The 53,014-nt window shown below is 39.3% G+C and overlaps 3 protein-coding genes across 4 annotated transcripts; 1 reads left to right on the forward strand and 2 right to left on the reverse strand.

Moving 5' to 3' along the window:
* Positions 1 to 1,895: 1,895 nt before the first annotated feature.
* Positions 1,896 to 17,315, reverse strand: LOC146471793 (RNA-binding protein 26-like). Its single transcript, XM_085120323.1, has 18 exons — positions 16,964 to 17,315; positions 16,185 to 16,303; positions 14,209 to 14,423; positions 12,765 to 13,260; positions 11,893 to 12,342; positions 11,076 to 11,249; positions 10,299 to 10,606; positions 9,416 to 9,565; positions 8,567 to 8,656; positions 7,782 to 7,919; positions 6,772 to 6,846; positions 6,339 to 6,401; positions 6,082 to 6,186; positions 5,146 to 5,250; positions 4,811 to 5,026; positions 4,468 to 4,554; positions 3,589 to 3,750; positions 1,896 to 2,597 (listed from the first exon to the last, which is right to left on the reverse strand). The coding sequence occupies exons 1-18, from the start codon at positions 17,020 to 17,022 to the stop codon at positions 2,496 to 2,498; spliced, it is 3,114 nt and encodes a 1,037-aa protein (XP_084976449.1). The 5' UTR covers positions 17,023 to 17,315; the 3' UTR covers positions 1,896 to 2,495.
* Positions 17,316 to 17,428: 113 nt separating this feature from the next.
* On the forward strand, positions 17,429 to 32,732 carry LOC146471794 (SWI/SNF-related matrix-associated actin-dependent regulator of chromatin subfamily A member 5-like). The gene is made up of 23 exons (XM_085120324.1): positions 17,429 to 17,562; positions 18,705 to 18,800; positions 19,402 to 19,562; positions 19,673 to 19,773; positions 20,593 to 20,693; positions 20,813 to 20,992; positions 21,790 to 21,945; positions 22,210 to 22,341; positions 22,541 to 22,609; positions 23,103 to 23,212; positions 23,653 to 23,789; positions 24,435 to 24,799; positions 25,727 to 25,859; positions 27,422 to 27,567; positions 27,854 to 27,976; positions 28,082 to 28,195; positions 28,611 to 28,724; positions 28,974 to 29,096; positions 29,640 to 29,891; positions 30,060 to 30,152; positions 30,769 to 30,888; positions 31,306 to 31,425; positions 32,351 to 32,732. Exons 1-23 carry the CDS (start codon positions 17,506 to 17,508, stop codon positions 32,432 to 32,434), a joined length of 3,087 nt encoding a protein of 1,028 aa, XP_084976450.1. The 5' UTR covers positions 17,429 to 17,505; the 3' UTR covers positions 32,435 to 32,732.
* An 835-nt stretch (positions 32,733 to 33,567) lies between these two features.
* Positions 33,568 to 43,851, reverse strand: LOC146471795 (DCN1-like protein 5). 2 transcript variants are annotated; one of them, XM_085120335.1, is made up of 9 exons: positions 43,586 to 43,851; positions 40,793 to 40,910; positions 40,186 to 40,268; positions 39,406 to 39,482; positions 38,851 to 38,942; positions 38,238 to 38,346; positions 36,593 to 36,697; positions 35,867 to 35,969; positions 33,568 to 34,462 (listed from the first exon to the last, which is right to left on the reverse strand). In XM_085120335.1, exons 1-9 carry the CDS (start codon positions 43,773 to 43,775, stop codon positions 34,392 to 34,394), a joined length of 948 nt encoding a protein of 315 aa, XP_084976461.1. In that variant the 5' UTR covers positions 43,776 to 43,851; the 3' UTR covers positions 33,568 to 34,391. The 2 variants fall into 2 exon arrangements, with proteins under 2 accessions (XP_084976461.1, XP_084976462.1); XM_085120336.1 differs by lacking the exon at positions 43,586 to 43,851 and adding an exon at positions 42,653 to 42,809.
* Positions 43,852 to 53,014: the final 9,163 nt, after the last annotated feature.

Genomic DNA, 53,014 nt, shown 5'->3' on the forward strand with positions numbered 1-53,014 from the left:
TATAATGCTCTTACTAGCCTATGCTATGTTCGTAATGCTCTTACTAGTCTATGCTATGTTCATAATGCTCTTACTAGTCTATGCTATCTTCATAATGCTCTTACTAGTCTATGCTATGTTCATAATGCTCTTACTAGCCTATGCTATGTTCGTAACGCTCTAACTAGCCTATGCTATGTTTATAATGCTCTTACTAGCCTATGCTATCTTCATAATGCTCTTACTAGTCTATGCTATCTTCATAATGCTCTTACTAGTCTATGCTATGTTCGTAACGCTCTAACTAGCCTATGCTATGTTCATAATGCTCTTACTAGTCTATGCTACTTTCGTAATGCTCTAACTAGCCTATGCTATTTTCGTAATGCTCTTACTAGCCTATGCTATGTTCGTAATGCTCTTACTAGCCTATGCTATATTTGTATTGCTCTAACTAGTCTATGCTATGTTCGTATTTCTCTAATTAACCTATGCCATGTTTGTATTGCTCTAACTAGCCTATGCTATGTTCTTATTGCTCTAACTAGCCTATGCTATGTTCATAACGCTCTTACTAGTCTATGCTATGTTCTTAATGCTCTAATTAGCCTATGCTATGCTCGTAATGCTCTTACTGGCCTATGCTATGTTCATAACGCTCTTACTAGTCTATGCTATGTTCGTAACGCTCTAACTAGCCTATGCTATGTTTATAATGCTCTTACTAGCCTATGCTATGTTCGTAATGCTCTTACTAGTCTATGCTATGTTCATAATGCTCTTACTAGTCTATGCTATCTTCATAATGCTCTTACTAGTCTATGCTATGTTCATAATGCTCTTACTAGCCTATGCTATGTTCGTAACGCTCTAACTAGCCTATGCTATGTTTATAATGCTCTTACTAGCCTATGCTATCTTCATAATGCTCTTACTAGTCTATGCTATGTTCATAATGCTCTTACTAGTCTATGCTATGTTCGTAACGCTCTAACTAGCCTATGCTATGTTCATAATGCTCTTACTAGTCTATGCTATTTTCGTAATGCTCTAACTAGCCTATGCTATTTTCGTAATGCTCTTACTAGCCTATGCTATGTTCGTAATGCTCTTACTAGCCTATGCTATGTTCGTAATGCTCTAACTAGCCTATGCTATTTTCGTAATGCTCTTACTAGTCTATGCTCTGTTCATAATGCTCTTACTAGCCTATGCTATGTTCGTAATGCTCTACCTAGGGCCTATGCTATGTTCATAATGCTCTTACTAGTCTATGCTATGTTCGTAACGCTCTAACTAGCCTATGCTATGTTCATAATGCTCTTACAAGTCTATGCTATGTTCGTATTGCTCTAACTAACCCATACTATGTTCGTAATCCTCTAGCTAGCCTATGCTATTTAGTTATACTCTAACCAGCCTATGTTATGTTTGTAATTCTCTAACTAGCCTATGTTAGTAATATTCTAACTCCCTGTTATGTTTGTGATGTTCTATCTAGGCTATGCTATGTTCCTGATCCTCAAACTAGCCTATGCTAACTATATTACTCTGTATAAATATAGTTAAGTTAACAAATCAATAAGGAGTATACCTCCATCCTCCAATGAAGGAAGGAAGCAGAAAAGTCACATCTGTACTCAAGCTACACCTTCATTGAAGCCAAGAGTTGCTTTGTGTGTTCGCAGATGGCATTCATTTGATGCTGGCGGATTCTTTCCCTTTCTCTTCAATATCCAATTTCACAACTGAGCCACATCCAGCTGGTGTGATGACTGGGCTATCTGTCAAGCTGCACTGGAAGCTGATGCCAACAGCCTGCCTTCTTCTTCAACTGGGTTAGACACAGCACTTCAACAAGCACTGTTAACCAGTGGTCACAATATGTAACCACTTATAACTGTTGGCCATTGACTTTTGCATCACGTTTTTTTTGTTTTGTTTTTTTACTCTTTTCAAATGTGAAACATTTTTTCTTGTGAATCTAAAGTCATATTTTATTTTCATTTTTTTTCTTTTCTTGCCTTCTTTTGACTGTTTTTTTTCACTGGTCAACAATATCTTTTTTCATGTATGGTATCTCACTTTAACTTTTTTTTGTTCATCCACAAGTCTTCACATTAGTACTTATTACAACTTATAGTTTGAATATTATAAAATTAAAACAATAATTACAGTATCAATACAGAGAGTAGTAAAAATCTAAATTAGGTCAAAGGTGAAAAATACAGCAACGTTTTTTTTGTGATGTTCCAAATACCAGAGTAGAGCTATGGATGAAATCCAATTTAGCGTGGCCATTTTCAATTTTTTTAACTGTTTTTTTTTTAGACTTAAGCGGCCATTCATAACAATGTCCTTTGCTACTCTTATGCCTATAATTATTGACATCACAAACAATGCACCAGGAAGCTTAGCTCACATAAATACATTATTCTGCAAAACGGCAGATGTACACAGTTGTTTACAATGCTACAACATAGAGAAATAGTGTTGGCTTAGTGTGGTAGCTGTGACTATCTTTTCCATGATCGTTCATCTTCCTCTTCCTCTTCTTCATCAAAATCTTCACCAAGAAGCAATGCCTCATCAGCCTCTGCATCAAACTCATGCTTTCCCTGAGAGAAAAATATGATAAACTAAATAAGCCAAAGTTCTTTGTTTAAAAAGGAAAACAACAACAAAAACCTTACAAAGGGAACAAAACAAATGCGAAGACAAAATCAGAAGCAGGTTGAGTTAACTGTTGAAAGTGTACTTCTCCATCACAAACTAAAGATAAAGACTAGCAAAGGTGTACTCTGGTCACAGGTAGTCCACATGGCCAGGGATACTGCAACACCCACACTGGACTTCAGAACTTTGCTGTTATGTTGGGGGAGCAGGAATGGCACGGTGGTGTGAGCAATCGCCTCCCACCAATGTGGCCTGGGTTTGATTCCCAGACTCGGCGTCATATCTGGGTTGAGTTTGTTGTTGGTTCTCGTCCTTGCTCCAAGAGGGTTTTCTCCGGGTACTCCAGTTTTCCCCTCTCCCCAAAAACCAACATTTCTAAATTCCAATTCAATCTGGAATCTGAGGGCCACAGGTTTGTCAGTCGTAACAGACTGTTAAGTGTCACCCTCATTAAACAAAGTTGATTTATTGATTGATTGATTGATTGATTGATTGATTTATGTTGTTTCCTTAGCCAAGAAAATTTTAATACCCCATGTTTTCTCTCTCTACTCAGATGTGTACATGTCAATTCATTGGTAATGGCAACATGCTTCTGGGGGTAACTCTGTGATCGGGTAGAATCCCATCTGGAGGAGGAGGAGGAGGTCACGTTAAGCTCTGGCCACTTATGACTCCTTTGCTACTTTACCCCTCCCCCCACCAACTCCCCTCCAGCTACTAAACCCCCTCCTCCAATATAAGCCCATTAATTTCTATGGTTAGCTGCATCAAGATGTCTGTCAGCTTAGTGTTTCAACCTTTTATTATTGTCAAAAGCAACCAATTTTGAAAGACAAATTCCCTCCAATACACCAGCACTTCCTACCATCAATAAGCCCCCTACAGTCCTTTGAACGAATTTCAGCCCAGATTTTATAATATACTACTTACCAATTCAGCATCAATATCCAACCCAAACTCTTCCTCCACTTTCTTGAGTACAGTAGGGGTTGTAGGTTTTGTCACTGCTGCAGGGGATACAGGGGGAGCAGGAGCACGGTACCAGGAAATCTTGAGAGCTCTGCCCTTAAATGTCTTGCCCTTGTTGTATGCCTGAAATAACAATGACAAAATAAATGGACTAACATATGAACAAATGAAGGAATGAATGAAAAAGCGAATGAGAAAAAGACTAAATGAATGTAAATATATGAAACATATATTTTAAACTGTGGATGAAAGATCAAATACGAAGAAATATCCTTGCAGTTAGTACCCAACTTAAGCAGTTGCGAAAAGAAAGCCTGAAAAAGGCTTGAACAGGATTCGAACCAATGACCCAGTGCAGTGTTCTACCAACTGAGCTATCAAGCCAACTGGGAGCTGGTCATATTGCGAGTTCGTAATATACCCATGAAGGATGAATAAATGAATGTAAATAATGAAACATATATTTTGAACTGTGGATGAAAGATGAAATAGAAGAAAGATCCTTGCAGTTAGTACACAACTTAAGCAGTTGCAAAAAGGGAAAAGACTAGGGTCAGAAAAAGAATAGAGTCACTGAGTAAATGGAAAAAATAGAAAACAAAAATAACTAACAGAAGAAAAATAAATAGAAGAAAAAATAACAGTGAATAAAAAGACAAACAAACCCACTAGTAAACAGACAAAAATAAAAATGAACCGATGAACGAATTAATAAACAAATTAAATGAACAAACAAAAAGATAAACAGACAGGCAGACTGACGTCCATAAGGAAGATCAGACAAACCAATAAAAAATGAAGGAATGAATGAATGATGAAATCAATGAACATTATTCTTACAATTTCTGCTTCTTTTCGTGTCCTAAAGGTCAAGTTAAGGATTTTCTTGTCCTCGATATATTCCTCACTGTCAACAATACCAAATTCCTATGATAAAACAAAAAGATGAGAGTTACAAACTGTGATGTACAAAACAACACTAACAGCTTCATGTTAATATTTTGGGGACTGTTTTCACTCATGATGGAATCTGATTTGGAGACAGAAGCAAAAGAATGCATTGAAAGGTTCACTGCAATAATTACAGTGTATTATCCTAATTTGTTATTGTAAGCATACCCATCAGAATGGTTGGACAGTTATACTCACATAACCGGACCTCTTCAGGTATCTCGATACTTACTCTAAAATGCTCTGAGACATCCTCCTTCTGTTCTTGTGTTATTTCTCCGACAGTGATCTGTTTTGGCCGGTGGTCCAGGGATGCACTGTCCCGTGTCCACACCCTTGTAGTCCTTGGAAGAGGTCTGCTTCTCACTGGTGTCCCGCGGCCCCTCCCTCTCACAATCCCTCTTCCTCGTCCTTTTGTTGGTGGATCCAACAACCCAAGAGATTTTGCCTAAGAGAAAAAAGTCCACAATGGATTATTTTCCTTGTGAAAAGACAAATGCATTGGAGGGCAAAATACCATAACACAAAAACATCCTTTAAGCCACAAATATGATTACATGTAGGTACCTCTTGCTTCAGTTCTTCCACCTTTTTCTTCAGTTCTGTTGTATCCTCTCCAGTGTTTTGCTGTGTAATCAAATCAAGTTCTTGATCAAGGATTGCCTTCTGGGCCTGCAAAAATGTGTAATTACAGCAGAAAAATTACAACTTAATCACATAATCAATCCATCATCTTTGTCTCTCAGTGCATTCTTGTTCCACATTGACTGTTTAAGATAATAGGCAGTGGGCTGGTCAGTAAAAAGTTACAAATAAAACAATACCGTAACCCCAGAGGAAAGGCTACTAGTCTGGGGAAATAGCGACCAGTGCCCCCAACACACACACAACACTTCATAACATCAAGCACTGGTTCATTCTTTTATTCCACATGTCTGCAGCCTATCTTTTAACTGTTACTCAAACATCCTTTCCTTACTCCAGACGTTCACTGTCTGTCTCTTCACATGTGCCTAGATCTGTCTGTCAGTCAGCTCATTCTTTACCTGGATCTCTGGACCATCTGTCCATCATTTAGTGTCTGTCCCATACATCCTTCCCTTACTCCAGCTTTTCATTCATAATTCTCTGTCTCTTCACATGTGCCTAGATCTGTCTGTCAGTCACCTCATTCTTTACCTGGATCTCTGGACCATCTGTCCATCATTTAGTGTCTGTCCCAACACCCATCCCCACACCCATCTACCCATTCCTTCACCCCCTCCTTCTGTCCCTCTCTCTGTCTTTATGTGTATGTCTATCCACCAATCGCTCTGTCTATCTGTCACTTTATACATCTGTCTATCCATCTTTTCACCCATTCCTTTGCCCCTCCTTCTGTCTCTATCTCTTGTGTATGTCCATCGGACAATCTCTCCATAAAACCATCCAACTACTCCTCCACCAATGCCATCAATACAAGAAGTACGCTATAGTCAAATGAGCTGGCGAGTTTGCACTTACAATCTGCCTGGCTTGAGAGGGACTTTCCTTGGACTTTGCTGCCATGGCCGCTAACTCAACTTCTTTCTTCAATGCTTCAATATTTGAACTTAAGGATTTTATAGTCTGTAATTTGAAAATAAAAATTTGTAGTGATTAATCAAGTGACACATGAAACGTACCACACAAACAGAGAGCAGCTTCCATTTTTATTGAGGTTACACTGACTTGTACTATCATCCTTGTGTTGACAAAATATCAAACAAAATAAATCTTGCCTTCATTATCAAGTCTTTTTCTGCAGCACCCAGATTCTTCTTTTCAAGTTTTGAAATTAAAAGCTGGTGAAGAGAATCAGAGAAACACAGTGTTAAACAATATCAAACAGCCCTTACCATTAATAATGGTTATACATTGGTTGACTGGAAAATCGGTCACAATAATGTTTCTGCACCCTCCCTTAGAGGCCAGTGGTTCAGCCAGCCATACATTTGTGATTGTGGTTCAACTTTCAGGTGTGTGGATAAAAATTCTCAATTATACAATTATTCTGTTTCAAGCTACTGAGTGGCACAAAACCTTTCCATTATTTTTAGCATTTTCACAAGGAAAAAACAGCCTTCTAAACACAAAATAGTTTGTACTGGGAAAAAACTAATTGAGGCAACCCACAAGTAAATGTTGTTAATGATCCTGTGTTTTGATATTTACCTTTTGTTCTTTGATTTGCTTGTTAAGCAGTTCTTGCTTTTGCTTTTGAATCTCAAGCTTCTTTTTCATTGCTTCCTGTAATCCACAAACAGACATAATTGTAGATAAACGACTGGCAAGGCTGGGCTTTCTACTGATTAGCCAGCCAATTTTTTTGCACTATTGTTTTAGGTACAATAAACAAACACTGTAACTGGTTTGAACACACAAGTCACATCATAAGTGGCTAAATCATGATCATCTATGTGAGTGCAGTCATGAGAAGGATGGTTTGTGGTGACAAGACAGCAACAACAGTCACAAACAGCAGTCCTTCTCTGAGCTATACTCACATGGGTGACCATAATTTAGCAACCTATGGTGTACAAACAGCGGGGCATTAAATCACTTTGGTGTTAAAATTAGATAGACAACAGATGGTTCAACAAATGTACTCAGTTGCATGGAAATTTATAAAATATTAGCCTGGCATTGGAGCGTTGTTTCCTTAGTGAAGACACAACTCCACATTAGTAATCTCTGCATTGTCTCTCCCCATTCATATTTACAAACAAACTGACTGTATCTTGGTTAACAAATTTCTGGGAGAAGCCTTGAGAGGTACTGAAATCTCATCTGGAACAGCACCAAGTCTTCTGGTTGCTTCATAGTTGGGGAAGTTGAGAGTTCCAGTTTTATTAGCTACAGTACTGCTCAAATGTAAGTTGACAGTCTCAACTCAATGCGCATGCTAGCAAGAATTGAGTATCGAGGATCGAGTCAAGCATTGAGACTCGATTTACTCAAAAGTTGACTCGATCCTTGATACTGGCGAGAATTGCTGAATCAAAACATTTATGATTATTCATAGTTACGAGAAAATGTTTTATTTCTTGAGGAGTGAACAATTGTATACTTAACTAAAGACACATGAAATTAAAGTGAGTATGATAAGCAAGACTACTTCAGTCAACTGACAACAAGATGGCTCCTCATGAGTGAATATACAACAGTTATACAATAATTATTACCTGCTTGTGAAGCTCTTGTTGTCTTTTAGTCATTGAAGGGCCTGTTGGTGTATGAACAGGGACAGCTTTTGGAGTCTTTGAGAATGTTGTCTTTCCACTTTGAAACATGGTTGGTTTGGCTTTGGGTTCAGGAGTGGGCTAAATTAATCAAAATAGAATGTCATGTTATTAAACAAAACATTGATCACAGCATTTTTTTGCAGCCGTAGCTCCTTGACATTCCCTAGAGAACACCATTTCATTTATTTTAAAATTTCTATGCATGAAGCTGTTTCAAATGCTTTTGAGCGATCTTCTGGCATTTAATCTATTTTAAGAAGCGGATTAAATTTGTAATCTCTTTGACAAAAAAGGCAAAGGCAGCTTTCTTTGAGACAATTAATTATTTTTTTTATTGGTAGTATAAGTAATTTAGTCGTTTTAAACAACATTGCAAATAAGTACAATTTCCTCAAGGTTTTATTAGTATTTTATTAGTATTAGATACAGTATTATGTATTTTAGTATTTTAGATGAGGTGTCTCCAATTCGCATACTCCTATGAGTATGCTACATGTATATGACACATTAATAAAGTTATTAATATTATATTATGATATACGTCGAAGATAGTGGTTCAATATTTAACATGAATGTTAATTTAGTATTTAACAGTGGTTCAATGTTAAGTATGTTGCACATATGTTGCTTCAGTGTTCAACAACAATGATAAAATGTTGGAAAACGTTTCTTGGTAATGAAACCACATTGGTCCAATGTTGAAAACCTTGTTTCAATGTTGTTACCTTGTTAGATTCCTCTTTTGCTGTTGACTCAGCTGGAGTTGTTCCTGAATTACTGCTTCCTGATGTTATTCCTTGATTTGAATTTCCATCCTATGACCAAGCAACATAAAATAAATAATGATTCATTACAGTGATGCAAAGCAATGCTTTAATAGATTTATTAAGTCTGCAATTAAAGGATTTTGTAGAAAAGTGTTAGTGGTACATGTATTTTGAAATCTGAAACACTCCAAACTGGTTTTAAAGTTACACTCTGAGATTTTGCATACATTAAATATATTTTCATCTTGTTTCTTAATTATTTGACAATTACACTGAAGTTTCTACCACAAATTGAATTCAAAGTTTATCACTGCAATGCTGGATTACAATGGAAGAAATAGTGCTTTGCAGAACTTGGGATAAAATTATTTACTCTCAGATACAAGAAACAAATTGCAACAAAGTGATGGCATGGATGAACAATCAACTTACAAAACCTTGTCAACATGCCGAAACTCCTGAAGTCATTACATAACATTTTCCCGTGGACATACAAGCTAGCCAAGGATTGGAACCATAGCTTGAACAAAAACGTTCATTGCTACATTATGAAACTCGTCCTTGGGATATCACTTCTCCAATCAGTAATGATATAAACAGAATGCACAACTACTTGAAGATGCTCATTTTCAACTAGATTTTCTATATGCCTTATCACACCTTTTAGTCTTGTATATAGTTTTAATTTGAGAGTTTTCTGCCCAAATCCTTCCTTAATTTCTTCAATTTAAATTCAGTAGAGCTATTCATTAATAAATGGTATTTATTGCAAATGAGTGTTTTTTAGGCTCAGAAGCTTCAACATACTTTGTTGTTTTGATGTCTGTCAGGATTGTGCCAAAACACCCTGATAAATCGGTTACCAAGGACTGCATCAGGGCATGAATATGCTGATTTAGCCTCACTGTGATGTGAGAACTGAACCAGAGCTGCTTCAGGATCTCCAAAGGCACAAACCTAAAGAAAAATGATTCAGAAATATTTTTTAGACAATTGTGTGTTGAACAAAATTAATGTGCAGTTCCAGAAAAAAATCCATACCAACCCCATGGAGGGTCATCCGAAATTCCTAGGGGGAGTGGGGTCTTAGAGGCTAACATTTTTGAAGCAAAGTATGAAGATATAGTGGAATTTCCTAGGCAGAGGGGGGGGGGGGGGGTACAAAACAAATAAACCTTCCATAGGGGGAGTATGGATACTTTCTGGAACTGCACAATCACAATTTGAGGCAAAACCTCAAAGATCAATGAACAAAAACTACAGTCCTTATATTACCAATTACATGTAACTCAATTCAGAAGGAAAACCTAAAAATAACATCAGATATAATTTTCCTGGTTCACGAAAAAGTTGAATGGCTTTTTCAAGGCTGCCGGAAAACAATCAAACAACAACTGAAAAGCATAACTCTCCCATGGCTTAAGTCTAAATCCAATACAAACAAATATATTTTTGTGGTAAATTATTGGTACTTCAATGTGTATTGCCTGCCGTGGATAGTTGGGGTGGATCCAGGGATAGAAGGAGGTGCTGTGAACCCCACTAAGAGAACCTGAATATACAAGAAATGCCTCAATTCATGATCTAAATGTTCAATTGTTTCCTCATGTAGCAACATTCCAAACACTCACAAAGCTATCATAATTTACGCAGAACTTTAGTGCTAGTATTGATGCTGTCAGACACGTACCTGAATGTTAGTGATAGCACCAAATCTTTGAAAATGTTCATTCAATTTGGCAATGTTGTTCAGGTCCCGAGGGATCTTTTTCAACTCCAGTGTATCACTCAACTTCTTTGGAAAACTCAGCCGAGACTTGACGGGAGTCACATGGTTTTCAGGGGCAGTACTCTGCTGAGGTGGAGCTGCCGGCTGTTTTGGTGGTGGGGGAAGCTTTTCTTGAGGCAGCGCAGCAGTGTTGTTCTTTGGATCTGAGTGTACAACTATTCTGTCAGGCATGCTTGGTACTGTGGGACCAGGGGCTGACATTCCTGGAACTGAGAATAAGAAACAAAGTCTTGAAATGTCGTTAAAACCAACAGATAAGCAGCACTTTCGTTGTTTATATCTTCCTTCAAAATCAGAATCCCTTACTTGTACCAGCCTTCTTGTGGTTTCTGGAGAAGGGAACACTTACAGAGGACGAACAAAATGAAATATCAGAAATGGCTGCAAATTGAAATTCCACTAATGAAGTGCCACTCACATCTGGGTGTCAGATCTGGTTGGCTTTTACCAATTTCAACAGTACTAGGATGCAACCGGGAATAATCACTCACAAGTGCAAGTGCTGGTACAATTCATGTGTCATGAAAAATTATGAACATACTTTAATCTTGGTTTTTCGGAAAACATTAACACAAAACCGATCCAAAAAGTGATTGTCACTTTTCAAGGGTTTTTGAAGGAGGATCAGATAAAAACAGCCTTGTTGAGAATAATATTACTTCCTATTCTGGCCCTTACCTTGCACAGTAAGTTGAGCTGGATTTGGACTGACAGCCAATAGCTCCCTGGATCGCAAACCCATGGCAGGGTGAAAAGGTCCTGGAGGAGGGAGAAGGTGGGGAGGGCGGCCATTGCCAAGTCTCATCCACACAGGAGTCCTTTCAAACTGAGGCTGTTCAGGATTGTAAGAATCTGATGGCAAGGAAAAAAGATTCCGAACTAAACTGCAGAGCTACTGTTCCGTGCTATTAAATACTACAATAGTTGGGCGGCAATGCAGGCAACGTTAAAGAACTTTCTCCAAGCATCCCTATTACTTGATTCCTTAACAATATTATTATGAATAATAATCTGCTTTAATTTTAATGTACTAGCTGTTTTCACCCTGGAAGTCATAGAGTACTAGAGTGATGATGTCGCAAAAACTAAATTTATAAAAAAAATTATGAGATTTGCTGACTTATTCTGAAAGAGCACAATGATAATGCCTACTTGCCAGAAAACAGTATCTAATTGCAATTTGGGGATGAGATATTAGCACTGTTATGCTCTGATGACTCCATACAAATCCTTCTACTTTTGCTTCATTTGGGACTGAAGCAAACTTAGAAGGATTTGCATGGAGTCATTATAGATTATATATAACAAACAATTGCAATGTTGATTTTTGGGAAGTGGGCATTTTCCATTACGCTCTTTCTGAACATCTTAACATAATTTCAAAAATCTAAATACTTGTGACGTCACACTTTAGTATTCTATAGATACAGCAATTAACTCTGTTACCAACAAGAAAGTTTCAGCTTATACAAAGTAATGGAAAATTACAACCCACCTTCAAATGGATTCCCAAAGGGAGGGCGGGGTGGGCGTGGTGCTTGACCCCTGAGCATAGGTTGCTGAATCATATGAACTGCGGGTGGCAGGACTGGTGCTTGGCTGCGCTGAGGCACCATCCCAGGTGGGGCTGGCGGTCGTGGACCAGCTACAGATACAGTCACATCAGCACCTTTCTGATTTGCTTGTGATTTTGGAGCATCATTAGGTAACGTCCCCGAGGTCCCAGGAGGTGGGGGTTGGGAGTTTGGAGGTGGATAACTCCCAGGCATAGGAGCAGCATTTCCTGGTAGTGCTGCCCCAGGGATTGGTTGGCCATCTGGGAGGAAGGAAGGTCCTGTGGATGTGGGAAATCCTAACATCCCGGGGGGAAGCACATCTTGAACTACCACTGGGTCATTTCCATGGTCGAAAGGACAGAGCTCCCCGCGCATGCAAAATCCTTTTTCTGTTGAAGTGACATTAGAACACAAATTAGTTTATCCAGAATGGTATATGCAACTTGCCTGGTTCTAAATATTTATTTATTCCTCTTAAAGGTAAATTTCATTGTGTGATTTTCTGAGGCACAACGATGGGATACCTGATGAACAGACGGTTTGCAATGTTTGTCACATATTTGGTCATGGCATGCTTTACAAGACTAGTGGCTGACATTGCCAGAGCTTATTCCAGTTTCTACAGCATGAAGCAGCTGGTAGTATTACTAGTACCGTTTGATGGAATGAGTCTCTTTGTCCAAGATTTAGAACACAACACAGTGACCCCGGCCAGGACTACAACTTATTACTATTTTGGTTTTCCTACTCTAAATCAAAGGACAAATAAGGATTAATAACAAATTTGAAATAAAAAAATAACAAAACATACCATCATAGTCACGACAGCGCGACTTTCTAGCACCACCCCTGTCTCTCTCGTCCCTTCTTTCATGACGTAGACGGTCATCCCTGTATCTGTCACGGATACGTCCCCGTCCCATTCTTCCTCCTCTGTGATCTCTTGGTGGGCTTCCACGTCTACCCCTGCGATCATCGTGAGGGTGAAAACTGGGGCGCAACAAAACATCCTGACCATCTGGACCATGCTTCACACCCCTGTCTCGATGCAATGCACTTGGAATAGGGTATACAGCATTGTTGTCATTTCTAGGATCCTCTCGAGGTTCAGAATCCTCCCTTCTTATACCTCCATGTTCCTCTTTTGGAACCTTTGAAAAGTCGCCTCTGCTTCCGTCATCATCAGCTCTTCGTTTGCGTGACCTGTCACCACTGTTTGATACCACTGAGGTTATTCCACTAATGTTCCGTTCACTGGAGTCTGTTGTTCTTCTAGTTCTTTTAAAATCTCTGTCGTCATCATCGGGCTGCAATAATGACATAAGAGGAAGAATAAATGGAGAGACTAAAGGATTCTAAAACCAGATTAGTACGACCTACAATGTGAATATGGCTACTTTTCCTCCACCCCCTTTCTTTCTCCCTGTCATCATCTGGGGAAAGTACAAATCCACAGAAGGGAATGGAGGTGGGGTGGAAAGGGGTACAGTACTCTTCTCATCTTTTGTCACCATAATTATTAAATTAAGACAGCACTGTTCAAACACGATGACCACACAATAAACAATCCAATGTAATGATCTAATACACATGAATAGTGTGCAAACTACATCAACGATGATAAACAAGACCAATTGGAAGTGTTAGAAGCATACATGGCAGGCTTTTGCAAGCCAAAATCAGCACATATTGTGCTACTGTCATATGTAACTGGCAAGTGTAACAGAAGTGTCCTTCCTATCCAGTAAATATAAATCAACATACAAAGAAGCCCTTGAACCATTTTTTTTTGTTTGTCTGGGAGAGGGAGGGCGGGGACTGTGATCTGTAACATGGCCAAGAGTCTTGAAATCAAGAAGGGCCTGGGTTCAAGTCCAGTTGACCACCAGCTGAGGAGTCACATACAAACATGACTTACTTACTGCTTAGCTCTCCACAAGTTTCCCTGTAGATCAGAAGTAATTGCATCTGACTAAAGTTTATATAATGGGATAAGGGTTTGGACCCTGTCTGGGTTTTGAATTTTTTTTATTTGTTCCATGCTTGTGATATGTTGAACACTACAGCCTCTTTGGTGAAGTCCTACGTTCAACTCCTTGACCATGCTTCTAAATCCCACGTGGAATCTTTAACCTTTTATGCTTAAAATGGGATACTTGTTTTTGATGTTTGAATGCCTGCTCTACTCATACAGAAAACTGTAATCACTTGCCATGCACAACAAAAGGATCTTTTTGTTTAATATTGTTCCTTACCTCTGCCAGCACTCGCGTAGTTAAAACATCCTCTGATACTGAGGTTTTCCTTGGTTTTTCTTGTGGTTTGACTGAGGTAGGCACCGGTTGTGGTGGAAGTACTAACGGAGGTGCAGGGGTAGGGATGGGTGCAACAGTTGGTTCCACTAATGTCTGAGGTATGTATGAACAGTTCATCAGTGCTTCAAACAGCACATTCACAAAGTTGGCCGTTTCTGGAAATTGAGATTAAACTAATCAGTCCTTGTGAAAAGTCACAGTGAAAAGTCACAGTGAAAAGTCACAGTGCTTTCTGTAGTTGGATTACAGTGGACAGTACAGTATTCTTGTGCGGTTTATGACTGTGAGGGAAAAGCAGATCTTAGGAAGGCCTATTGGAATCCAAAACGAAAAATGGGGGTAGCCACGCACTTTTCAGAGATAATTAAGCAATAACATCTCTAAAAAGCCCCAAAATATGAAGCAATGTATGGGATTTTTTCCTAAATTGAAGCTTAATTATCTGTGAAAAATGCTTGGTTACCCCCAATTTTCTTTTGAGATACCAAAAGCGTTTGCTAAGTTCTGCTTTTTCCAGTGACATAGTTTTAAACCGCGCAAAAATATTCCTGTATTAGCAGGCACCACCCACAGGAAACCCAAGTATCTCGAGATGCGCAGAACGTATGCACAGTAACAATAGTAGGCACCATCCTGAATTAACTCTGTCTAGACCGGGGAGGCAGGGGGGGGGGGGGGAGGGCGGATTTTACCTGCGGCGACTTTGAATCTGAATAACTTTTTTGAATATTTGTGCAAATGCCATGAAAAAAGTTTTGTGTTTTTTGCTCAAATTAGTGTTTCTTTATTGGTTTGGATTACTTTTTCCTTAATTTCAGGGCTTTCCTGAAGTCTTTGGGAAATCCAGAAATCCAAGATGATGGATCCAAGATGGCAGCCATTGGCATTCAAGACATAATTACAGTGGAATCCCGATTTCTCAAACCCTCCGTTTCCCGAACCTCCCGATATCTCGAACCAAACCTTGTTTCCCTTGGATTTGCTTCACTCAAGCTCTATAATTTCAACCCCGATTTCTGGAACCCTCCATTTCTCGAAACTCCCGATAACTCGAACCAATTTTGTCTCCCATGGGACAAATTGACCCTTGATAACTCAAACCTGCGAAAATTTCGAAACCACTTTTAGTGCGGATGTCAATTACATTCAAATTGACACTTCCGGATAAGCTGTTTTCTCGCATCTTTTAAATCACACAACAAGCAACCCACAAATCTGTCATCAGTCTGAAAGGTACAATGACTGCTTCGGATTACAGAACAAAAGTTCCCTTATTTAATTGTTTTTCTGAAGCTGTTGTCGCAATACATCAATAAATTTTGTTGTCCCCTTGAAATGAAGAGTGCATGGTACTTGCATGCCTTTGCCATCCCCAAGGTTAACGGCTTTGCCTTTAAACATAGCACTATTGAGTGAGCACTATATACAGACTCTACACAACATGTGTTCTGTTATATTCCGTTTTTGTTTTTTAAGTATGTTTTGTTTGTAAATAAAGGTCAAGATCTACATTAAAAGGATGTATTTTTGTTAAAATTTGCACACTTACTCATAATCAAACAATACCCGGCCAATTAAGTGTAATTTGATGCCACCTTCGATTTCTCGAACCAATTTGTGTTTCCCCTGGAGGTTCAAGTAATCAGGATTCCACTACACCACGTCAAATGATGTCATAGCCTCCCATTGCGGATCTCAAAGAAAACATCTTTGGAAATAGTTGCGAAGTTATGGAGGGGCAGATTCCCCTTTCCCCCCCCCCCCCAACAGTCAGGTTAGACAAAAACAAATAATCGGTCTGGATAGGGTTAAGGTAACAGTACTAGTATTTCTCTGCACCCAGGGACATGAATGAGCACTGGCCCCATAACCCCTGACCCATTTTCAGACAAAATTCTGAGATGTGTCCATCTTACCATCAGAAAGAAAAACTTCCAACTGATCGATACAAATGTCCTTCAGTTCCTGCACAGGTTTGTCCTTTTTCACCAATGCAACAACATATTTGGCCAGGGCAGCTGGATCAGCATCACAACTAAAAGATTCAAATAGAAACAAAGATTTCACTCAGGTTTTGAAAATCAAAACTGTCATCTCACTCCTTAAGCCATGAATACACATTATCTACAGGAAAAGCTTTATCTTAGGCTTTTTCTGACTTCCACATTCAGTGTCAGTGATCCTGGGCTATGTCACAGTCCAAAAACTTGTGATCTTTTTAAGCTTTTTTGTTTTTTGGATAACACAGAGAAGTAAAACAAAAGGTGCAAGAAGCTGGCTGATTTGCAAGTTATTTGAAATGGCCTCCAGGATCAAGATCAACTGAAGACTGGCTAACATCAAACAAGAACCTGGGCATGGTTCGGTATGACATCCAAGTTAAAGATTGTGCCATACATGCCAGCTCTTTTGGATTACCTGAAAGTCTAAAGTAACTGTGTCAATTTCAAAGGAAAACGGGACAGCAAGTAAACAAAAAAAATGTAACTTGTATATCATAATAATCAATGTGTCTCTCGCTTGTACAAACATTCCTTCTGATAATAATAAAACTAATCATGAAATTTCGAAAAGTTAGGACAAGTTTAAAAAGCATTTGACCCTGAAAGAAAGACTAAAATTAAAAAACTCTTGAAATTAATCGTATCAATGAAATTATGAGCTTAATTAAGAACTTTGCCGGAAATATACTCACACTGATTCCAAACGAGTTGTCAGCCAGGACTTTAAGGCCTCCACGCTTTTGATTTGCATTGTGGTTACGGAAAAGTTGAAGAAAATAGATTGGTCCAAACAGCAAACCTCAGCAAATTGCGTCGAACCTTCTACGCACGCAGCCGGCTAAACTTGCCACGGAACTCAAGAAAATATCGCTAACAGCATGCCACAACTTGAAAGTTTCGTGGAATAGTACATCTCTTTAATCATTGAACCAATCATTCCGGCGATCCCTAAACATCTGCTTTGACAGAGTCTTTCTAAATTTACGACAAGTTTATAAGGCAGAATCAACACTGCTGGTCGCCATTTTGTCTTCCACGAGGATTGGAAGAGGGCAGTGAAGACTGGGAATAGAAGCTATCCCAGAATTCCTTGCCAAAGGGGCGCTCGGACTAAGACTGGGGACTAGTGCTATTATCTTTCACTTTTCCCAGAAATCTTTTCGTAACGTGTGCCGCCAAAAAAATCTTCCTCCCCGGCTTTTATGTGATTGTCGCTTTACCTTTACACAGTAAAATGCCTAATTACGAAGAAGAAGAGTCATCCAGTAGCGAAAGTACAACGCCAGAGGAGGTATTGCTAAAAAAATAAGCCTTTGCAGTTCAAATTTGTATGTAACTGTAGTTTAAATGATCGGAATGCAGCCTTCGTAAGTTTGTGCTTGAGCGCGAAATTCGCATCCTATTGACCATGTGCATTTCATATTGTCGTTCATTCATACTCAAAATGTCAAAAATGTACTTGTTCTACTTGGTCCAAGAAATCTTTGATCACGCTTCATCTCTTGGAATAGAGGTAAAAAAGTTTGGAATGAGTCTTACCATTGAGATTATTTCCTTTGGCAATTCGCCTCGAACAAGCACATCTTTGTGACTTCTTCACCTTGAGAAAGACTAACAATGACAAGTAATGACAAAAACATCGATGATAGCACTCCATGCCAACAATTTTCTATTAATACATGGAGTATGACTTTGCTAATATGATACAATTTTGTCTGACTCCAAATTAAAGGTTAGTAACGTGTTACAATAATCTTTTCATGAGTACCTATTTAAACTTCGTGCTTGTGTATGACGTAACACAAAGATTCCTGAATATTACTTTGAAAAAACCTTAAGTCTAGTTGTCAGATTACATAAAATATAAAAATCATGTGGGACATTTAAACTGAATACATCGTCACTTTATAGTAATTTAGTCGAAGATGTACTGCCTAAAGAGATTTGCTTGACAGTGCTTGTCAATACATTTATCTTATGCACTGATCAGTTTGAAACTTCAACCCCCCCCCCCCCTCACCCCTCTGCTCCAGCGATTGAACTTTTGAAGATTAGGTTGGTGATGTTCTCATCTTGCAGGGTCAAAAAGCCATTCAAAATTCCCTGCCTACGGTTTGGTTTATCAACAGAGTTGATGACTAAAGGTAAATTGGCCACCGTAAAGAGATTTGAGTGCTGACGTTCCGAGCGTTAGCCCTTCGATTTACTCTGACGACAGGCTAATGCTTGAAACCTCGGCACTTGAATCTCTTTACAGTGGCTAATTTACCTTTAGTCCTCAACTCTGTTGATAAACCAAACATTTCTTTCTATAACCCAATGACGCAGAACCACTGTTTCTTTAAAAACTAACCCTCTTATTCAAAACCCCTACCCTTATATCATCACTTGTGTGGAATGGTCTGATAAATGTTTTGTGTGCTTCCTGTTTAGTCCGGTGATGAAGTTGAGGAACAGGCTCCTGCTCCCAAAGGAAAAAAAAGGGCTGTTGCTTATCAGCCAGTGCCGCAAGGATATGAAGAGAGAGTGGTAAGACCTACTGGAAAAAAAGTTGACTCAAAATAATCAGAAAAAGAAATATTACCTCTGCTGGGATTGGTTCTTGTTTTGTAAGCTCTATTCGTGGCTAGTAGTTTGTCACGTTGTGTCTATTTAGTTTATAGTAGCTATTGGTTGAACTTTCAGTCATTGTCATGAAGGACATTACCCTGACAGTATTGCACAAGTGCAAACACATAGTAGAAATTTTTACTCACCCTCTATCCCCTTGGAGGAGGATTGTTTTATATTAAACTTGGGGTCACTGCTCATGGCTCTGTTGAGTCTGCGTTGTGAATTCCCCCAAGCTCTTGGCATTGCTCTTATCTTGTCATCTGACACCAATCCAGCCCGTAAGGTGGTGGGGAGATAACATGCGCTCTGCCAGGTAAGTGAGACTTTAGTTTGTTGTGTGCATACAAGCCTAAAGTCATATTGACCCGCCACAGGGCTGTGTCTCCCTGATTACACCATCTTGTTGTCTGTTTGCTTTGTCTTAAGACTGTTACATGTATCTAGCTACTTGTCATCCCAAACAATATTTACGACATGCAGAATAGTTACGTTAAGGAAGTTTTTGTTTTCTTTGCAGGAAGCTGATAAGGCCACCAGGTTTAACTACCTGCTGAAGCAGACAGAGATCTTTTCTCATTTTATGAACACAACAAGATCAAAGAAACAGCCAACTAGCCCCTTAAAAATGAAGGCACCACAGTTCCCAAGCAGAAATAGAAAATTATCTGATTGTGGAGAGTAAGTAATTCAAGTAATATAATACTTCATTCAAAATCCCCCGGATCAAGGAAGAGAACCATCGCAACTTCTTTAAGTTAGCTAAGGCAGTTATATTTTTTTGTTTGCAGTCATCGACATCGCCGTACGGAACAGGAGGAAGACGAAGAGTTGATCAGTCAAAACAAGCATGCACAGACGTCTGTTATTCATTTTGATCAGAATCCACACTGTAAGTAACTGATGCCAGTACAAACTGTGAGATGCTAGTGCTGTTAAATGGATAACCATCAAATATGTCACAGGGCTCAAAATTAACTTTCATTTAGTTGCCTACAGGTGACTTGTGGAAAACTTTTGGTCCCCAGATCATTAATGTTGGTCACCATTTTTTTGTGGTATATAACGATATTCTGCACGTAAGACTTCAGATGATAGCAAGCAAAAAAGTCAAAGGAAAGGCATGCAAAATATATCACCTAATGTTTTGGTTAATGTAGCAATGCAACATTAAATGTATGCCAGCAAACAAGATTCCTCGTTAATAGTTGGTCTAAGACATGAATTTTTATTCAGCTCAAGCTCTAAATGTACATTGTGCAGTTCCAGAAAAAATCGATACCCACCCCATGGAAGGTCACCGGAAATTCCTAGGGGAAGGGGGTCTTAAAAGTCAAAATTTTAGAAGCAAAGTATGAAGCAATACTGCAAGTTCCTGGGGTGGATGGGGGATGTAAAACAAAATACCTTCTGTGGCAGGAGTATGGATATTTTCTAGAACTACACATTCATGACTTCATCATATAACACACCTCATTGACTGAATTTTTGGAATGTTGAATACTCAACTGGGTTGTGAAGAGTATTTGAGCTCTTATCTGCTTGTAACACTAAAACAACAATCAACCAGGGTGGAGAGAGAGGCCTTGACCTATGGATTACACAGTGCTTCTTCTGATCACTGTGTCACTTCTCTCACTGCATCAAAGCATGTTTTACTGACATAGCCTTGTGGTATACTAACAAACTCTGATTTTTTTCTACTTTGCAGTCATAAAGAATGGTGAGATGAGGGATTATCAGATTAGAGGTCTTAACTGGCTGATTTCATTGTTTGAGAATGGCATCAATGGAATTTTGGCTGATGAAATGGTACGTACTGAAGTTTAATAGTTTTAAACATGAGAATAACTTTGTTGCAGTGTTCAGGTGTAAGTGAGGTTGACATTTGTAAACAACTGTTAATAACCGCTGTCGTTTTCTTCCAACAGGGTCTAGGCAAGACTTTGCAGACCATTTCTCTGTTGGGTTACATGAAACACTTTAGAGAAATTCCTGGGCCGCACCTTGTCATTGTACCGAAATCCACATTAGCCAATTGGATGGCAGAGTTTGAGAGGTGGTGTCCGACCATCAGGGCTGTCTGTCTCATTGGGACTCAAGAGCAAAGAGTAAGCCAAGGCTTTTTTGTCCAGTAGTTGGGTACAAGTCGAATGTGGCGTAAGAGGGGCACAAAGGACAGTGCTCATTCAGGGGTTTCATTAAGATTTTGAACAGTTGGGCAAGAAGTTATTGCACCTGGGCAGGATAGTTAACTTGGATATACTTATATACTTGGTCTTTTATTGAAAAAGTTGTTGAGATGTTAAAAGCAACTGGGGGAAGTCATGTTCACAGATGGTCAATTTGCCTGGTGGCTGGCCCTTAATGAAACCTCTGCCTAATGTAGACATCTAGTGTCTGACTCAGAATAATATTAATATGCAAAATCTTGTTACAGTGCAACTTATAAAACCGTGAACACTAAGGGTCAGTTATTAAAAGATAGTTTAGACAGTGTTTAACAAAACCACGCTCTAAAGCCGGGGCCTAAGTTACACTCTTTTTAAATAACTGGCCCTAAGATTTATTTTTTTGAAATGTTTATTGTTCTTTGAAAAACCAGTTGCTAGATCAAATTGCCAGAAGAAACCACAACCAATCAGTGATTCATTTAGTAGTAACCTTTCACGATTTCCTCAGCAACAAGTGTGGAGTCAGTCAATCAATCAATTTACCAGGTAGTGAATCAATAATTCCATCAATCCAGCAAACATTTGATCGATCAGCTAGCCATCAAGTCAGTTTGTCAGTGACTCATTCAGCCAAACAGCTGTTCAGATATTCAAACATCCCAATATTTTATTTTGCAAAAAAATATATAATTTATAACAAGGTAGTACTTAAACATTCTTTCTTGTACACATAGGCAGCATTTATTCGTGACACCATGCTTCCAGGAGAGTGGGATACTTGTATTACATCTTACGAGATGGTGATCAGGGAAAAGGCTGTGTTCAAGAAGTTTGCTTGGAGATATGTCATTATTGACGAGGCCCACAGGATCAAAAATGAGAAATCAAAGGTAAAACAAAATCACTGTTACTTCAACTTTACACCTAAAAAAAGATATGAACATATTTTCTCCCACACATTTAAAAGACATGAACACATAATTATTATTTTCTTAAGAAGTCAGGAGAATTTGTTGTTTCATGAAATCTGGTGGCTACATACATCCATCACTTTCTGTCTTGACTCTCCCCTTTTACTGTATCAGATAATGTAGCTGTTCAATCAGTATGTCCTCTTTTGGAAAAGTCAATGTATTTTTTCTTTCCTGTTTTAGCTGTCAGAAATTGTGCGAGAACTCAGATCAACCAATCGTTTGCTGCTGACAGGAACTCCTTTACAGAATAATCTTCACGAGCTCTGGTCACTGCTGAACTTCTTGCTTCCTGATGTCTTTAGCTCAGCTGATGTAAGTGTTTTTTAAATGAACTGCGAGGATGAATATGAGTTACCTGCCCTAATGAGGTTTCAGTACTTACCTTGAACAAACCATTGTAGAGTGCAGCTCAACTTACATTTTAGATAGAGTTTAACGGGCATGCCTTAGTCTGTTATCACAACTGATAATGACTTGATCACATCACAATATGACGATCATAACCTTTCAGGATTTTGATGCATGGTTCAACACCAACTCCCTGGTTGAGGAAAAGCAGCTAGTGGAACGTCTTCACTCAGTAAGTTATAAAGTGGCTGTATATCTTATAAAGTAAGCATCTAAACAATAGAGATATGTGCATCCCTCTATCTATTTATGGTCCTTTCGGTTGTCATATGAACTCAGATTCAGACCAATTTAATTAGGAGAGGAAAGATGGATTAAATAAATTATTTTTTTACTATAGGTCGTCGGACATTGCCTGAACATATTTCTAAAATTTTTAACCAATTCATAACCTCTCTGGCCCCCCAGTCTGTCAACCATTGTTCCAGAAGATTCTAATCATTTCAAATACTACCTACATTCCATTTGGCAGGAGGCAACTGCTTCCACCTATTATTTACACTTCATCTCTGACTTATTAACCCTGCTACAGCTGAGTATATGGTTTTACACTTCCTTTGATTGGTAACTAAACAACATTATTTTTCTCTGCCAATGCATCTGTCATAACAATAATTTAACAGTTTAAAATTTTTTGATTATGTTACATTTTAATCAAACTTTAGGTTCTAAGGCCATTCCTACTGCGTCGGCTTAAGTCTGATGTTGAAAGAAGACTTCTACCAAAGAAGGAGACGAAGATCTATGTTGGGCTTACAAAGATGCAAAGACAGTGGTGGGTTTTTCTTTCGTGATTTTTTTATTTCTTGTCATGAATAACCAAGAGAATACAGAATGGTTTAAGTGTTCTGTTCAAAATGGGTTTATGTGATGATTAGTGATAAAATCCAAATTTCTCTGTTAATAATGCAGACTGGTTATCTTGTAAGAATAGTAGCTTCCTGTTTGTGTTTTTGAGCTAAAGACTTTTTAGCATTTTAATATAATTGAAAATTTTGAGGAATTTGCTGATTATTTTCCCATAATCTCAAGCAATTCAAGCAAATGATAAATATTACTCTTTTGCCCGTTTTTGAGCTAAGATGAAGTTATTCAACCAAGCAACATCTCTCTACATGATAGTGCTTGCAAGAAAAAAATACTGTCCGAAATCTTTAGGATTGCTCAGATGTAAGATCTGAAGGCATGTGTTTCTTGTTATTGTTGATTTTTTAGGTACACAAAAATCCTGATGAAGGATATTGATGTAGTGAATGGAGCAGGCAAATCAGACAAAATGAGACTTCTGAATATTCTGATGCAGCTGCGCAAATGCACAAATCACCCGTACTTGTTTGATGGAGCAGAACCTGGTATGTATGGGCGACTGTCTGTCAAATGCACAAAACAGGTTGTGGCTTTATAGGATGTTTAAGTGAAGGAGAGGAGGGTCATCAGGATTCTTAGCACAAAATAAGCTCTTAGTGGACAGTTGTGAAGTGTGTCTTGTGATTCTGTCAGCTGTTGTGTAAATTTGTCCAAAATAATAATTTAAGGCTGTGTTCGATTGACCCTATTCCGGAATAGGAATAGATACAACAATGACGAGAAATCCCTCTGGATCGGAGAAAGAAACGGCTCTTAAATTATCATGTCCCAGCGATAGTTTGCAGAATTGGCCTCCCAAATCTCTTAAAAAGAGAAAATTAACAGCTATTCTGCTTATTCTTATTCCGGAATAAGGTCAATCAAATGCAACCTGAATTAATAGACAGTCAACTATTTGGTCAATAAAGTCATATTTTTTTGCGGTGAGGGAGTTCTGGTCAAACAAATGAAATGCAGGAACGAAGATTCAGTATTTTCCTCAACTAGTTATTCTGTTATTTATCCAAATTCACTGTAGTAAACTATCTTCGTGGTTGGAAAATTTATTGAAATTTACTGTAATTTGTTATAGTTCATTTGTATAATTTTAATTTAATGTAGTTAACAGACACCTTATTTTGTTATTTAAGGTCCTCCTTACACCACTGATCAACATCTAGTAGACAACAGTGGCAAATTACGTGTGCTAGACAAGTTGCTGATCCGACTCCAACAGGAGGGATCCCGAGTGCTGATCTTCTCACAGATGACAAGAATGTTAGATATCCTTGAAGATTACTGTCTCTGGAAGGGGTTTGAGTACTGCCGTTTGGATGGACAGACACCTCATGAAGAGAGGCAGTCGCAGATCAATGCTTTCAACATGCCAGACAGCTCCAAGTTTGTCTTCATGTTGAGTACCAGAGCAGGGGGTCTGGGAATCAATCTTGCAACAGCAGACATTGTTATCCTTTATGACAGTGACTGGAACCCACAAGTTGATCTCCAAGCTATGGTAAAAAGCCACTGCAAATACTCAGTGGGAACCTGTTAGCATGACCACCTTCAGGCCTTTAAAATGTGGCCGTAATAATGGGGTGGTCGGATTAACGAGGTTGTAAAACTAAGGAAATGACTGGAATTTCAATTTGTGGTTGTAATAATGAGGTGGTTGTAAGGCTGGGTTCCACTATATGAGAAACGTTTCGCCATTATCATCATGACAGTGTTGCTTTTCGTGAAAGATGGCAACTGTCTGGGAGAAGGCTCTGCTGGGTGCCAGGTCATGCCATAACAAAATGTCTTCAAAAATCGTGGAAATTTCCATAATGTGACCTTGCCAGGAAAATGATAAGTATTAATGCCATGAAAACGTTGAGATGAGGTTGCAAAATTTGTGCCAACGTTTAGTTTCCATTTTGGACAATAATGAAAATCTTCAAGTTTTTTTGACCTGGCCCTTGGCAGGGCCATCTGTTGATCTACACTGATTTGGCCTTGGGGATGAAGCTGGACTATGGAAGTGTTATGGATCAAACTGATTTCAAAGCTTGCCCTGTGGTAAAAGAGCCCAGATCTTTTAGCCAATGTTTTAACTTGCAGAACTAGGTAGTGATTCTTTTCAGGGCTAAGGCTGAATGAAAGATATTAATGAAGGCGAGATATCAAGAAAATAAAAAATAAAAAATAAAGGAACCGTAACTTACCTTCATACTGCTCTAGCTGTGAAGAAAACAAGTTCTGTCTCATTTCATTGAAATATTTGCTGATAAATTTGCCCTTTTGCTGTCAGTAGTACCATGGCCTGCAATCAGTTTGTGTTATTATTTGATGTAGTTGGGTTGCAAATGTGGAAGAGCCGTCCTTCCTGAAGTAAACCCCTTGCTTCATCCCAACCCATATAATCTGATGACTTCAAGCATGACCCTCTGTTACTATTTAGGACCGCGCCCATCGTATTGGACAAAAGAAGCAGGTCCATGTGTTCAGATACATCACAGAAAGCACTGTAGAGGAAAGGATTGTAGAAAGAGCAGAAATGAAGCTCAGACTTGATGCTATTGTCATTCAACAAGGTAAGGACATTTTTATACTTCCTTAAAAGCAGTTGTTTGCACCATTAGACCATGTTTCACCCAGCAGTACTGAGTTAATGCTGTGTAATTGGCAAGGCCGTTCTAGGTATCCTTGCTCAATGTCTTTCTAGTGATTTTGTGTTAACTGAACGCAATATTGGCTTCCTTTTCAACTCTCAGTTCTTTTTCCCAGTTCTCCAGTACATTGGTGATTGTTGACTGGCTTTTTTCAGCCCTTTTAACCCATTAACGGCCAAGGCGCCCAAAACCGGCCGATATTTTCCGCACGCCCGCGGTAGGTTCCTGCCACCCCTAGAAGGGATAATTTTGTCCTCTATTGTTCTAATTGTCTTTAGAAAAGACTGACCAATCAGAATCTATCGTCTGCGCATATATTTTTAGGTCGTAGGGGGGTCTAGACACAAAAAGGTTTTTGTCTTCCGAAAATATCAGATTTCATTGATAATGGCGGGCCACGCGCTTTACGCTTAAATATTCAAGACGCCAATTTCGCATTTTCCGAAGGAAAACACACCTTTTCGAAACGGTAAATCAAAAGAGGAACTTCTAAGGAATACTCGACAGTTTCAACAGCGGAAATCCAAGCATTAACAGCGAAGAAATTATGCTTCGAGGAAAATTTGTAGTTTTACCGAGGCGACGAGCTGGCGGACATCTCAAATCATTATTTTCGCCATTGACTTTCTTGGTGATGTTAGAGTGTTTCTCGCAATACAACTCACAAAGAATTACAGGTTTGATAGTGGATTTGTACTGAAATACTATTCTAATTGATCGATTCTTCGTATTCCGAACAGTTTTAGCAAAAGTTTTGAAAAACATGCTCCGCACGGGTCGATAAATTCGCTTCAAAATTGACTCGCAATTGCTTCAAATGGCTTGCGAGTCGGTCGCCTCGCGGCAAAAATTATACGTGTTTTCTTCTAAGACCTATACAAAGACTTATTTGAATAAATGTTTTAATTAGGAAAGCTTTATTGCCTGTTTTTCTTTCTATTTTCATTGATGAAACGTCATAACTGCCTAATCTTGCGTAAACAAACACGTCTTCTCGAGAGCGGATCAAATTACTGCCATGTGACGCGAGGATCAAATTTCATCAAATTTTCGAAATTTTTACCTTCAGCTTTGTTTTTTGGGTAATCTTTAATTTGCAGGTGGGTATTTTATTAGACAATTAGAAATTCTAGCTAGTCTAGACCAAAGGAGTGTTGTTTCTTTGACCCAGTAAGTTGTCAATTTTTACTGCATATTGGGTTAATTATTAACAATATGCTAATTTGTGAAAATGTCGAAAACACGTGGGCTGCAATGGGTTGATGGTACAAGTTAAAAATTTGAAAAGAAATCTGAAACTCATTACAATCAGTATCGTGAGGTTTAACAAAGAGTTTTGACAATTGAATAGCTTTTGCAAACATCATAATATTTGAAATCCTTCTACACTGCACAGCTGAAAATGCCATATTACAAATTTAATTATCTGCTATCAAACGGACTTACAAACAGTTCCATGTCTCAGAATGTTCCATTTCCTTCAGGCCGCCTCGTTGATCCTAACCTCAAAGTCAGCAAAGATGAAATGCTGAGCATGATCAGACATGGCGCCGATGAAGTATTTGCTTCAAAAGATGAAGAAATCACAGACGAGGACATAGATGCCATCTTGAAGAAAGGAGAAAAGAAGGTACCTTGCGAAAACGTTTGTAGTGCAGTACTGATTCAACGATGCACTTGTTCCAAGAAATATGCTAAAAATTTAAATTTGATTCAACACACTTTCAACAAACTTTCAACAATGTTGAACGACCTGTTCAAATGCCCCCAACATTAATTTTGGTTCAACAAAGTGTTGAACGCACGTTGAAGCAAATGTTGAAACTGTTTAAACGGGCTTTACCATTTTGTGGTCAGCCCTTTCTAGAATTTTTTTGCTTGTTATGGCTCAGTTTTACTGTCATTTCCTTATCTAGACTGCAGAGTTAGAGGAGAAGATGAAGCAGTTTGGAGAGGGCTCGCTAAGAAAGCTTGCCATGGATGCCCCAACAGAAAGCATCTTTCATTTTGAGGGGGAAGACTACAAGGAGAAGCGTAAGGTGAGAACACTGTTTACCCCGCCACCCCTCCCTCTCAGCTTTTTTGCTTTTGTGTGATTTGCTGATTTGCTTGAATGTTAATGTTGTGTTGTTGATGTCATTCAGACTGGTGGTATGCCTCATTGGATCGAGCCTCCTAAAAGAGAGCGTAAAGCCAACTATGCTGTGGATGCCTACTTTAGGGAAATGCTGAGAGTTAGTGAACCTAAAGCACCAAAGGTAAGGCACAATAATTGTAGCCTGTTCAAACATTCAAAGGGTTGGGAGTGGCACAAAGATTTACTCTATTGGCTGAGAGAAGAAGAGACCAGTTTGTCTTCAAGCCATCGTGCATGAATCTGATTGCGTTTAAACTGAAGCCTGGCTTGTTGAGCTTGTATGGCTATACGATCGTTGTGTGATATTCAATTAGACTCCCTCGCAGGCACTCTTTTGGCTCGTCATGCAATCTTTCCTCCCCGACGAAGGAAAGATTGTGTGACAAGCCAAAAGAGCATCTGTGTGGGATGGTAACATTCAATCAGTCTGTTCATCAGTTTTTACTTCTGAACTCTTACTAGATATGCAAATAAAAGATGTGTACACAATGATACCTGAGAGGGTAAACTGCTATTTTGTCATTGATCTTTTTCAGGCACCACGACCCCCAAAGCAGCCGAACGTACAGGATTACCAATTCTTCCCACCAAGGTTATTTGAACTTCTGGACAAAGAAATCTATGCCTACAGGAAGAGCATTGGATACAAGGTAAAGGAGGCATTTTTGACCCGCTTACAAACCCTTGTTTACTGTGTCCAGCTTCTAATATATGTTGAATTTTATATCTTTTTGAACTATTGAGAAGTTCTCCCCTTAGTTGGTACTATCATCATCATCATCATCATCATCATCATCATCATCATCATCATCATCATCATCATCATCATCTATTTGTTTATTTTTTGCTGGTGGAATTCAGTACATTTATCAAACTTGTGTTCTTTGGTGTTGTTTTAGGTTCCTAGGGACCCTGACGACCCTCAAGGAGGCGAGAGGCAAAAGGAAGCACAGCGATTAATAGACGAGTCTGAACCGCTTAACGAGGAGGAGGTGGCCGAGAAAGAACAACTGCTTCAAGAGGTAGCTTGGGTGTAACTTCTTTGTTTAGAAAATAATGTGACTGTGTGGGCATTGAGAGCCTTATGAATGTTTGGTTTATCAACAGAGTTGTTAACTAAAGGTAAATTGGCCACCGTAAAGAGATTCGAGGGCTGACCTTTCAAGTGTTAACCCTTAGCCATTCACTCTGACTTAGGGCTAACGCTTGAAACGTCAGCACTCGAATCTATTGACGGTAACCAAATTACCTTTCATAATAAACCAAACATTCGTTTCTACCGACGCAGCACCGCAGTTTCTCTTATCGATCGCCTTCAGCTCGTCTTAGACTTGCTGCCCTGGGCGCATTAAGCGCTGTTGACTGTTTCACCCAAGCAGTACTTCACTACCATGATTAGAAGTTACAAAAACAAAACAAAAAAAGAAAAAAAAAAGAAACTTGTTTAACCCTATTCCTATTTTACGTAAGGCTTTACAAACTGGTCCAAAAGAGACCAGTTTGTAAATTTGGTGACCGAAATCCAGTCACTAAAAATTTCTTAACTGTACTGGTGTTTTACGTAGGGCTTTACAAACTGGTCCAAGCGAGAATTCAACCAGTTCATCAAGGCATGTGAGAAGTACGGCCGCGACGACTTAGACAACATCTGTCAGGAAGTGGAAGGAAAAACGCCTGACGAAGTGCGAGCCTATGCTGCTGTGTTCTGGGAACGAAAGGACGAGATGACGGATATCGAGAAAATCATGGCGCAAATTGAACGAGGAGAAGGCAAGATTCAACGCAGAATCAGCATAAAGAAAGCACTGGAGGCCAAGGTATGGTCCTTGTATTCCTACAAGAACACCTTGAGGCAAAAATATTGATAGGAGTATAGTAAATGTAGACCGAAATACAATGCTTTTCTACTTGATTTTTTATAATTTGATTGTTTATGGTGTATTGTGCCCCCTCTTACTCAGTTAAATGTATTTTTTGCTTTGCAGATGGCCCGCTATCGCTCACCGTTCCATCAGATGAGGATCGCGTATGGAACAAATAAAGGGAAGAACTACACTGAAGAAGAGGATCGCTTCTTGGTAAGTCCATTTGCTTTAAGAAGAAGTTTCACGGAGATTTTGAACTTTTGGGGTGAAAATGGCGCTTCAATACCATCACACGGATACAAAATAGGTCTATAACACCGAGAGAAAGAATTGAACGTTTGGAAGAAGACCAAATGACGATCTGTTCTAGCGCATTTTGGAAGCGAAAATGCAGGAACTTGCAAAAAGCTAGCGTAACATTTTTCAAGTTACATTCCATTCCAACTCAGTATTTCCATGACCAAGACATCAATTGACACGTTTAGTACACTGGGGTGGTAATTTATAACAATACCGGACCATTAGTTTTAATTTCCTGTTAACAGAAAGACGTTTTCGGTTTTTTCAAATTACAACAAATCCAAATGAATCCCCCCCCCACCCCCTGCGCCCTCCCTCTTTTAATCAGCGCGTTCTACGTATGATGGCCAGATCCTTTGATGGTAAGTATAGAGGATGTGGGTTATTCTATAGCCGGTTGATTCCTTTAGAGCAGCGACCTGAATCTGTGGGCGTAAAAAAAGTGCGTCATTATGGTGGGCCCTATACCTTTGTTTCGTGGGGTTTTTAAAACATTTTAATAATGATTTCCTTTGTATTTATCCCTCAGATTTGCATGCTGCACAAACTTGGATTCGACAAGGAGAACGTGTATGATGAGCTAAGGATGGCATGCAGAAGTGCACCGCAATTCCGGTTTGACTGGTTTCTTAAATCCAGGACAGCCCAGGTAAAGATCATTCCATTGAGTATCGTGCGGCTAGATAGTAGCAGTCCCTTTCTAAAAAAAAAAACACCGGGCGAGGGAAAGAACCAACAAAGAACCGAATTGGAGCGAACAAGCCGAGGGAGAGATGGGACCCTCTATCCTTCTACCTTTTCGTCTTTTGGTTGCTCCAATCTCGTCAATTTCGCGTAGCTCATTTCGCTCCTCCTTTCGGCTACCCACAATGGGAGTGTTGGCACTGTATTAGTCAAGATGGAGGCTAGACAGTCGCTGCACTTCGGGTTGTATCCGATGTGTTATACGTGGTAATAAGGTTCAAAGTAATCCCTTTTCAGGGTTATGTTAAATACTATACTTAGCTCCAAATATTAAAACAACCGACGACCGAATTTGTTTGACGTCCTCTGTTGTTGGTTGTAGGAACTTCAGCGACGATGCAACACACTGATCACATTGATTGAACGAGAAATGATGGAGCTAGAGGAGAAAGAGAAAGCAGAGAGAAAGAAGCGAGGCAAGGCCGCAGGGGGGACACCTAAGGTACGTCCAAATCATTTATCTCCCCCCCTCACCCCTTCCCTCCGCTGGATCCCACACCGCTTCAATAGAGCGACACGACTGCGCGGTCATCTGGTCTATTGCACAGGCGCAAACGCTGTCAGAAAGTTACATCATAGCCAAGGTTACACTACACTCTCGACTGCTTTCTTTTCGCAGCTGCTCAAGTTGTGTTCATAACTGCAATGTTCTTAGACTGTCTTTGCTTGTACTGTTTGGCGTAACATGGCTTTGTTTATTTGGTTAAGCCGCCACTTAATTTCTTTCGCTAAGAGCTCCTAAAACTACGTACACAAACACTTACATACGCACTTACACGCATACGTAAATACGTACATTTCTACCTGGCACAGTTTTTTTTCCTCATCCCACGTCAAATGACCTTATTTTGCATGCACGTCGTGAATAACATGAATCAGGAGTCGAAACGTTCTTCCCTCCTTTCTTTCTTCAGTCATGAAAAAGGAAATATTTCATGTGTTTCCGCGGATAACACGAGTAAAAGTTTGGAGAAGGAAAAGCCGTTGATACTATCGCGTAAATTAAGCAATTGACCGTAAGAGATCAAAAGGTGATTTCCTTGGCGTTTGATGGTATCGGTAATGGTTTCTTTACCCTGCGAGCTGAAAAAAATCCCCTCGATCTCCATAGAAAAAATCGAGTAGAGGAATAGCCTCCCATGCGGTCGTTTTTAGGGGACTCGTATTACCTGGGGAGGAGAGAATACAAGTCCCCTAAAACAACTGCGTGGGAGGCTATTAGAGGAAGGGATTTCCCTTTTTTTTTTTTTGTAGGTAATCGAAGGGGTATGGTTTATTAAAATCTCGATACAATGTGTGGTGCGCCTCTCTCGGTTGCCCTTGGTGTCGAATGCTTCGAATTGATATGGGTCTCTTTTCTTTAACAGGCTCAAACACCGAACAAAGACGAAAAGAAGAGAAAAGCCGATGGAACACCCGATGGCAGGGGACGCAAAAAGAAGAAGCAGTAGACGGCAAATAATCGAAGAAGCTTCTAATATAAATGAACTCGTAATCACCGCTCTCTTCTCAGATTTTGAAATTGCCAGGCATTCCCGCATCCTCTTTGTATCATAAAAATCGTATTTATCTTTAAGCCGTTTGTAGTCAATTTATCGGTCGCTAGCATTTTTTATTTTACATCACAAATGTATCTGAAATATGAACCGTCGTTTTGCATGAAAAGTGTCTAAAACCTGAATGATAACTTTGAATAGAAAATCCTGTAGATCTCAAATTTTACGCGATTAAAGTTTTTATGTGAATGAAGTTGTTTTCTGTGTTGAGCTGTTTCGTGTTCTATTCCATCTTTTTCAACGAAAGCTAAATACCACTTGTGGTTTGTTTTAGACTTCCTCGCCACTTTCCTTTTTGCGTGCATGCAGCTGTTTTTCCTGGTTGATTGAAGGACAGAAATTCTGTCACGTCCTAACTTTATCTCACCAGAGGCAGCCCAATCTCGCGTCACAAGAGAGCATGTAATAATTTTAATTATTAAAATAGGCCATTTCCGAGTTGGTTTGAACCTCATTGTAAAAGCGAGGATAAGTGCAAAGTTTTTGGTATGAAAATAAGTTTTCAATCATATGCAACCGAAATTAATTTTCATATGAAAAGTTTTGCACTTAGCCTCGCTTTCATAATGAGGTTCAGAGCAACTCGCAAATAGTCTATTTCTTGGGATGCCTTTGATTTCACTCAGCGGATTACCTACACACTAGCACGCTGGAAAATTGCCTCAGCCACAGGAGTAGCCTGCGAACGCACACGTATTTCTGGGGGAGAGAAGCGACAGCCAGAAATACGTCTGCGTTCGCAGGTTACCACAGGAGGCATCCTGTGGAAAAATTCAATAGCAACAAGGATACAATAAGTATCCTGTGGACAGGCTCCCAAGTGGGGTATAGGGCGAAAAGAAATATCAAGCTCGGCTCACTCTGCGCTGTTCTCCATTCTCTTTACCCTATGCCCCACGTTGGGAGCTTGATCACAGGCTAACAATAAGGGACAGATCCTTCCCTTGCCAATGAGATGCTAATGCATTGTTGGGTAGCCTGTGTCCCTGCCTTGTTGCGCACACGCACTTATACACTGTCACACACCATTATTGACACTGGTTTTAATATAAACAATTCTTTTATATCTTGCTTCAGGCACTAGCCAACTCCACTGAACAGTTTGAGTATTTTCTTGTCATCCTCATTGGTTGGATTTTCCATTTGAAAGTCCAAACACCAAAAACATGGGAAGTGTCGCCTGAACATGTATCAATTGATCTGACTTTCGAAGGCCTTAAGGAACTTAACAGAAACCAAGCCTTGCCTTCTTTACGGTCCCCGTTTAGGTTTGCTGTTCAAATGCTTAGCAGTGACAATCGTTTTTTAGTTAACTGGAACAGTATACCCTTCACAAAGAATAACATGATTAATCCTTTTGACATCAAAGGAAAATTGGAAAAGTGTGGATATTTTCTTGTTAAACAAACAATTCCCCAAACTGGTTTTCAAGGATGTTTGGCAAAGGCCAAACTGGAGTTTAAAGGTGTTCGCGGCAGTTAAAAAGTTTCTCAGCCATATCTTCAAATCAGCTTTCTTTGGCGTTAGTAGCTTCAGCAATGCTGCAGCCGCTGGTCATTAGCTTCCTTTGCAATGCAAATAAATTGAATCAATTTCATGGACATTGTCAAAAAATTTCAATCCACAGACTTGGACCGAATTTTGTCTTGCCACTGTAGAAAAAAAAATTTGATGCTATACATCAAAAAAAGTTTGTTGCAGCATTTTCCTCAACAACTGGTAATTGCACCATGTTGACATCCCCACAGCAACCAATCTCAGGGATGCTGGTCTGTACACGTGCATCCCTTCATTTATTGACAGCTTTCAAAACTGACTGTATGAGTCCATTGATGTTAGAGCAATTCATTGTTCAAGCTGAGGAACACTGTGGAGGGTGCTTCATGCGATACCACTCCACAAATTCATCCATAAGCACTGGCCCTGGAAATACAACAAAATGAGTATTGTTGTTATATACCTAGACAACAAAACGAGCACTGTGATTGGTTGATTCTTGGTCACGTGCCCCTGATCAAATACGAATGTATCCTGACTGGGATACAGTTCCGCAGTTGTTGCCCTGTCAGTTGTTTGTTTGTTTGTTTTGCTGTGATTGTTGAAGGGAAAGTCTAAATATATAACAAAGCACTTGAGTATGGTCCCTCAGGAAACTAGTTAGTCTTGTTTTCCCTCAAGTCCTGATGTTTCCCTTGACTTCGTCTCAGGAAACATCAGGACTCTGGGGAAAACAAAACTAACTGTTTCTCTCCGGACCATGAATTAAGTGTATAATATTCCAGGGAGTGACACTTCCACAAGAAAGTGACAGCGGTGGTATGCTAAAAGTCTCTCTGCTAAGCAAGCAAACGATCTAGACAAGCTTAAGAGAGAGAAGCTGCAAAGAAAATGATGAGAGATGGGAGCGCAGTTCTTTGTTCATCCATCTCTAGCTTGCTCAGCTTCTTTGCTTGGCTGAAAGATTAATGAATTTGCAACTTGACTACCAGTTGCGTACCAAGGAAAGGATTGATGGTAGTTTATGCCAGGGGAAAAGACTACTAAAGAAATGCAAAACTGACAAGGTGCTCAGTATCATGGAACTGCCATGAACCTGCGAAATGACTGCTACAAGTAAGATGTTGTGGAATTGTTTGGGTAGATGGATGGACATCACACCAACAAAGAAGTGCATTTTTCACATTTTTTCGGGGTAGCATAGCTCTTGTTAAACAGTTTTCACCTAAAAGAGTATTTCCTATGCAACAAACTGCAGAGAAATACAAACCTTAGTAGAATCTTTGTGTACTTAAAGTGCACCTAACCCCCAAATTTTTTTTTCGCTTAAATAAATTTTTGCACCTGTTCCAAACACATTGAGCCTTTTTGCACCTTTTTTCAACCAAATCTTGACTTTTTATAGGCTGTAAAAGTTACGAAATCTAGCCATCATCTGTCCCATGACCAAGCTAGTAAGGGGCATGGGTCTATTCCTGAATTTACGTCACAAACTGCTTTGCATGCATTTTCACAAAGACTTAATACAATGCAAATCAGTTTGTGACGTAAATTCAGGAATAGACCCATGCCCCTTACTAGCTCGGTCATGGGACAGATGATGGCTAGATTTCGTAACTTTTACAGCCTATAAAAAGTCAAGATTTGGTTATAAAAGGGCGCTAAATAGCGCAATATGTTTCGAACAGGTGTAAAGATTTATTTAAGAGAAAAAAACATTTTGGGGTTAGGTGCACTTTAAAATTCCCAAAAACATTTCTGGCCTGAAAAACTATTCTACATAGCTTTGTAAAATAGAAGCCCATCCAAAAAATAATTTTTTTTACTTACAAGCACCATCTTCATCATAATTTGACAAGTCTGGATTAATTGAACGACTGAATTCCAACACATTACACCACTGGTCTCTGTTTAATACTTTGTACTTGGAATTCTGCAGAAAGAAGAAAAAAGAAACATCTTATAAGAAACCATGCTCAGTAAACAAATTGAAAGTCAGGGGACACTCCAAGCTTACACCCGTTGGCTCACACCTTTTACTTTTTACTGTAGTTCCAGCTTAGAAGTCTGGATACAAAAGCTAGTCAACAGGACGTCATGGGGTGCTGTCCATTAGGCTGTACAAATTAAAGTGGTTCTAACTTTTGAGCCTGTGGATCACATTTTCAGCCAAAAAACCAAAATTTACTATTCAGCAGAAATTACCAGCTGTACAACTGTTTATTGTTGTACAAGGTGAACATACAATTGACAGCTTTTGAAAAGTGCTTTTGAGTCTGGATGATATCTTAAAGCATAACCATTCAAATGAAAGCAATTTGAACAATACTTTCCAGTGTACTGTTTATTATGCCATTAAAGGTTGCACCATTTTTCAAGTCTATTCATGACAATTCAAAAGCCAGGTGACTGTTCAAAAACTACTGAATAAGACTTCCAGACCTCCCCAGCGAAAATGGATGCATTTTTTTCTAGTATCTCTGAGTAGAAATTACAGAGGACATGGCAAGATTGGAGGTTTACAGTTAAAAGGTTTATAATATAATTATAACATACCTGTAAAAATTCTAAGAAATCATCTAATAGTGGCCATGAGCCATGAAGCAAGAGTCGAATCATTGTTTCAGCAGTTTCCATGTCTAATGTGCGTTGGTCTTGATTCTGTTCAAACGAAAACAACAGTCTGCATTATGATACATTGCACTACCACTGTGACTACCACTTAACTATGACTTTGACTAGCATGGATACCAGTGTGACCCTAGGTACAACTAAAACTATGACTACTACCAAGACTACTAGACTGAGAACAGTCGTACTTTTTTCCAAAGATCACATGCGCAAAGTGACGGAAAAATTTACGCAAATTACAAAAATGAATGAGGAGGGATTGGGGAGAGGGAGGAAAAAGTTTCTCACAATCTTGGCCACTCGCTAGATCCATTGCACGCTACAGAACTTAGGAGAAGAAAGAGACTGCTAAGAAGTCTACAAGAATACCAATGCGATGGTCACGATGAGTGGTGGTACATATGTTGAAGGTTTTAATAAATCCAGGTTAAAATGATTTCAACTTGGGTTGATTTGTATTTTTCTATGTTAAGGTTGGGTAATTTACATCTGAAACAAAGGAAAATACAAATCAACCTAAGTTGAAATTACTTTAACCTGGGATTCATTTTAACCTACAACACATATACTACAGCCAATTCTCAAAATAGGGCACCAGCCAGAGCAACAGGGTTGTCTGCTATTGGGTGATATCTAAATTGATCATAAGGCATCTACATGTAGTAAAGATTCCAAGTTTTCTACATCTACTAAATCTACTTTGTACTTCTAAAAAAAATGTTTTGAGATAATGAATCCTGAAGATGCTGTGAAAAGGCCTACAATATTTAGTGGAGGTATGGTGCAAGATGGGATTTGGAAAAAACTTTCATAAATGATCGCTATTTTTGGGGGGTTGAGGCAAGAGAAATGATGATTTGTTTAACTTTGTATTTTCTTTTGTTGATTTGTGGAATGATCAATGTCTTATGAAGTTTACTTTACTTTGAGTGTACTTTGGCTATCTAAATCTGTCTGGCAAAATTTCATTCAACAAATTATCCCACATATTTTTTGAAAGAGTCTATGGGCACTTTTTTTTTTTGCACACAGTCCGGTTAATCCAAAATCTGACTACCTCAAAAAATTAAATATAACAGATACAACATAGATTTTTCAGTATATTCCTTTTACAGAATACACACAATATGTAAAAAAAATACCCTATGATTGCATTTTGCCTATTTTTAGTAACAACCCAAAAAGCCAAAGGACACCTGTTCACTAAATTATAGCAGCTGAAAAATAACAGCCAAGTTCTTTTTTTAAATGACTATTATAACATAGCTAGTAAATTCGTGAGTCAGCTGTGTGTTCATAGAGATACAAAGCAATTGGGAAGTTCGAGAGCACTCAAGAAGCTAGAGTTGCTCAAGACGTACCCTTACGCATCTTTTGTGCTCTCCAAACTTCCTGCATGCTTCATATCTCGATGAACGCACGCTGACGCATGAACCAATATTATTGTTAATTCTAGTGCACATGAATGTTTTGGCTATGGATAGGCAATCCTCATGAAAATTTTCCTTTAAACACCTATACTAGGTTTTAATACATGTATCTATGCCACCAATCAGTAAAAATTACTTACTCTACAAAAGTCAAATGCATAACGATAAATCTTTTTAAAAGTTGCACTGTCACTTGTTAAGGATTTCAAGCCATTTAGACGTGCTTTGAGCTTTGCTGTTGAGTCACAACTAGAGAGAAAAGAGACAGCATTTTAGTTTCACATCTCCATAACAAATCATAAGCATTATAGTCAAACCTTGCTGTCACAGCCTTCTGAAATGCAGCCACCCTCTTTGCAGAAGCCAGTTTTCAGAATCGTTAAAACATTTTGTCAGAAAGCCAAAAACAGATGGATGAACTTAGGGTTGTTTACTAACTTAATGGATTGATTTGCACAGACTTGGCACAAGAAAGTCACCTAAGCAAGCCAAAAATGAAATTATAGAACAAAATTGTATCCTTTCAGCTTGTGACTATTTATCGTGAGATTGTTGTGTCTTGTCGTGAGACCGTGAGACTGAACTGAAAACCGTTTTTGCCACGGCAAAATCATGAGACTTGAGAGGCCTGTATCAAGCACTTGCCAACTCACTTGCCAGCTCCGGAAGGTGACAGTTTAGGAGAGATTTGACTTCCAACAGAGAAGCAGAAAGAGGATTTATAAATTACATTGACGCAGAACAAATTCTTACTCTATTGAAAGCATCCCTTTACTCCATTCATGAAAAGTAAAAAATCCCATGGTTTCTGCCTGTAGTTTCCATGCTAAAACAAGCATTACAGTCTATACCAGGGAAGAAAAATAAAACTAACATCAGTTCTACTGACACTGTAATCACCTCACTTTATTATCTCTTATGTAATTTTCTTCACTGTTTCTTGAGACTCTCATTTATTGTGCAGTTCCAGAAAATATCCATACTCCCCCCCCATGGAAGGTTTTTTTGTTTGGCAACCCCTGTCCCTCCAGGAAATTTCAGTTTAGCTTCATACTTTGCTTCTTAAATTTTGACTTTTAAGGCCCCCCTCCCCCTAGGAATTTCCGATGACCTTCCATGAGGTGGGTATGGATTTTTTCTAGAACTGCACATTGAAGGACTATGTGAAAACTATGGTAAGTAGATGTTTGGCCTTCAAATCCAAATCAAATATTTTGCTACAACATGCCAGTTATCACTCAAGACAGTGCTGTGCCGATAATTCTCACTACATGTACATTTTTCAACATGACCACAGCTGTATCTTACATCTTCTGGATCTACTCCCAAATCTTTGCAGAGTTTTTCTACTCCCTCGGGACCAATAGTATCTGGTTCATCTTGACCTGTGAATGGACGAAAATAATAAAACATCTCACATTCATTTCAATAGCAATTCTGTAACTCAACTGTATATACTTGATAAATTAAAGCACCCTCACTCAATTACATATTATAAGTGTCTCCCCTTAAATGAGAGTCCGGTTAGTCAACTATACAATATATTGTATAGTAATTATGAACAAAGTATCATCACACACTACAAAAACTTGAGGGGGAAAATATGTAGATAGCTGTGAAGACAGGAATGCACTACACAGCTGTGAAGACAAGAATGTACTGGCAATGTTGCCCTTGGTGAAAGGAGGAATCTACAAACATGTAGACAGGCTGCTACTTGACTTGTCATTTTACATGTACTATTGCATTATTTAAATCCTCACAAAGTAAACAAGGACTGCCGAGGTTTTAACTTTTATTTAGCACTTTATTTATCCAAGATGGCTGCCAGTAGTGTAGGTTCAAAGGGTTAAGCCAGAGGTACAAGGCTAGGCCTACACTGTACAAGGAACTAGCTTGAATAAAGTTCAATTCTGATAAATTACACTGCAAGTCTAAAAACCGTGAACACTTAATTTGTTTGGAAAAAAAATGGGCAAGCTGTTCCATCAATATCCATTTGTTGGTATTTCCTGTTGTTTGAGTTCTCATTTGATGAAAAGCAACAAAATTGATCTATCAAAGCTAACCATTTAGTGCTTCAAATACCTGCATAGTGCTCAAACCAGGCTCTACATCTCTTAACTGAAAAAGGTTTCCCTAACTCATCTGTTATTGAGTGAGACTTGATGCTGCATATCAAACAGAAAAGTGATAATGTAAGTTGTTAATTCATGGTAATTGGAGAAAGGGTGTAAAGAGGGACTGGGACCATGGGATCTAAGCATAAATAAGAGACTGGATATAAGGACCAGATATTGAAATGAGTGTGCAGATGAACTAGAAACAAGGAAGAGACAAATTATCTGAAAGCTCCACTATTGAGCTTGTGGATGTCTGTCCACTAACTGGTACTTCTGTGCTTCAAAGGTCAAGTAACAGCGCTTGATAAAGGTAAATATTTCAAGGGATGAGTACTCCACAGTCCAAAGGCTATGAAGCAATCATATACCAGGTTTCAGGTTCCTATCTGATGGGAAACAAAGTCACTGCGGTGCGCCGTCTACAAGTCGGCATGGTACTCTTGACACTACTTCAGGGTGGCTTGCGCATGGTTGGTGCTCCCTCAAGGTCATCCCAAAAACTTTTTTGTTTCCCGAGAAAGAAATACCTGACAGCTCTGCAAAGCTAACTGTTAGTTATTTTTAGTGAGTACCTTGTCAAACATTCATCCTTCTGTTTCTTGAGCTTGGTTTCTTCTCTTGTAGGTGCCTTTCTTTTCCTCCTTGGTGGCATGTCTTGTGAATGATCTGACTCGGAATTTGAACTACTAACTGTAGAATGAAAATATAAATAACAAGAAAGTCAAAAGGCTCAAATTTTTAAATCTCCAAAGGGGACCTGAAGCCAATATTATTTCTAGAACCAACCCTACAAACAGGCAGCATAAAGTTTAATTCCACATTTCACTGTCTCATGATGAGAGAAATGTAAGAAAGATTTTCTTTCCTTGTGCTTGCATTTGCTTGGTTAAAACAGGTCTCGTGCTTATGTTTTGTTTACACACTTTCTAAACAGTAAGTGTATACAGTCTTTTTCTTTGTAAGAATGTCTAACTTTGGGACTGAGGATGAATGTTCTTTTTTTATTGGGCAACTTGAGACTGGAAAAGGTCTTAACCCTTTCACTCCCAGAAGTGACAAACAAATAAATTCTCCTTACAATTTTCATATGATGTGAAGTAGTTAGGTGATGAGAATTTCGAAAATCATCAAGTAGGGGATAGCGTCTTGAAACAAAACCAAATTCTCAGGAATAGCCAAAAAAGGTACGTATGATCACTGGTAAGGAGAATTAGCTCTCAGATCTTGGGAGTGAAAGGGTTAAGATGTTCTTACGTTATAGTATTTCAATAAATCTATGCAGAAGTGCCATGATGTGATATCAAGTTGTTTGTGACATGGCTAACATGTACTGGATGTAAGTGCTGATGTCTTGTGCTGGATACAAGATGTGGCGGCCACCAACTCTCAGTAAAATTGGCTTTTCGAAAAGTATCAACTATTTAAAAACATTTAGTCAAAATAACAGTGTTCTTAACTGACTCTCAGCCTGGGTAATGTTCTTAGAATGTTCTTAAACTTTAGTCAATCTCAGCCTGATTGTGGTATAAAAAAGGTTCACATAAAAAAGAGTGTAATACAACACTCAACTTTTCCATGTTTACAGCCTACAGTGAAGATCAATGCCTGATGTGATCAAACTTCCACAACTTAAATTCCTTCTTTACCACTGAACCAAATTGCAAAGAAAGATCACTGAAGTCATCCTGATAAAATCCTGAAAGTCATTACAACCCTACTGGTAACACATTTCATCCAAAATCTCTCACATAAGAACACCAGTCCATAACAAATATTGAGCAATAATACTGTAACTCTGATTTGAGTAAACACTAAATTCAAGAAAAAAATATTTCTTTTGTGCTATCAAAGAAGCCTACTGGTTAAGCATAAGGTTAACGTACACAGGGATAAGATCAGAAAACAATCAAAAGAATGCCAGTTAACAGACGCAGGCAGAGAGATGAACAGGTTTGTTAACTTTCCATATTTTATCGTCGCTGTATAATCTTACTTGTATCTCATAAAACTGTAAAGCAATGAAAACGATTTTGTGATAACGATCACAATGAACTGCGTCAGATCAGAATCACAGCAATTATGTGAAGCATGAAGAATTGAAAGGAAAGTGATAAAAAATTTAATGCAACAAAGAGACTTCGAGGAACAATAACGCTTTATACTTCCCTTGAATGAGACATCTTTTATCTCGAGCAAACTTTTAAACTTAGCTTACTGTCTAATTTAAACAGAAATTGTTGGGGTTACGCCTTTAAGTTAGCCGGAAACGCTCTTCAAGGGTCAAGACAAAATTCAAGCCTCCATGCCTTGCAACATGGTGTCAAGTCCGACTCTAGTTTACGGGAATTTGAGCCGTAATTTATGAATGTTAGCAAGTTTAAACCATCTCTCTAAACAATAAAACTAAGAATTTAGCACTACGAGCGAAATACCTTGAACAGGACATGAAAAAACTCCAAAATATGCCCTTCGTTAGAGTCAGGAGCTCCTTTCATTCACTGTGCAGTTCGTCCCGGTAGACTGTGTAACCGCGCTCTTTGTTTGTGCACGTGCTTAGCCCTCGATATCGTGCACTGTAAACACTTTTATTTATCAATTGAAAGAGAAGACTGACTTCCTGCCAAACAACAGCTGTTTATTGAATACAGGAATCCTAATTTACACGATTTTGGTTTTCTAGCTCATGCTGTTGTCAAATAGTGTTGGTTACACAATCTTTTAAATTAAACGCAGCGAAACCTACAGGAAGCTTTACAAGCGCTTTCACGACAAATTAAGTAAAAAAAATTGCCGTAACAACGAGGCCGAGCTCGGGGTGTTCCGGTAATTAAGTCGATTCCTTGTGCTAGAAACACATGCACACGTGATATCGGTGCAGTAAAAAAAAGCTACCACACGGACAAAACTCGTGACTCATCGCGTAAGTTCTTCAGGCGGACTGTGGCACCTACACAGGCACGTGAACTAAAGACCTGCACTTTGAAGAGCTGACTTCCACTAAGGTTGTCGAAAGCCCAGGCCATGACATAGTTTAATGTTTAATGATGTACTCCTATACTATACTACTAGTCTACTACTATGCTAATTCCTGGTTTTCAGGATTTCATCTTAACCTGGACGATTAAACTAGACCTCACAGTCTCGTCACACTAAATGAACCTACTGTGCGTCGAGTATCGTGCGTCGAGATTGAAAAGATCCAGAGTGTCTGTGTTGAAGAGGGTGGTGTTCGCATTAGGTGTCAGTATATTAATATAAAAATAAGGAGATTCCGACTGCACTGCTGAATTCTGAAGTAGATCTACGGAATCTATAGTATGAACGAACAAATTTAAGGCATATTCATGAATGATCCCACAACCTACCCTCTCCTATACTTTCCACCCTAATCGATATCTCCTCGAAGTCTTCTCGGGTCTCCGACGAAGTACAAGGCTGATCATCGACTTCTTCATCGGGCTTTCTCATCAATAACGCCCCAATTCGGTGAAAAATGAGAGCGTAAAGTTTAGTCTCGGTGAAAAAAGTCAAGACTCCGAGAAACAAGAAGCACATCAATCTGACGTGTTCTGTTTGCTCGCAAAGTGTCGTGTCCTTTTGCGCGCATTTCGACTAAAATCTACAGAAATGATGTGACGTAATAATTAGCCATTTTCGTCACTTTTGCGTCATAAAAGTGGATCCAAAGTGACAGAAATTGGATCTGAGGAAAATTGCGACAACTGAAGAAACGACATGCGCACGTAGAAACTTGCATTGATTTGTGACAACGAGTTTGGCCTGCAGGACTTGCGTGTTATTAATATGTCACGATTTAGCCAGAAAGACACACACAAATGTATATATACGGGGGTGTGTAGGCCAGAAAGAACCTCAAGGCCAGTTTATTGCAAAAATGCCAAGAACTTATGAGTGTACAATTCAATACTCTTTATCACAAAAGATTGATTTTCATAAAAGTAACTAAGTACGACATCCGGCGCCGATTATGAAAGCCTAAAACCACTTTGTGGAAAAAGTGAATGTATACTCCCACACGCTGAAATCAGCTGCGGTGTCACCAACTCTGGGGGCAGAGGTATACACGGAAACTAATAAGAACTAAAAGTAAGTGTCTCAAAATTTACATTATAAAATTTTGGTGATCGAGGAAGTACTGACCTAGACTGATTAAAATTCGTAACGAACAGATATACATATCTCAGGAATATACCCTTGTCATTCCCCATAGCGGACCCAGTCTTCTGGTCCGTGCCGGCAGAATAGCCATTTCTGCCTGTTGCGCGATGTTACATTGGTAGATATACAATTTTTTTTGTGGCGATAGTTGCCTGGTTCTCCAAACACAGACCCTGTTTCAGACTAAAATACGTCACTTTCCATCCCCATTTTCTGAAGTTTACATATAAAAAGTGATAAGATGCATTTTACAAGGAGGAATCATGATTCGGCTGTTATTTCGCTTTCTCTCTATTTCGATGACCATTATACGCTACCGAAGTTCCCTTAAAAGAGAAAGAAAGGCAAAAAAAAAAAAAAAAAAAAAACATAACCTCTCGATACCATCGCCTCTTGGAGCTCCAGTAACTGGATGAAACTTAACGCTAAAAAATGCAAAGAAATGCGGATTTGCCTCCTAAAGGATCCCATAGAACTCCCTCATTTGAAGATCGATGATCAACAATTAGAGCTTGTAACCTCGCATAAAGTACTTGGTCTGGTCATTCAGAATAATTTAAAATGGAACAATCACATTGAATCTATTGTCACCAAGGCTTCTAAACGCCTTCATATACTCCGAGTACTCCGTTGAGGGGGCGTTGAGATTAATGATCTAATTTCTATCTATTCCGCCCTGATACGATCCTTACTAGAATGTTGCTGTGTAGTATGGCACCACGCTCTTCCCTCCTACCTCTCACAAGAGTTAGAACGCATACAGAAACGTGCGTTCAAAATCATAGTTCCCGCGCTTTCCTACTCAGAAGCTCTTCATTTCCTAAATTTAAGAACATTAGACGAACGACGTAGTGAACTTTGTGTTAAAACTCTTGAAAAGATCTCAAGAGGAGGACCTCTTGTTAAACATCTTCCAGTAACGAGAGAGCACATGCATCACTATCAAACGAGAAGCGCTAATAAATATACATTAATTAAATGCAGGACAGAAAGATTGCGCCATAGTTTTTTCCCAAGCACTATTTTAGCTTTCAACGATCTTTAGATTTTTAGACTTTATACCCAATTTTTAACTTGCATAAGTATGAATTTATTTGTAATTTTGATATGAAACTTATTGTAACCCAGTCCCTCATTGATTGATTAACAGTATGTAATTCTTATAGTTGTACAATTGTAACCACATTGTAATTCAGATTAACTGCGATGATGATGGAATTAAACTTCTTTATTATATTATTATTATTATTATTATTATTATTATTATTATTATTATTATTATTATTATTATTATTATTATTATTATTATTATTATTATAACCTCTTGGACGCCACATGTCCTACCTATGTAGCTTATACGGGTTGGTAGCCGCGCCTCGGGGGGTGGAAACGCGATGCAAGCCTTTGAAGACAGTTACAAAACTCGCAACAAACTTGTAAAGTTTTATTGACGTTTAGACTGCGAGCGATCTCTTTCTTTTCCTAATTTCTGTAGCGCGCGATGGATTCAGCGAGCGGCGAAGCCGCAAGAAACGCGAGCGCGGAGGACAACAAGAAGACCTTTTTTCTCCCTCTCCCCAATCCGTCCTCCTTCACTTTTCAAGTTGCATAATTTTACAGTTTGCACGGGTGATCTGAGGAAAAAGGTACGACTGCTCTCAGTCTAAATTGACGTCGTTATTAGCTAAAACTCCTGTTTATGTTTATTTTGTCGCTACTTAATGCTACTGTCCTGCCGATCACTTAATGTTTTAGTTCCTTTTTCTGACTTCTTTGACGCAACCTCCCACGGAGTCGTGTTCAGGGGAGTCGTATTTCCCCCAGCCTCCTAATAAGACTCACATTACGGAAAACGCGGGAAAATCGAAGAGCCTCCCACGCAGGCAGTCGTTTTTAGAGGATCTTTTACGGTAAAACAAAACGGTTACACAGACAAAACTAACCTTCTTCAGGGGCTGCTGCTGCTGCTGTTTGTACAAGTGGTCTTGCATTGTTCAAGCGTTACCTGATCTTTTACAGTCTTTACAGTCTCCTTTTTGAAAGCGAATATAATAGCATAGAAACTTCATTAATGTGTCAATGCCTTATAGCCTGGGAAAATCCCATACCAATTATTTGTTTGGGAACACAAAAAACGCCAAACTCATTTGGTCGCGCGAGGCCCTGACGAAACTTTGAACAACATCAACAATAATGATGAAGACGGCGGCGACGATTTACTAATAGCTGTCTGTTTACAAATAAAGAAAACATTGTATCCGCCGGGGATTTAGATGGCAATATACTTGTTAGACGGGCTCAGATCGCCAGCTGCTTTGGCCCTCTCATGTTCTACAATGATTTTCCCTTTTCTCGATCGGACTATCAACAGGTCGGCGTGTGATGCAAGAGACCAATCCCGGCTAGATTTTTGTACGGGGTCAATTTGGAACCGGTCCGATCTCGGAAAATTAAACTGAGCTATCCCTAGCCAGCCTAGCTCATGTACTTGGCCCTAAGTAACATTAATTCCTGAAGTATTGCTACCAAAAGTTACACTATAATTATCCACACTGTAAAAAGAAAATATACAAGGAAACTATTTGTCGTGTGGGGTCTCGCATTAAGAAAAAGTCTGTTGATATGTGTTGATGATTCTACTGTCATTTTCTATTCTTGTCAGTCTAAAGCTCAGAGAACAATTAACAAAAGGGGATGGGAGGTTGAGGCAGCAGCCTCTATCTAATCTCTTTCTATCTTTTATACCTTATTTATTTATTTATTTATTTATTTGCTTCCTTATGATCAGCTTCACTTGCTATAGTTTGTCTTAATTATACTGCTACAAATCATACACTTTGTCACGAGTCTCTTAACGGTCCTTAAATATTACTGAAATACCATGCAACCAGAAAAAGCCTGATACTCAGGTTATCAACCAGTTGAATACTTTTGTTTAAATTTCAAACTTAAAACACCATTGTAACTGTTCCATCAAAAGGAGAAGTTAACACGACGCGTAGGAATTAACGCGACGAAAAATAAATTTTATAATTATACCGCAGGCCCAGACCTTTTTGAGGGGCTTATATACAGAGGAGCTTACTATAGGAGGGAATTTCGCGTTTCAAAATCGGCTGGGCTTATAATTGGAGAGAAATTTGGGCCTGCAATTTTTCAATGTGCAAATGATAATACTGGGCGCGCTAAATAGCAATTCATGACAACGGTAATCCCTGTGAACATGCCAACTTCAAACACAATAGCAATAAACTTTATTGAAAATGTAACACTGTACATATCGTAAAATCATACCAGTTTATAGTTCATGTAACGTAGTTGATACTCTTGGTACCTCATACGATATAATTCAAAGTTCAGTATACGGAATTGTTCTCCTATAAACAGAAAGGCTTGATCATAATGGTATATGTAATTTACTTTGATTTAGTTTGCCTTGGAGGGCAATTCCCGAGTATAAGGATTCTCTCTCTCTCTCTCTCTCTCTCTCTCTCTCTCTCTCTCTCTCTCTTTCTTTTTATTCGGAGGGGTTTATTTTATTGTATTAATTCACTGACGCATTCAAACCAAGCAGTACTCGTACCTTAACAAGAAATTCGTTCTCCCCAGTCGCCGGGGCTTTGACTTAAGTCCTGCTTTGAATGAAAGTGAATGCTGTACGAATCGTAACTTAAAACGCCAGTGGAAAATCTAGTGTCATGGAATCTCATCACACAAAATCGCACTAACACAGAGTCAGGAAAGAGCTCTGCGGACGAGTTTCCATTGAGCGCCACTTTAATTAAACAGGGTAGCGGGAAAAACGCCCGTATAAAAGCACATTCGTATACACCATCGTTTTCGTTATCAATGGAGTCGTTTCTTTTGTGTTCACTTGTCGCCTTTTGTTTTTATTCGTTTCTTCCAATCAACCCTGATCATACCTGTCATTCCATAAGTTTCTTTTGTAAAGGTTACCGAATTATTACTAATCCTTTGACGAACTTTGTTCACATTAATTGTTCGACGTAGCAGTATCAATAAAAAACAAAATTAGCCTGCATGGCATGTTGGAATGCAGTTTTTCATTCAGATTAACGGTTAACTCAGATCTTGGTTTACGAAACGAAAGTGAGTGCTGTTTGATTCGCAAAGTTTAAAGTCACCAGTGAATCCATCGCGTTCCCCCGCCTTCCGTGATTCGATATATCAAAGAAAGATAAGTATTTGTTGTTGTTGTTATTGTTATCCAGCTTTAAAGGTTTAATCTTGAATATGTTATAATGTACATTGCAGGCTAACGGTCTTGGTTTTCTTGGATTTCGCTTGACGTCACTTGCAAGTGTCTTTATTCTTGACAAGGCAGGCACACCGGTAGACGTAAATGACTCTGCATCAAAAGATTTCAACCGCGGAATCTGTGGTTGAATTACATGATTCGCGCCCTACCGTCCCAGTGAAGTGTTAAAAGCCAACTTTGCGGAAGCAGTTGTGATCTTTGCTGCAGACTCGATTAACGCAGCACATGACGTGGTTTCCGGCTGGATCCTCAGTTGCAAAGAGAACAGGACGACGGTTCTCTAAAATAATAAAACGTACTGGAAACGTGCAGCCCGTGGGCTGCCTCAGGTCTCTTCGTTTGTCTACAGGAATCGCCAGCACATATCATGTGACAGCGTCGAGCGTGATGCACAACAGCAGGTTTTCCTTTAAGAGTTTCTATAAAAAGGTATGTTTTTGTTCGATCTTGTGCTGATTCAGGTGCATGGCCAAATTCTTGTTGATAGTTTTAATTAGATGTTCTTTGCTCGTGTGAACAGTGACAAAGTTTTCCTTGCGGCATACAAAAACGACAACAAAACAGACAGAAAAACCGGCCAAAGAGAGCTAAAACATGCTGTTGTGCATCACGTTGAAAAGAACGAATATACTATGGAGTATGTACAGAAAAGAATGGCAAACTAGAGGCGCTTTCCATTTGTCCGAACTGGCTGGACAAGACTGGTTATTCCGCTGAATAAAAGCACAATTTTCAAGAACTGGCTCCGGTCCTAGACCTTCAAGCTCCTTCAAAATGGGGCAAACCATTTTCAAATTCTACATTATGAAGTATCTTTAGACCTAACTCTTCAAAATCTCTTGTTCTATTTTCAAACCGATTGGCCAAGCTGGTCAGTTCTGTCAAATGGAAAGCACTCTAGTATACAAGGAAAAATCAGCGCTTTAATAACAATAAAAAAAGATTGGGAAGAAAGAGTACTCAGAGATATTAGTGACGGGGAGCCTCGAAGACCTTCACGGGAGTTTCAAATTGGCGATAAGGAACTATTTTGGTGTATGAAATTTTCTGGTGAACTATATTTTGGACAAAACATTTTGGTAGTGACCTCTCTCTAGGGCTTTATGCAGAAAATTATGAACCCTTTTCCGTTAAGTACTGGGAAGTTGGGCGTTTTGGGGATTCACTTTTAGTACGTTTGCAACAAGCAACCCGTCACTAATATACCTGAGTACCCACGCAAGAGCAGCTAACATTGCTCAATGGTGACCCGTATTGGTAGTTGTCGATCCTACAATATGAGTAGCCATGGACCGATATTGGCCAACATAGGCACGCATGAACTAGTATTGGTCAATATAGGCACCCATGGAAACGTATTAACCAATATGGGAACCCAGACACCATTATTGGCCAATATGGGTAGCCATACACCAATATTGGCCAATATAGGTACCAAAAGACCCATATAGGCCAATAAGGGTATCAATGGCCCAATATTAGCCAATATGGATACCAGTGGACCGATATTGTCTAATATGGGTACCCAGACACCAATATTGGCAAATATGGGTACCCAGGGATCAATACTGGCCAATATGGGTACCCATTGACCAATATTGGCCAATATGGGTATCGAGGGACCAATATAGGTACCCAAAGACGCATAGTGGCCAATATGGGTACCCATGGCCCAATATTGGCCGATATGGATCCCCATGGACCAATATTGTCCAATATGGATACCCAAGAACGAATATTGGCAAATATGGGTATCCAGGGACCCATATTGGCCAATATATGTTGGTCTCTGGGTACCCATATTGTCCAACATTGGTCCCTGGGTACAAAATATTGGCTAATATTGGTTTCAGGGCTCCTATATTGGCCAGTATGGATACCCAGAGACCCATATTGGCCAATATGGGTACTCTGGAACCCATATTGGCCAATATAGGTACCCAGGAACTCATATTGTCCAATATTGGTAACCAAGCGCCCATATTGGCCAATATGGGTACCCAGGAACCCATATTGGCCAATATGGGTACTCAGGGAGAAATATTGGCCAATATAGGTACCCAGGTACCAATATTGGCCAATATGGGTACCCAGGAACCCATATCGGCCAATATGGGTACCCAGGGGCCCATGTTGACCAATATGGGTACTCAGGGACCCATGTTGGTCAATATGGGTACCCAAGGACCAATATTGGCCAATATGGGTACCCAGGAACCCATATTGGCCAATATGGGTACTCAGGGAGAAATATTGGCCGATATAGGTACCCAGGTACCAATATTGGCCAATATGGGTACCCAGAAACCCATATTGGCCAATATGGGTACCCAGGGGCCCATGTTGACCAATATGGGTACCCAGGGACTCATGTTGGCCAATATGGGTACTCAGGCAGCACTATTGGCCGATATAGGTACCTAGGTATTAATATTGGTCAATATGGGTGCCTAGGTACCGATATTGGTCAATATGGGTACCCAGGGACCAATGCTGGCCAATATGGGTACCCAGGTACGCATATTGGCCAATATGGGTACCCAGGAACCCATATCGGCCAATATGGGTACCCAGGGACCCATGTTGACCAATATGGGTACCCAGGGACCCATGTTGGCCAATATGGGTACTCAGGCAGCAATATTGGCCAATATGGGTACCCAGGGACCCATATTGGCCAATATAGGTACCCAGGGACCAATCTTGGGTCATCGATATCCATATTGGCCTATATGAGTCTTCTGGTACCTATATTGGCCAATATTGGTGTATGGTCACCCATATTGGCCAATATTGGTGTATGGCTACCTATTTTGGCCAATACGTTTCCATGGGTTGTTATATTTACCAATACTATTATTGGCCAATATTGGCCCATGGGTACCCATATTGTAGGGTCGACAATTACCAGTATGGGTCACCATTGAGCAATGTTAGCTGCTCTTGCGTGGGTACTCAGGTATATTAGTGACGGGTGGCGTGTTGCAAACGTACTAAAAGTTCCCCAAAATGTCCAACTTCCCAGTACTTAACGGAAAAGGGTTCATAATTTTCTACATAAAGCCCTAGATAGAGGTCACTACCAAAATGTTTTGTCAAAATATAGTTCACCAGAAAATTTCATACACCAAAATAGTTCCCTATCGCTAATTTCAAACTCCCATGAAGGTCTTCGAGGCTCCCCGTCACTAATATCTCTGAGTACTCTTTCTTCCCAATCTTTTTTTATTGTTATTAAAGCGCTGATTTTTCCTTGTATACTAGAGTGCTTTCCATTTGACAGAACTGACCAGCTTGGCCAATCGGTTTGAAAATAGAACAAGAAATTTTAAAAGAGTTAGGTCTAAAGATTCTTCATAAGGTAGAATTTGGAAATGGTTTGCCCCATTTTGAAGGAGCTTGAAGGTCTAGGACCGGAGCCAGTTCTTGAAAATTGTGCTTTTATTCAGCGGAATAACCAGTCTTGTCCAGCCAGTTCGGACAAATGGAAAGCGCCTCTAGTTTGCCATTCTTTTCTGTACATACTCCATAGTATATTCGTTCTTTTCAACGTGATGCACAACAGCATGTTTTAGCTCTCTTTGGCCGGTTTTTCTGTCTGTTTTGTTGTCGTTTTTGTATGCCGCAAGGAAAACTTTGTCACTGTTCACACGAGCAAAGAACATCTAATTAAAACTATCAACAAGAATTTGGCCATGCACCTGAATCAGCACAAGATCGAACAAAAACATACTTTTTTATAGAAACTCTTAAAGGAAAACCTGCTGTTGTGCATCACGCTCGACGCTGTCACATGAGATGTGCTGGCGATTCCTGTAGACAAACGAAGAGACCTGAGGCAGCCCACGGGCTGCACGTTTCCAGTACGTTTTATTATTTTAGAGAACCGTCGTTCTGTTCTCTTTGCAACTGATGATCCAGCCGGAAACCACGTCATGTGCTGCGTTAATCGAGTCCGCAGCAAACATCACAACTGCTCCCGCAGAGTTGGTTAACACCTCACTGGGACTGTAGGAGGCGAATCATGTAATTCAACCACCGATCCCGCCGTTTAAATCTTTTGATGCAGAGTGTCATTTACGTCTATCGTTGTGCCTGCCTGGTCAAGAATAAGTACGGCTTGCAAGTGACGTCAAGCGAAATCCAAGAAAACCAAGACCGTTAGCTTGCAATGTACATTGCAACATACTCAAGATTTTTTTAACGCTCATACAGCTTGGGATACCTGTGCTGAGACGTCAATATAAAGTCGTATTGCTTCGCGACTCCGCCCAATACGGAATATATTTTCTCCCAACTAGCCGTCAATATAAAGTCGTATTGCCGTCTCAAAATC

This window comes from Pavona decussata, unplaced genomic scaffold (genome assembly GCF_977016875.1).
Source record: "Pavona decussata unplaced genomic scaffold, jaPavDecu1.1 SCAFFOLD_102, whole genome shotgun sequence".
Classification (NCBI taxonomy): domain Eukaryota; kingdom Metazoa; phylum Cnidaria; class Anthozoa; order Scleractinia; family Agariciidae; genus Pavona; species Pavona decussata.

Coding starts and splice junctions, on each gene's coding strand:
- LOC146471793 (XM_085120323.1), bottom strand. CDS start 17,022: ATGCAAATCAAAAGCGTGGAGGCCTTAAAGTCCTGGCTGACAACTCGT. Junction 14,424..16,184: donor GGAAGTTTTTCTTTCTGATG/GTAAGATGGACA, acceptor CTCAATTTCCAG/AAACGGCCAACTTTGTGAAT. Junction 2,598..3,588: donor TGGATATTGATGCTGAATTG/GTAAGTAGTATA, acceptor TTTTTCTCTCAG/GGAAAGCATGAGTTTGATGC.
- LOC146471794 (XM_085120324.1), top strand. CDS start 17,506: ATGCCTAATTACGAAGAAGAAGAGTCATCCAGTAGCGAAAGTACAACG. Junction 17,563..18,704: donor AAAGTACAACGCCAGAGGAG/GTATTGCTAAAA, acceptor CTTCCTGTTTAG/TCCGGTGATGAAGTTGAGGA. Junction 28,725..28,973: donor GGAAGAGCATTGGATACAAG/GTAAAGGAGGCA, acceptor GTGTTGTTTTAG/GTTCCTAGGGACCCTGACGA.
- LOC146471795 (XM_085120335.1), bottom strand. CDS start 43,775: ATGTGCTTCTTGTTTCTCGGAGTCTTGACTTTTTTCACCGAGACTAAA. Junction 38,943..39,405: donor TGGGAGTAGATCCAGAAGAT/GTAAGATACAGC, acceptor TCCCTGGTATAG/ACTGTAATGCTTGTTTTAGC. Junction 34,463..35,866: donor TTATGATGAAGATGGTGCTT/GTAAGTAAAAAA, acceptor TTGTATTTCCAG/GGCCAGTGCTTATGGATGAA.